Source organism: Hippichthys cyanospilos, chromosome 2 (genome assembly GCF_059441005.1).
Source record: "Hippichthys cyanospilos isolate Australia breed blue-spotted pipefish chromosome 2, RoL_Hcya_1.0, whole genome shotgun sequence".
Taxonomy (NCBI): domain Eukaryota; kingdom Metazoa; phylum Chordata; class Actinopteri; order Syngnathiformes; family Syngnathidae; genus Hippichthys; species Hippichthys cyanospilos.
The window spans coordinates 12,395,295-12,456,242 of NC_142370.1; the positions used below are offsets into that span (position 1 = coordinate 12,395,295).

At 39.5% G+C, this 60,948-nt stretch overlaps 2 protein-coding genes across 3 annotated transcripts in view; both read right to left on the minus strand.

Moving 5' to 3' along the window:
• cpne5a (copine Va) overlaps nt 1-18,994 on the minus strand; it is a 95,180-nt gene extending 76,186 nt beyond the window's left edge. For both annotated transcript variants that reach the window (XM_088407822.1, XM_088407821.1), the window contains exons 1-3: nt 18,763-18,994; nt 5,495-5,535; nt 3,695-3,741 (exon numbers count right to left, since the gene is read on the minus strand). In XM_088407822.1, coding sequence (XP_088263948.1) covers nt 3,695-3,741; nt 5,495-5,535; nt 18,763-18,872 — 198 coding nt within the window. In that variant the 5' untranslated portion in view covers nt 18,873-18,994. The remainder of the gene's footprint in view (nt 1-3,694; nt 3,742-5,494; nt 5,536-18,762) is intronic.
• An 18,510-nt stretch (nt 18,995-37,504) lies between these two features.
• On the minus strand, nt 37,505-43,928 carry dclre1b (DNA cross-link repair 1B). The gene is made up of 4 exons (XM_088407924.1): nt 43,507-43,928; nt 42,615-42,780; nt 41,674-41,856; nt 37,505-40,712 (listed from the first exon to the last, which is right to left on the minus strand). The coding sequence occupies exons 1-4, from the start codon at nt 43,699-43,701 to the stop codon at nt 39,616-39,618; spliced, it is 1,641 nt and encodes a 546-aa protein (XP_088264050.1). The 5' UTR covers nt 43,702-43,928; the 3' UTR covers nt 37,505-39,615.
• Nucleotides 43,929-60,948: the final 17,020 nt, after the last annotated feature.

The following is a 60,948-nucleotide window of genomic DNA, read 5'->3' on the forward strand; positions in this document are numbered from 1 at the left end:
TGAAAGTTCAACAAGTTCAACAAGCGTGCAATGACACATACGGTAATTATACATGGAAAATCCGGTGTATCAACTCACGTTTTTGGATCAATATTGCTTACTGAAGATAAGGATATTGAGAACAGGAAACCATCCAAATATAATTTATCACACCTGACCTGTAAACACAATTACACCTGACTTGTGAAGACTATTAGACTTGACTTTTGAAGACAGCTCTACCTGACTTGACACACAATCACACCTGTCCTTGTTAAGACCATCACAAACTGTCGCATTGACCTGTGAATGCAATCATCCTTGACTTTTGAAGACAATCACACCTGACCTGTACATGCAATCACATCTGACTTCTACAATGAAAAGGACATTTCAACCGATATTTGAATGGAATTACAGTAACATGAAGACAATCACACCTGACATGAACACAATCTCACACTGCATATGAAGTCAGTCACCTCTGACCTCGACGACTGACATGTGAATGCAATCTGACTTGTAAAGACAATCACACCTGACTTTTGATGACAATCACATCTAACATTTGAATACAACTACACAAACATGTGAAGACAATAACACTTGACAATAACACAAACGCAACTGACGTAATTGCAATCACAGTTGACTTGTTAGAAAAAAAAAGAAATCACACCTGATATGTGAAGACAATCACACCTGGCGTTGAATATTATCACACTGAAGTGTGAAGACAATCAGAATTGGAGATAATTGGAGATAATTAAGCCTAGGCTACCCTTACTAAGGAATATGGGCAAAACAAGCGCCACCCAAAGCTAAATAAATCCTTTCTAAATTTTTTATTTATGATGTTTTCTGATTGTATACATGTATATTATATATACGTTGCACTTACTATAGTATTTTAGAACCAATTTTGAATATGTCCATGAAAATTGTGATTTTTTACCTGGGGTTCTTAACGCATTAGCATAGGTTCGGATTCCCCGCCATATGGTGAATTCGCCTTACGTGCCCAATCGCGGAACAGATTAATCTCGTAACACGGGGGCCCACTGTATATAATGTTTATGTTTTTACCTGGGATTTTACACGCATTCGCTAATTAACATAGGTTTGAATTGCCCGCAATACAGCAAGTTCACGTCACGATCCCACCTGTGGAACGGATTAAATATATATATATATATATATATATATATATATATATATATATATATATATATATATATATATATATAACAACACACGCACCCATTCACCCACTCATCCATCCATCCATCCATTACAACTATGAATGTAATCAAAAACAGAATCTATACAAAGGCTGATACACTGTATATATCACAGTTTGGATATTATCCCCCCCAAGTGAGAATTCATCAACTGGGATTGGATTAGCAGCACATAATGATGGTACAATCATGCTGCAAGGAGAAAATCAAGACGAAGGACAACAGTTCATCGGCTCCAATTACACCAATTCAATTAACAACGCCTTTACACCACCACTGCTTCAATATAAGACTTAGTGGACCAGACACATTTTGCTGTTACCGTTTTATCTGACATGTTTTACTCATCCAAGGCTGTTAACATGCAACTGCTATTTGCTATTCTTGGAGAAAGAGAGAAAAAATTAAGATGTTTCACTTGATGTGAAACTACACTGCAGAACATCAGCTTTTATCAACAATGAGAATGAGAAAGGGGGAGGAATCATTAGCAGGTTGAGCAGGGCATGGAAAAAAAAAAAAAAAAAACATAATGTCATGCTCTTCACTCTCCTGTCTTCTAAGGACCGGGCTGCAGAATAGTCAAGGAGATCGCTTTTTTGGACCACTGGCAAGTGGGATATGGCGTGTTCGCCCATTTCCCAGAATCGCTAGATCAGTAATTCCCAAGCACCACCATGAGACATCATCAGGTGTGCTCTGGGAAATTATCCAGTTTCATTTTATTTCTCTGAAAATAATCCTTTATGAACAGCAAACCCCTGCCTATTTGCAAATGGCTATTCACAAAATAAACCATGTACATTTTCTTCTTTTGCAACTATCCTCATTGGAGAGTGAAACACTCATCGATGCCAGAGAATGAAGCCAAATACCTGGAACATGGGAAACAAGTAAATTGTATCAAAGAAGTATGTTGTTGGATTACATCACATTTAATGTGATGCTTTTTAGTTCCATTATATGAACAAAGCCTACTGTTCTGTCAGTCTTAGTCCGACGATTTCAAATTCTTTTCGGCATTTGGCGGTTGGTGACAGACCAATGGAAAATCCGTCAGTACAGAGGAAGTGCCCACCTCTAATAGCCCACCCAATAGCGCTGAAAAAAAAGGTTGAGAACCAGTGATATAGGCAATATTAAACAATTGAGGGTTCTCAATCCTCTGGAAGAATTTGCTTTTCACAGCAGAGCTCAGTCTTTAAACCCCAGTGGTTTCTTCTACAACTAATGCAGTAATTAATGTATGACTACTTTAATAACTATTTTCAGTAATATAGAACAAGAGGCAGAACATTTAAATGCAATTTTATTAGCTGGCAGATGGTACAATAAATCTGTGTAAGAACGTACTGTACATTCATACAACAGATCAAATCATGACTTGATGTGACTACATTATATTTTTGTCCAACTAAAGAAGCTGTTATCCTACCACATATACAAACACGTGTCGTTTTGGAGGAATAATTGGATGGCGACGAGGTGGTCGGCGAAAGGTACTCCAACCAACTCACCAAGCCTCCAAAACAAAAATCACATTACATGCACCACTTAGTTTTATCAATAGCTTACAGCTTGACTGGGCTGTCAGCAGCACCAGCAGGCCTGAAGGTTCCCTGATCTCACCTCTGACTGCACCCAATGTTGCTAAGCATCAGGTGGATTTAACACGACTGCCTCACAGATCTTATCTTTGTAATTAGTCAATCGCAGTCCAAATCGCTTAAGAATTCAATGAGTTCTCTGAGGGAGAACTCAGAGAATGAGCTCGATGAGCTCTCTAAGGGAGAGCACGGACACCCGGCGGAGGAAACCCATTTCGGCCGCTCGTATCCGGGATCTCGTTCTTTTGACCTTGTGACCATAGGTTAGAGCAGGAATGTAGGTCGACCGGTAAATCAAGAGCTTTGCCTTTCGGCTCCTCTCCTTCTTCACCGCGACAGACCGGTACAGCGGCCGCATAACCGCAGGCGCTGCACCGTCTCGCCTCTCGATCTCCCGTCCCCAACCTTTTTCAAGTTTTGGTTTCCTTGTTTTTGAAGATTACTCGTCCAAGGATGAAGCCAATCGAGCCACAAATGAAATGATTTGTTTTACTTTATCATTCATCAGAAAGTCACAGTGTAAAAAATAAGAAAAAAGATTGCAGTTTATAAGTTAATACCCAACGTGTAGTACTCATTACTGTCATCTAGTGGACTGAAGTGGGAACGTGTCTAGAAGAAAGTAATAAGCCATCCATGTTTTATAATGTCATTGTGGTAAAACTGGCTTTAATTTGACCACAGGTTCTTGGGAGCCAGTGGTCAATAGTCAGTGCATGGAGTGCATGGAAGCTCTTTAGACGGCGTAATGTTTGTGATGAGCAATGTAAACACAGGCGCAAACACATGGTGGGAGGTCAAGTGTGTCTTATAAGAGGTAGGTGATTTGTGTGGACTGGGGGAGTTGTGGGTGGGCAGGGGTCTTACCTCTCGCCACTGATTGCACTCCACACCCTGCGTGTACAACACCACCACTGTGAAGACAGAAGCAGCCAGAACAAATCAAAAGAACCGTTTTATCTCAAAAGATAAAACGCTGGCCACATCACAGTTCCAGTTTACAGGGCCATTAAAACTGGGGGACTGACCTCCAGAAATAAAATATATACAGTACCCAACAAACTCATGGATAGCTAGATTTGAACTCAAAATTAGTTGATAAATGTTTGTTCAACTAGCATTCAAATCACTGTAAGATTGAATTTTAAAACAGATTTTTCTTGGAACTTGACTTCCTTTATTTGCTTTTGCCACCCGCCTAAGATAATATGGTGCGCCAGATCTGGCCCACAGGCCTTGAATTTCACATCTGTTTTAAAAGCAATATAGAGGCACTGGCTACGCCATTTTGATTGGACAAATTATTTGCTGTTGGAACACTTTTGATTTTTGAGAAGGGACAAACAGGCCAAGTGATATGTTTTTGAGGTAAAGAGGCTCATTTAGAAAAAGGAAATCACTATTTTTAAATGTTAAATGTTATAATTAATGCTTCTCAAATTAAGAACATTTGGTATCTTACTGTTTTACCATATGGATAATTAAGTATTTATTCAACAAAGCATGCATCTTTTTGCAACATGGGAGGAGCAGAGAGTTTAATTCTGAATCTCAAATGCAAATCATTCACTCACTCGCTCACTCACTCACTCACTCACTCACTCACTCACTCACTCATTGTGCTGCTCAGAGCAAAAACCTATTTTGAATAGCATATACGTACTTTGCTTTTTCTATAAGGAAAGGAAAGCAAAAATTTAAAATGGCTGGGGTTTTTTTGTCATAGCTCCCATGCCTTACTTATAATAAATCAATCACCTTCCTCAAACACTTTTTATTCCTCTTTCCATACTTTCGAAATTACCCTGCCACACCCGCTTAAAATGGACCCCCTGATGCCACAATGCATCAAAGTCGTGTGGAGAGCTTTCTTAAAGGGCACCTGCAACCACAACTAAAGGCGGGTAACCAAAACACATTTACTTCACGGCGGGATTTTCCAGCTTCCTATTCGATTTTACGAACTCAAATGATGCTGAGGATGGCCAAGCGCAGCGTTGATGAATACAAAGTAGGTTGATTGTCAGATCCACATCAGAGGGTTGTTTACTCAAGCGGTTTAGACCTCCTTCCTATTACAGTATGCAAAATATTGCTGTCATTCTGCAGCTTACTGCTAGAATTCCCGGAAATTGAGTCACAGATCTTTTGTTTCACATTAGGAAGAGTTTATATGAGGATCAAACTTTGTTTATGTTACATTCACACTAAGTTTCAAATGAGTTTAGCTCAGACTTAGACTGAGTCTCAAATTAATTCTGCCTCAGACAGCGTTTATAAAGTGGCTCGATCAGGTTTACGCTTGGTTTCGAATGATCTTAAAAAAGGACAAGACTGAGGTTCAAAAAAATCGATATGAAGTTTAAAATACGTGATACGTGATTAGATACAATTTAGGTAGAATTTCTGATTTTAGATTATGGTAAAACGAGGTTCGCTTGAGTTTAGATCAGGTTTAAACTGAGATTCAATGGAATTTAGATCACGTTTGGATTGACTTTCAAATGTGTTTTAATCATGTTTGAAATGTATTTCTAATTTTAAACCGGGTTTGGATTGCAATTTAGTGAAAATGAGGTTTAGAGTGAATTTTGCATGAGTTTAGATCAGGTTTGAACAGCATTTTAAATTGCTAAAATGAATAAATGAAGAGCAAAAAGAACTTACATGGGTCGGATTTGGAGAAGGTGTCCCTATCCAAGAGATTCCTGCAAGAGAAACAAATACAAGTCAGAATGCTCTGGAGTTCACGTCTTGACATGCTAATGCTAATTTCTGCAGCATTCTGTTTGACAAAAAGGTTTCATCATAACTTTTGCCATTATATTTTTACTCTTGTGTTCTTCCTGTTTGGTGTCAGGGGCTTGGTCCAAAATCTTGCAAATATCTGGGGGTCACTTTGAGCATTTTGCAGTATTTGGACCAATCCTCAATTTTGTTACATCAAAGGTGTTTCACATCAAAGGAAAGGTATTGAAAGAGGACCGCAGGGAACAGAAATTTCACCCAGACGGTGACAACAAAGTTGAACATGGCACGACCATTTATAGTTATCACATTAGCAGGAGTGTGCTATCCCTTGACTAAAATAATTTGAGAGTGATATGGAAGAAATTGACCCAAAAATAAACAAAATACTGCACAAGGGCTAAGACAATACATTTTGGACAGGATGGAATTCCCCTAAAAAGAACTAAATATTGGGTACAGTTACAACAGTCCACCTTAACATTCACTCTCAGGCACCTTGTTATCAACTCCACCACATGACATCCAGGTCTCTTTAGGGACTTTTAAGGGGAGTTCTACCAATATATAAATTGCAAGCAGCTCGGAACAATCTTCATTCCTCTCAGCATCGGAGAGAATTCAATGAATAGAGATGAGATTTCCTGCCAGAATCCGACCAAGCAACAGGGTGCCATTGGCCTTCTTGTCATTATGAATTCCTCTTCCGCAGAAACGTGCGAACAGCTAACAGAAGTGGCTTTGTGAGGCATTAGACTCGAGATGACCTGTCTCCTTTTGGAATATTTTCAGCACCATTTTCAAGGAAAAGAAGAAAAGGCAAACCCCTGACAGACAGCTTCTCTGTGTATCAGCTTCTCTGTGTATTAGCTTAGCATCTCTTGCAAACTGTTATCATTTTAGCCCAAAAAATAGCCACCCGCATGAGAAATAAAATGCACGTCTGTATAACAGCCTTCTGGAAGCGTGTGCACGTTTGGGAATGCTCGGCTGGCAAATAAGCATTATATTATACCGTTTTTGAAATTATTCAATGAAAGCCATTTAGGCAGTCATTACTTCATCCTCATTATTTTGCTGTTGGCCGAGCTAGCGCGAATAAAGTATGCAAAGTTGGACGTTGGGCTGGAGAACCCCTCCTTTATTAGCGCTAGACAGCCAGTACAATAGGTGTGATGGATTTACAAACCAGCTAGGTTTCTGCAATTGATCATTGCATGACCGGGTGTCCTGGAGGTTAAAGTACCGTAAGTGATTTTAAATTATAGGGTGACATGCCTATGTTAATGCATCGGCCAGGTTTGTCCCTCCCCCCCAAAAAAAAAAAAAAAAAGTCAACTCAACTTTACTTCAAGAGCACTTCGACAAAAAACGGACGTAACAAAGTGCTGGAGGCAGATGGACAGAGGCAGGCATAGATCAACAAACATAAGGACAGAGAGGCTTTGGAAGAAGAAGAAGAAGAAGAAGAAGAAGAAGAAGAAGAAGAAGAAGAAGAAGAAGAAGAAGAAGAAGAAGAAGAAATCTCATCTACATTCCACTTTTAAAATTAAGAGCATTTTGAATGGAAATTCCTTCACATGCTTGTGAGGCCGTGGAGCTGTAGAGATAACGATGAATAATGAAGAAGATGCAGGAGACGAATGAGGTGGAGATGCCTGGTGCCACCAAAGTGAAGGTCAACAGATGTCTCTGTGTCTAATAGGGCAGTAGGCTTTGCGTTCCACATCAGCACTTGTCATGAAGCGAACATACTGTCGGCAACGCAACTGATTATGGAACACATTTGCTTTTTGACTGTAAACTAGATTTGCCGAGACACATCAAAAAGTGGGCAAAAAATTTAAAATATATCTATGATTTTGCTTGAATAATGCAGTTTTTTTTTAACATTACATGCCTAGAAGGTAGAAGCAGAAAGTCACATCACCACCTTACTGTATTGTTCATAATTACTCACCTAATTTTGAGCAAATGTGTCATTTTTCTATTAAAATTTAAATAAAGTGTAGCTGCACATCTACTGCAGAAGGTGGCACAATCCCTCTATTATTTATAACTTTTATTTTGGGCACTTCAAATCTTTACTGTTACAGATTTTCAAAAATAACAAAGTCATAAAAGTATTTTTTATTTTAAGATACCCATGTTTGTTTCTTTTTTATGTTAAGAAGGATAAAATATACAAAAAAAATACAAACTACAAAAAAATCAATCATTTTGTCTTTTTGCATACAATTTAAAGAGATTCATGCTAATTGTAAATGATAAAAGGACATTCATAGCGATTTCTAAACCATATGGTATTCAAAGTGCTTTACAAATGCTCACATTCGCCCAACAATGCACACTAATGGAGGTAGCTGCCTAATTACTCAAAAGGTCCATACTTGAGTTTTAAAACAAAATAACGGCCAGATTGAGTCCTACTACATCCTTTACTTCCGCACCGTTCGACCTCACTTGCAATATTCTCATTCGTGCTGAATTAAAGTATGGCCTGGAGTCAAACCGGAATCTGTAAAATAACGTGCACTTGAAGCGTCTCGGCCGACCTCCACCAGGGCTCTACTTTCTGTTGGTTTGTCCGTCCCTCCCATTTGCTTTGATTGGTCCCAAGCTGCTTGAGGCGCTGTCAAACAAAGAAGAAGTGCCACTCAGAGAGCGCTAAGTGAGTGGAGATGCAGTGTCTGCTCACTTGAAAAGGGTAAAAAAGAGCCACGGGGTGCAGGACAACGCTAAGTATAGGACTCTCGAAAATGGAAACCCTCTTTCATTGTCTTTCCCGTTGTCTCGACCGTCATACCCCGAACTTTGAAACTCTCTGCTCCTGACTTGACTTTCAAGCTCTCATTTGTCCTTCCTTGAGCCAATGAGGCAGCAGAGCATATTGGAACTAGTCAGCCGTAGTCGAGGCGGTTGAAAATTGGATGCCATTACTGGCCTAGAACATGAAGTGGGTTTAGAACATGATACATTACTGAAGTCCCAGGTTTCTGAGCTACTCAGCGGCCACATGGACCGAGGAGATGCCGAGCTAACGATGTTTCAAGAACTACAGCAGGGGTCCGCAACCCAGCAGGTTTGAAGATCCGTATTGAACCAAATAAATAAGTAATCTGTCTGGCGGCACCAAAAAAATGAAAGCCTTAGACAAGCCTTATGATGAAGGAAACACAGGCTGTAAGCGTCTATATTGGCTATATTAGCAAACAATCTAAATAACTAAGTGAGCTACAATAATGAGCCTTCATGATTACATGTTTTTTTTTCCCTGCAGCGCATGCATCCCGGACAGATTGACACCACTTGACTGCTGTATGATTATGCTATTATTGCGATTAACTTAACAATAATATTACTTGTCATTCCAAATATATACTAACCAAAGTCAGAAATCTCTTTAAAAAACAGCATTTTAAAAATTAACACTAACCTGGCCTTATCATCAGCCAACAAAGGGACATAACATCATCTTTCAACCCCTCAAAATGTTCATCGGCATCAGCTCTATCTATACATATGTACTATATATGACAGTATATATATATATATATATATATATATATATATATATATATATATATATATATATATATATATATATATATATATATATATATATATATATATATATATATATATATTCCAAGACTGTTTCGTTTGGAAGAATTCTCATTTTGTGAGAAAAAAACATGTCAACAGCTATTTAATGCTGCAGATTTCACAGATGGGAATATGCAGATATAACGTTACGCGTTGCATGAAATAAAACACTTCCCTGCAGCAAAATGAAAGCTTTCCTGCAATATTTAGTTCTTGGATCGAATACAACTGCCACAATGCATAGCAAGAATTTTGCATTATTATCGGGCTAAGTCACTCAATGAAGTCACTGAAGTGCTTGCAAATGTCTTTGTTGTCCTCTCGTGCCCTTGGTGGTTTTGGGGTCTCAAGACAAAAATTTCAAATGCAACCTGTTCGCGAATTGCCGTTGAAAGGATTAATGCAAATATCGGGAGAAATGCATGATAAAACATTGGGGTTTCAATATGTGCAAAATTGACAATATTTCCAATTTTTTAATGGCAGTAAATAAGCCCGACATGGGCTAAATTTGACATCTGCAGGGTGTAACTCTCGACCTCCCGTTTGTAAGCATTTAGAAGGCATGGCAGGATAGGCTCTTGAAAGCTAACATGTTTTGACAATCTATGCAATTTATCTATCTATATCTATTTCTATTTATAAATTTTATAAAAATTTCCCCCAGGGGTTAATGTGCAATATGTTTTAATTGCATCCGTATTCAAGCTAATTATTCAATTATTCACCAATTTTAAGGACAATGTTAATTACTCTGAATACTGCTACAGAGGCTCACATCGATGATAAATAATGTTAAAACTTTCAGAAACCTTAAGGATTTTCATGAAAACTTAGACCTTCAACAGTACTGTATTTTCTGTACTATTTGGAAAGTTACATTCATTTAGGTAGTACTATGCTACACTAACTGCCAGGCTTGGTGATGAAGAGCTTTCTTCGTGATAAAAAAAAAAAAAAAATGCAATCGAATCTTTATGGGTGCTTGTTTTATGGGATGATATGGATGAATGAGCCAGTGGTTTATTTGCAGCTTAGACACAAGTGGGTGGGAACATATGCTCTGGAGGGAGACTCATAGTCACAACGAGCCTTCAATAACATTGAAAAAGGAGCTAGATGTATCACTTTTTTTTTTTTTTTAATAAAACTGTCACTAGCATGAGTGACTTGTTGGAAGAGTGGTTTGCATACCTGCCTCATAGTTCAGAGGCCCAAGTTCAAATCTTACTCCCTCCGGACTTTCTGAGAGGAGTTTGCATGTTCTCCCCGAGCCTGCGTGGGTTCTCTCGTGCACTCCGGCTTCACACCAAAAACATGCATGGCAGGTGTATCGGACACTCTAAATGGTCCTTAGGTGTGATTTGGTCCATGAATGGTTGTTCGATTCTGTGTACGCTGCGATTGGCTGGAAACCACTCCAGCGTGTCCCCTGCATACTACCCAAAGACTGCTGGGATAGGCACCAGCTAGCCAGCGAATCCTAATGAGGATAAACGGCTACAGTAATGACTGGATGGATGGATGGATGGATGTCACTAGCATGTAAAGAACTATTTTTCTGCTTTAACCCTATTATGAAGCCAGAATCCTGTTTTAAAGGCAAACTTCAGTTCACTTCAACATAGTTCCTTGACAGTACATCAGCTTTCACATCCAGTTGTGCTATCAAATCAAGTTTGTGCCCTTTTTTGAGCATGCAAACATTTGGCCAAAAAGAGAATATTCTCACCTTGACAGACTTGAACTTTGATGGTGTGAAAAGAGCCGATTTTGTTGTGCAAAAATCCGCTGACTGTGAGAAGTTCAAACTGGCACCGAGGGAAAAACCTTGCAATGATGTAACACTTGAAAAGCCGTCAGTCATTTCATATTTTTTAAAACAGCGGGGTGTTCAGAAAACACACACTCATGAGCCGTAGGGGCCATCTGAAAATAGTGACAAAAGCAGCTTGAGCCCTCTGAGCCAGGAGGGATCGCCTTGTTTCCAGTCTTGGCTTTTCCCTGTCATTCCTGTCAACGCTTTGCGCCTGCACTATGTTACAAATGATACAAAACGAAGCAACGAGCAGCCATCAAGGCGTGGTGAGATCACATTAGGATGACATCGAGTAATCAACATCAGCCATTCTCACTTCAAATTTCATTGACCATGTCTCTGTTATTCACTTTTGTTCATTTATTTTTCAGAATTAGCTCACAAGCTCATTACAGTTTTAATAATGATTTTTTTTTTTTTTTTTCCCGTAAGGCTCTCAGTACCTTTCGGCCAATAATAGGAACCGATGAGACACACTAACAGCTGATATCAGCCGTGATAAATAACCTGAGGCCAAAAATATATTAAATATCAGCAATGTTTGTACTATTTTGCATCACTAAGTACAGTTTTGAGATTGATACAATAATTAATCTCAAAATGTATGCATCGCAAAAGAAAAAGCACACATGTTTACATGAAAATACAAAATATAAATGCAAAAGAGCATGGAAAAAAATGAATATGATACTTTCTGGCTCTTTTTTAAAAAAAATATTTTTTGTTATTATTATTTATTTTTATCATTATTTGTTTATTTATTTATTATTTAGATTATGATTTTGAGACTTTTAAGATTCAAAGGTTCACTTGATACCATGAAATGACTTTCGGGTCAGTTCACTAAATGTCAGAATCCTTTGAAGTACTTAAGTCCATCCATCAGGGTCGCTGGCTTGCTGGTGCCTATCCCAGCTGTCTCCAGGCAGAAGACGGGGGACGCCGTCTAGTTGCCAGCCAATTGCAGGGCACATCGAGATAAACAACCACACAGACTCACACCCACACCTAAAAGCAATTTAGAGCATCAAATACACTTATCATGCCTGTTTTTGGAATATGATAGGAAACCATAGTGCTCAGAAAAAACTCACGCAAGCTAACCACTCTTCTCCCGAGCCGCCGTGAAGTACTTAAGAGTTGAGCAAATAATTTTCATATTATCTCAAAAAAGTATAAAATAAAAGTATTTTTACAAACAGTATTACACATAAATGGATATTTACATATGACAAAAAGTAGTGCAGCAGGTCTTGCCTTACTAAAAATCAGAAACCCTCATTCCTGCTCCTAACGAGAGAACCATCCAAGATAATGAGTCCCTGTGGAACAAATTGATTTTTGTACTTACCCCAGCCCGCCCTCCTCCCTGCTATGGAATGTATTGATTCAATGCTGGGCTGTTCTAATCAATCAATCACTGCAACTAAACCGTTGTAAAGTGTAGTGTAAAGTGTAGTGTTTCCAAACCTTTTCAGAGCGATTGAAAAAAAAAAATCCAATGGCACCCGATTGAATAAAATTGTCCCAAAAAGTATCCATATTGGATAAGTATCCATATTCCCTAATAAGAGTTATCTAAAGCATCGTTTCCATATAAATCATCTTCTTACTTCTCTCTTTAACATCACTAGCAATCTTGGCTAACCCTTTCAACTTTGAATTAAGCAGTAAAACGCACTATAAATACAGTTTTGTAACCACTCACAATCGAACAAAGCTTTACGGTTCTGCCATTTTGAAACGACCGAGGCCGACCAATAGCAGACCAGCATCTCCATTAGGAGACGCTGACCAATAGCAGACCAGCATTGTGGTCACACGTTGCATGGAAGCAATTAGACGGCAATAGTAAATAAGTTCAATTACCTAAAAACGCCAGCAGATGGAGGCAAAACAACACAAATACTGCCAACACCTTGGGGTCATGACATTTGTTTTTGTTGCAAATCCTGGAAAATGTCATAAAGAGGGGATGAAAAAACTCAGTATTCCAGGTCGCAACATGAAAATAACATCAACCAGGGAAGTTGTAACACAGGGGTCCACTGTATATATGTATGTACAGTATATCCTATTGGTCTGCATCACAATGCCCTAAGATACTGATGTGCTGTTGGTTGGCGTGACGGAAGGACTAAGTTATTGGTCAGCGTCGCGGATTCCAAAATAGCGGGGCGTTGAAGCTTTGTTCGCCTGTGAGCGCTAGCAAAAACTCATTTATAGTGCATTTGAGTGCTTAATGTATACTTGAATTGGTCAGCCATGTGTCCCAAGATTGCTAGTGATGTTAAAGAAAGAAGTAAGAAGATGATTTATATGGAAATAAAGCTGGAAATAATAAAGAAATACGAAGAAGGTTAAGCTAGGCTAGGCTACCCTCACTAGGGAATATGGCCATTACAAGATCATCACATCACTCAAAGGTAAATAAATCCTTTATATATTTTTTATTTATGATGTTATTCCATTGTATACATGTATAATATATATGACACTCACGATACTAATTTGGAACCAATTTTTAATATGTATATACAATTTTGCTGGTTTTACATGCATTAGCTAATTAACATAGGTTTGGATTGCCCGCCATACGGCGAATTCATGTTACAATCCCAATCTTGTGTGAGGTGTCATAAAGACAACAACAACAAAAAATTAGCAGAAATATGATTGATTTTTTTGGCATGTTTCATTTTTACAAAAAGCTTGTCTTCACCGCTTTGCGGCGATATCTTCATTTTGGGTGAAATCAACGTTTGCTGACCACAAATAATGGCTTCTGTTGAAAGAAGACAGTCTTTTCATTTTGTGGTTCACCGATTATGTTGTCACAAAAAGAGTAGTCCTGAAAGATCTGTCAAATTGCTCGAGAAAGGCTGGCAATATGGGGAACTGCTTTGAAAACGAATGACAGTGAATGACTCACTCACCGCATTAATAACTCATTCAGAACGATTTAACAACCCTGTTCTCGGCCGTGAGTCAAATTTAAAAGATACGCAGTTCCTATTTTCACTAGACAAGGACTTTTGATGGGATGGCTGCTGCAGCTCGGCATCAACAAAGATCGTAAACTTGGCAGCTCAAGTCCGACTCCAAGTCGTGCGACTTGCTGTCCCACGTCTGGAGACCAGACTGTGACGAGTCATCTTATCAACGACTTGGCACAAAGCCCTTAGTTTGAGGACGAGGCGCTCGAGGCTAGGATCACTGGCTGACCCTGGAGCAAAACCAATGAGAAAGTTCGAGGCAATGCCGTGTGCCGTAACGGTGATTCACACTTGCTTTGATAAGACCCTTGTCTGACGCCCGCCCTCGCATCACATTTTTTTCTTCTTCCAAAAGTCTCTCGCAGCAATGTTGGCAGATAATATAGGGACACTTGCAGGGCTACACACTCCAATTCAATTCCAAGTGATCAGCAATCTTGCAGTTTCAGGCTGATGAAATAAATTACACAGCATTGTCAAGCCTCTCAGCCACAAACCACCCAGTGGGGGGCCTCAACATGCCTGAAAATCTGCTGTCTATACCTTAGTATACATTCAGAAAGCCTTAAGGAAATGCATATTGATATTCGTTAATTGATTGTGTTATATATAATATTTCTAAGGTTCTAACGTGCACGGACTAAAAACAGTACAGTTTACATTTTTATTTTTGGGATGAATATATAAGGCATACAATCCTTCCTTTGCTACAAGCCCCAAAGTGGCCAGACAGGTAAGCCCTTCAACACCTGTTGAATCTTGCACATTTATACATTGTAGATGATTCAAAGGGATGAAACTAATGAAAAAATACTACTTTGAATAAATGTATTAAATACAATAAAAACATGCCCCACTTGTCTTTTATATGATAAACAGCAGACTTAAGCTAGCATACTAACTTGTGCGAGCTAATGCGCTAGTTGCTCCTGAAATGCTCATTGCCAACTCGATGCTAATTACTATCCTAAAAGCTAAACAAGCGCAAAAAATATTTTTACCATCTCTCTGATCCAAAATTACAATGAGCAAACACAATTAATTTAAACCAGGGGTGCACAAACTTTTTTTTTTTTTTGGGCGGGGGGTCACTCCAGAAACTTTGTGAGGAGCTATTGTTCATATCGAAATAACTAGTAATGCAAATACAAAAAAAGTATTGAATTGATATCTTCTCTTGCACAGTGATATTACCAAAGAAAACAGAAGATGCTTAAAGCAAAATCCAGTTTGCTTTTCACAATAAAACACAGCTTTACACTGACAAAATAAAGCAGCTTTGTAACCACAGAGTTAAAAAAATGAAAAATATATGTTTTTTTTCGGAGTCAAACTATGTACGGTTATTGAAAAAAAAAAAAAAAAAATATATATATATATATATATATATATATATATATATATATATATATATATATATATATATATATATATATATATATATATATTGAAGAAAAGTGCTAAAACCCATTCTGTAAGCATACATTGGGGGTAGCCTTAAAAAGTTTGAAGTCTCTTTCTCGCACAGCTGCTAGTCGAAATAAATTGAGTGAAGGCTCATTTGATGAAAATGTCTCATTGCCATGTGCAAGTTTTATAGTGTCTCACTTTGGTCTCCAGAGGTCTGACCTGTGTGGAAATGAATCAGTGCGCCAGGGTCTGAATCAAACAATCTCTCCCAGCTCTCGCAGGCAACAGATATTATTTTTCTATTCTGAAAGAGCATGGCCAGAAGCAAGTCTTTGTTTGGAGAGACGCTAATGACAAACAAGGGAGCTGCAGACCGTCAGCGCCTGGAGGCATCAACACACATTGCAAGCTTTAAGTACCAAAAAAAAAAAAAAAAGGAGGGAAGGAGGGAGGGGGGTAATAATCGTACTTCAAAAGGGACAAACTGAGTTCCAGCTGCTACCACCAGATCTGTGCAAAATGTACAGATTACAAATGCCATTGTTTCGTTGAATCAATAATATGACCGTTGATTTCTTTGAACTGTGTCTCTACCTTTGCATTACGCACACAACGATCAACAGGCCCTCCCACCCTCTTTTGATAGCCAATCAGCAAAGGCCGATCTGCACTCATATCACCTATCTGTGTAGGATTTCTGCCTCCGATTCATTTGGCTGTATTCCCAAGTAGGAGTTGCCGTGGAATTTGGCCAAACTGGCTGATACCAATATGGCACCCTGTTCAATTTCATGCAAAGATTAATGAGACTTTATCATGCATGCGGTTATGATAAACATGTCTGCTCAATTTCATGCAATGCCCATTTTAATCATCAAACTTTGACATAATTCTCTATCCACTTTAATAAGAGTCTCCTGATTGAGATTCATTTCGTTTATTCTGTAACAGGAGTTTGTCAAACACACACAAACAAATGCACACACACACACACACAATATGTCGCAAACATTTCCACCCAGTACATTCCATACCAGTCAAAAGTTTGACAACACTCTCTGATCACTTTTTATTTTATTACATAAAAACCTCCTGAATAATTAAGTCATTGACATTTGAAGAAATATTGATGAACAAAAACAACGTTAACCCAAACAAAATGTTTTATATCTTAAAAAATAGCCACTTTTTGACCGAAAAACAGACATCTTGGTATTTTCTGAGTCAGCTTTAAATATGGTTGATGCTTTGTGATCTGCAATAAATTTCAGTTCACAGCCGTGGAGGAAAATAATGTTGCCAGAGTCACAGCAACAATTGTTCATGCGCTGCATAACAGTAAAAACGACGCTGACTTCAATATCAATTTTACCAAATAATAGTGTCATGAATGCCTAGGTAGGCTTTTATTTTGAAGAAGATCATAAAAGCATGCTGTGGTGTAAAGACTGAAATGACTTCTCTTTCTACTGCCGCCACGTTTTGCTCCTAACATAAACAGCACGGTGAATGTAATTCTGAACTCACGTTCAATCGCCAATGCAGGGCAGATTAGTTTTCAAGGTCAGTTTAAAAGACATAAATGGCACAACTGACACAGTTGCGGTTGTTATTGGCCCCTTAATAACAAACCAAGCTGACTCAAGTGCGCTGTTTTCAACCTCCAACATCGCTCGAGTGGAAAATAACATCCTGCGATATCATAGGTGTGGAACTCCAGTCCTCGAGGACCGATATCCTGCATGTTTTTGAACCCTCTCTCTCAAACACATCTGATTCAAGTGATTAGGATCATTTTCAAGCCCCTGTGAATGAACTAATCATTTGAACCAGGTATGTTGGGGAGAGAAAACCGGAAAGCTTGCAGGATACCAGCCCTCGAGGACTGGAGTTTGACACCTATGTGCTAAATGATTAAAGTGTTTTAAAAAAAATGTAGATTATCGAGAAATTGCAAACGTCGGGCAGGCATAATTAAGTGGAAATGTGTTATTAGGTTTGCTTTTCTCATCATTGTTTTTCACTGAGCAAAACTACATTCGAGATACATAGGAATGTGAAGGTGTTTTTAAACTTTTGACGGGTACTGTACATACACACGTGCACACCACTGCCTCCGGGTTTCCACCAGAGCAATTCAATCAAAGTAAGCAGGCCACACCAGTAAACGGCGGATTCAGAGCACAAACAACAAGAGGCCAATGAAGACGCGGGGAAGCTCATTTTCAGCTCCTCTCTTGCGTGTCTCTCTCATACGTGAACTGAAACTCATCCATAATGAACCTATGAATGAATAATGAACACATCGTCGTCGCCCGGCGAGAACAACCCGCTAAAATGTCCTAAACGCCAACTGATGCGAGGATGGAGAGCAGCATTCAAAGGCTGCCCTGCCCCACCCTCTGCATCCAGCTTGTATTTGGAGGAGGGGTCTTTGCTGAGCCAGAATCGAATATGAGAAATGGAGAAATTGAGCGCTTGAGCCAGTGTGACAAATGCTTCGCAGGTCCGTGAAGCACTTACGACCCCGGTGGGAGGGCGGCTGGTCGGAGCTGACCTGGAGTGAAGCCACTAAACTCCGACGAAGTCAATATCTCCAAAGCACACGCACAAACAAATGTTATGTAACACAAGACTAATACTGAAATTGATTTCATACAAGTTTGAGTTGATCTTGCCATCAATTCTTTCAAACGCTAAATGTTACGTAAAAAAAAAAAAAAAATGACACAGCCATCAGATTTTGCAAATGATCAAACGTATACCCAAATAGACAGAAAATTGCAACGAAGCTTTAGAAATACTAATAATTGATGTGCTGAAGCCGGTTATTGAAGATGCTAAAATGCGCAATAAAAATGGTTGAAATGCAAATGTTGAACAACCACAATCAGATGATGGAAACGTAACATTCGTCGCTTGCGCAGGAAAATACATAGCTTGTTCATAAGTTGCTTGAATGCTACATTTAAGTAATTCTTCTGTCCAGCATTGCCTAAAAACGTCCCTTATTACAATTTAGCCCATTATAAACATTTTCTGATTTTTATGATTAATTTTAAAACGAAGCATTTACCAAGTTTCATTTCTCGCACAATCCTAGATTAAGCATGGCATTAAAATCTTGAAAATTCTAAACCTTGTGAAAAAAACTGCAATGAAATGATTGGAAATCCCCAAGGACGTCATTAAAATGTGTAACAACAAAAGAAACTCTACCCTCAAATCTGATTGAGAAAAAGACAAATCCAGGAAAAAATAGTCATCGTAACATCGTCAAAGTTTCCCAGGCGGCGCCGTTGCTTCACGAAACACCGGTATATCGTAACATCCGATTGGCCGTGGCATCCGCTCACCTGCAGGAGACAGAGATCTCCACTTTGGTAGCCGGGATGCTTCCGCTGCTGGGGTCCAAGTCACACACCGTCGTCGCCGTCTCCACTTTATCCATCACGTCACCCTCCATGCTGCCGGGAGAGCGAGCCCAAGGCTGCCCGTGGTCCGACCTGGCTATCCGAGGAGTCTCCCGAGTGCCGTCCTCCGTGGAAGTGGAGAGGAAGAGCCGGGAAAGTTGAGGGATGCGGCGGGCTCACATCAGTCGCTCGTCAGGCGACAAATGCGCGCAGAGGCGCGCCGGTGGTGGAGCTCAAGCTGCCGACCCCACCCTCCTCCTCTTCCTCCTCCTCTTCTGTGTACATTCCCCTACATGCAGCCGCACATCCACGCTATCGATCCGTTCGAGCATGGATCGTTACGGGGCTGCAGATTGGCTTGAACAGACAATAAATAAGCCAAGATGGGATGAAAAGTGCCCCGGGAATTGCAATTAATAGCGCAATCTCGCTCTTGTTTGTCTGTTCACAGATTAAATGGGCACAGGCGCTAAGTAAATTGGAAGGCGATATTGCATATAAGAGTCATTGACTGGCTCACATGCTCTGAAAAGCACAAAAAATGAGAAGAACATTTTGGTGCTGGAAAAGGGGAATTTGACAGTGTCATATTTGTCTAACACTCCTTATGATTTGACAGTATCTGAAACCATCGTGTGACTCCTATTTGATATACAAGAAACCGTGGTGCCCGGAAAAGAACAGACTATCAGAAACAGAAAAAAAATAAATAAAATAAACCATTATAGAGCAAGATTGTCATCCCCAGCTCCTCTTTTTGCTTAAGCTTATTTTTTGGTCGCACCGTTCAAAATTTGGTCACACATGCTCTTTTATTTTTTGGTGGGGGGGTGGGTTAAGTATGACCATATTTGCTGATGTTTCATCATCACTATTTATAAAAAAGATTGACAGAGACTTAAGCTATCCTATTTTCAAAATGTGTTACCATAACAAGAACTAGCAAAAGAGATCTTTTTTTTTAAATTACTATAAAGGCTTTGATTATATATGAACATTCTTTTGTCCAATGTCATAGGGCCAGCTCTTATGGTGATTTTGTTTCTTTCCTTTGAGAACACCAAAACTTCCTGGCATTATTTTCATTTAAATCTGGCTCTTCATTTAAATCTGCATCTTCCAATGCAATGTTTTCCGACCATTAATACATGAGCACTTTCATTATATGATAGATGTTAGATAACTCATGAATGCTCAGATGACTGATGAAAAATAAAAATGCATGATATTGCTCTGAGGGTTATTTTTGAAAGTGTACATGGTCACAATTAGACTTGGCTTCGCTAGAGACTTGCTGGCCCCTTAAATAGTATGTAATATCCACTTGAAAACATTAGGTTTGGGATAAGAGCAATGACTAAAACAAGCCAATTTTACCATTCCATGAAAAGGTCTTAAACAAAATATTCCCGGGTATAGTCAGGCCGAAAAAACATATCCCGTACATGTTCTTAAGACACATGTGAACTCTAAGATAGTAAAAATAAATGCTTGGCTCACAGCTACTTTAATTGGAGGGCCATTGATGCCGTTCCAGCTTGGACTTCTCACACTCCCGCAGGCCTCACACTTTTTTCAAACGGCTGGAATCACCAAAAGTGATGTTCAACTTGTTCTCTCTCTCATTAATGTCTGCTTTGCAGCTCTGAGAAGAGCAAAAACGCAGCAGCAGTAGTTTACACGCCGCCCCGCCAAGGTGCAGATTGACGTATGGTTTATAATTGGATGAGGAGGCGCAGGAGTGGGCTCATTTCATCAAATGAACAGGAAATTCGTTTCCCTTCATCCTTCAGCCCAAGCCCCGCATTGAAGTGCATTCAACACATGTTGAGTGGGAGCACCTCTATTTTTTGACAGATCCACACCGCACAATGTCTCTAAGCCACGGAAGGCAGGAGTTTTCAAGATTTTGGGATCCAGGGGCCACTCATTTAAAAAAATGACTTGCAAGATTAAGTCACCCACACAAAAAAAAACAGACAATTTGAGGGGATTCTTTTTCACAGTGTTTTGTGTTTAACAAGAGCCCAGTGGAATGCACACAACTAAGACATGGTGCCCGTGTTCACGGTGCAAAACACGCAGTCATTACTTGCCATTGGAAACTTCTAATCCAAAGTAAGTGCAACCAGCAGCGGTTGCGCTCAGTGCTGTAGCCTGAATTGAGAGTTAATTTGGCGCTGTCATTACTCGCTGAAGCACTCTGCGATGTGTCGAATAAGAAAAATAAAGTTTGTGTCCAAAAAGAGACTGCTCAACCTTCATTACTACGTTTAGGAGACCACTGGGCATTGGAAAGAAAGGTACCGAGACTTTAACTAAACTCACTTCATACGCTTTAATTCTGTATGTATAATATCCTAGGCTGGCAGATAGGTCCTACTTCCTGGATTTCCCTTTTCACAGGTTTTCTGATCCCCATTAACTGCAAAAAACAAGGGAACGCTGTACTTTGAAACTGAGAAGAAAGGTTTTGAAGCAAATGTGTTGACCATTTGGGAGCAAGTGGAGTTTTGGAGAATTCGGCCGTCGACTGAGTTCTGGATGACCTGAGCGAGTGTCCACCGACAGGATGCTCACGTGGACCTTCAGCCGCTCTTGTAAAACCTTTTAGCTTTTTCAAACAGCGTCTAGCACATTTATCAGCATAAACAGAAAAAATTATCAACTCAAGTGGAGCTGGTGTGAGTACCACAGTAAATGGTTTTGTTTTGTTTTTTTTTACATTCCACAGAAATTTGGAGTCAAGACGAGTCAAGGGCACTAAATTATAATCAGATGTGGGATTTCACAGTGATGAAAGTGATGAATGCCTGGCGACCTCTTACTCTTCAATTTTGTGAAATGTGTAAATACATGAAGTCTTAATTTACCCATCGCAAATCAAAAAAAGTTGCTGCATATATGTTGGTGTCCACTGAATAGCCCCACCAAAATTTTTATACTCTTTGAAAAGCAAACCGCGCTCGATAACGCTGCAGAAAACACAGAGTAAAGACATACCAATTAACGAGAATACTTAAGACTTAATCGATTTGTGCATTATGATGAATTGATGGCAGCTTCTTTTTATGCCTCCTAGACACTGGGAGCAATACAATGCAGTCAAGCAGACACAAGCAAAGTTTCACATACATAAACAGGCTGTTGCCCCATCCTCTAGCTTTAACGAGAGTTTGACAGACAAAATCAATTCGTGAAACGCCGCATTAGTGAACCATGAAATAATTCATTAAACAAAGAAATATTTCTATGAAATTATATTGGCGTACAATTGTTGGTAATTCAATTCATTAATGATACATTTAATGAAACACTGATATATTAAACTCCACATGTATTTAATTAATGAAACATTTAATTAATTGATGAAATTTTTACTTATTCATTGAAACATTCATTTATATATTTAATTTGGCACGTTTGTTCCTCCATGCTCAAAGCACCACTGTAATATATTAATAAAAAAAAAAAAAAGCTTTGAAGTACCCTTGTTATGATATAACTGGTAATCCTAAACGGTGGTGCACCCCGACAGGATATTTTGAGGGTGTGTACGTCTCCAACTGTTTAAGGAAGCCGATCTCGGTTTGACACAGCGACAACAAGAGAACACTTTCTTTAAATGCCCGCCCATTGATTGATTCTTAAGCATCAATTTTAAGGTAAACGCAATATGAATCAGCTGAAATTTAATCAACAAAATGCAAATGTTGCATGTGTTTCCTCTAACGTCTATATCTGCTTATAGGACAAATAAAATTCTTCAACTTTTACTTCAAGCATTTGCTCTGCAGTTACAAAGGTTGCATTAATGTGTTGACAATGACTCACATCTAAATGCTGCGCACGTATAACAGGGGTATCTTGGAGATTCCCTCGGATCATATGCCCTCCCTCCACGCCGCATACGCTACATGATTCAAAAAAGAGCAATTTATGAAGAACTGTCATGCATGCCGGAATCATCATTTTTCATCGTCTGATGATCTACCAAGTGTGATTACCTTGCAGGAGAATAATAAAAAAATAAAAACTGCACAATTTATTGAAACAACCACGAGTGAAAGGCTGATCGAATGAGCGATAGAGAGAAAGGGAGTGAGAGAGAGTGACTGTGTCTGAATTTATACTTTAGTTTATGTGTTTAAGAGAGTGCCAAAACTCATGAATGAATGAACAAATGAATGTATGTATGAGTAAACGCTATATATATATATATATATATATATATATATATATATATATATATATATATATATATATATATATACATATATACATATATACATATTGGATTGACACAAAATACAAACAAAAATAATGCTGTTGACTTTGTTAAATCATTAAAATGTCACCAAAATGGTTTTGAGATAAAGGATGTAATAAAAAAAAGTGGGCTAAAATAAATGGCAAATAAATTATTAATCAGGTATTAATTGACACAAATATCCTACATCAAATTTCCCATTGCAAATTTTGACATGAAAAACACACACACACATGCACACACAGGTAGCAACATTAATACTAGCAATTTTGGAATGAAATGTAAACTTAATCGTAAAGTTGTTTTGGGGTTGAGAAGAAGTATGTGCGTTTATTATTGGCCACCGCCATCCAATTGCAGCTCATTGGACTCGCTCGTTCGTTTGTTTGTCTGTGCATTTGTCTGTCCGTCAGTCCTAGCCACCAATTTTTCTCTTGCTTGCTCGATCCCTCTTTCTCTCTCTCTTCAATGCCTTTCTTCATTTTCCCCTCTCTCTTTCTCCCACTTCCTGCTTCTATCCCTCTCCCACTATTTGATGCTTGAGCTCTACCCTTCTCATATTTCACTTTTTCTGATGAATGGTCACGATACCTTACCCTCCCTTTTCATCCACTATTTTCTTCCCATCCTGTCTCTGTCTTTCCCTCTCTCCCACACCTGCACTCTCTCAATCTCTCGTATTTTCTCTCTTTGTATTGAGAGGTTGCAACATTCACATTTTTCCCGCGGTTCTTGTTTACAGAAGTGTATCACAATTACACTTGAACACTTTGGACAGTAATACGTGCGATTAATATTGTTTCAGATGATTAAAGAGTAGACTAATCTAAGTGCACCATTCAAAATATTCCTCGGGGAAAAAAAAAGAGCTGACAAATAATTGCTTGATACACAGAAAAAAAAGAGGTAATTTATCCAAAACTGACACGTGTGCACTTTCCCAGAGCGAGGACCTTCAATCGAGCTACATGCTTAATATTGGCAAAACCTATTACGGGAAATTTACTGGGCTCCCAAGTTGAAGAAGAGACAATCATTGCGGCGCCCAATGGAAATCAATGAAAGGAAATAAATTAGACACAAACTTCCCTTCGAGGCCTCAGCAGCATCATTAGGTTGCCATTCCAGAATTGTCATCGTTGTGCGACAGCCATGCGTCTACTATGCCTGTTTCCTGTTTGGATGCTTTCATCAATGCTTATGAGAATTTCCGTACACATATAATGAAACTTGCGGATGCGAAGCCCACCACCTTTGTGATGCTTCCTCGATTAAAGTTTACTTTCCACCATGTGCCAGAGGGACTTTCTTTACACTTTTCTCCCAGAGCCATATCAATGCAAATGATCACAGTTGTACTCCATGTGCTAGTCGGGCCGGAAAAATAAACCTTCGCCCCTGGGCGTGCGAGAGGTAATGCCCGCAGCAGGTGCAGTCGCTAAGGCCTAATGGAGGCCTTCCTCCCACACAACGATGCGGCAAGGAGCTGCTGAGCCAGATCCACCAGGAACAGTGCAGCACCACTAATGAACAAGCTCGTAGTCTGTTGATAGACAGAGCTACCTCTTCTAATCAGTAAATGCACTCTCAAATCCAAATGCTCTGTCACTTTTGTCTTCATCAGGGCACAGTGACAAACAATGGACTAGTCATCAAACAATGTCAGGGTATATAAACAATAAGTCCCAACACTAATCCCAAACCCTAACCCTAATGTCAGGGAAAATTAATTGTAAGGCCCAACAGTAACCCTAACCCCAATCCTCAACCAAATCCTAACCCTAATGTCAGGGGTAATTAAACAGTAAATCTCAACAGTAACACTAACCCCAATGCTAACCCACCCTAACCCTGAACCCAAACCCCTAACCCTAATGTCAGGGTATACAAACATCAGGGCCCAACAGTAACCCCAACCCCAATCCTACCCTAGCTCTAAACGCTAACCCTAAACCCCTAACCCTAATGTCAGGGTATATAAACAGTAAGTAACCCCAATCCTAACTCACCCTAACCTAAATATCAGGGTATTTAAACTGTAAGGCCCAACAATAACCCTAACCCCAATCATAACCCTAACCCTAATGTCAGGGTCTACAAACAGTAATGCCCAACAGTAACCCTAACCCCAATCCTAACCTTAACCCACCGTAAACCTAAACCCTAATTTCAGGGTATATAAACAATAAGGCCCAACACTAATGTCCCAAATGTCCAGCGAGTTCTCAAACACAGCAAGTCTCAAACACAGTATTCTTGGCTGGCCCCAGAAAAAAATAAATAAAGATGTGCTCACTTTGTGCAGAGTGCACGGTGGCCTCACTACAAAAACATGAAAGCAAAAACATATGAAATGGTTGTCAGTTTGTCAGGGCAAAGCTAGAAAAATAATCAACTGGTCACTAGCCCATATTAGAGATGAATGTGCATCCCCCCCACCACCACCACCCAAAAATAAATAAATAAATAATGAGCATGTGATATCTCCAACCAGTTGTTAGTTGCAATTAAGCTCCCACTGTAATTTAGGAGCAGTAATGAAGTCTTGGGAGGAGATTTGAAACGCTCACCTGATATGATGACATCTAGTACATTAATAGAGGGGAAAAAAAAAACGTAGAACTTTGAGGCGGGTTTCCACTTGAACTGATTTGACGCTTGATCATATGGCAAGCTTAAATGTCACCATTGTCAAGCTTTTAAAGGTCTCATTGCCAACCGCATGTTACGTTGTGAACTCCTGTCCGTGCACATGTGATGGTGCGATAGCAACACACTCTTACGGAAATATAATGAGCCCAGTCACTCACTGAAACACTCCATCTATCTGTTCACACACAAACCACACCCTCCCCAATGTACTAGAAAATCCTCTGAATGCAACTCACCAATCCGTTGTTCTTCACTACAGGAGCAGGAGGAGCTTTGCACTTGATGAACATCTGTAGGCCCAGAGACAGCTGATGACGCCGGGGAGAAAACGATGATTTGTCCTTAGCATCCCAACACTGTCAGTCAACACTATTTTTTAAAAATAAAACTGCTTCACACCTCTGTTGCAACTACCAAACCTTGTAAATAAAGTGTTTTGTTAGCAAGTACATGGGTGTTTGTTTTCTTCTCTGGTAAATCTGCCAATATGAATACCAGCTGCTGGTCCATGTATTTTTTGACCAGTGCCACCCAGTACAGTGGAGCGATGGATGGATGGATGGATGGATGGATGGATGGATGGATGGATGGATGGATGGATGGATGGATGGATGGATGGATGGATAGATAGATAGATAGATAGATAGATAGATAGATAGATAGATAGATAGATAGATAGACATGGTAAATAAAACGAGTCACAGTGAAAGTAATTAACACATTAGCCCCCAGACACTCACACACACACACACACACACACACACACAGACGGCACGACGTTCCATATGAAAAGAACCACAACTGATCATTCATGCAGTATTTCGTCTATTATATATTATATGATAAACAGGTGGATAGATTTTCAACACACCTGCCACATAAGACGTGACGTGTGTTCCGGACATGTCCCAGTGGTAGGAGGCCTCTGGGTCGTCCCAGGACACGCTGGAGAGTCTATGTCGCTCGGCTGACCTGGGAACGCCTGGGGATCCCCATGGAGGAGCTGGATGATGATGGATGGATGGGTTGATGGATGGTTACCCTTGAGTTACAGACTAATCTACCTTCATTCTTTGTTATATCTATGTTGTCGATACATAAATGTGTAAATATTTGGTCTTGTGTAAAAATGGAGCGTGATTGTTTTGATGTCATAAGTGTATAGATGTTATGCCATGAATTTCTTTGAAAGTAAATGTTTTGAAGACCCAAGCATGTGGTTGTTATGCTGCTACACAAAAAAAAAATCACAAGAAATTATTCAAACCAAAATGTGTACATTGCTAGGCCACGCATGACTGTTATCTGTCTTAACAACGTGAGCGTGCCATTGCTATGCACACAAGGTTTACTGTAATAATTAGATCTGGGACAGGCACATGGAGGAGTTCAGGAGTGTTTCACTGAGAGACATTGGAAAGGTTGGGGAGCTATGAGTGGGCTGAATACGCAGTAAAACATCCTTCACCAGGCAATTAATGATGGAGGGATTTTCCAGCAGTTCCATCCATATTTTATGGACCAAGGGAACAAATTTGAGTTGCTTCTGTTACGAGGTTATACAACTCCAGGGGCACGGCTGTACGAAAGTGACAAAGCGATCATATCAAGACAATATTAAGGGACACCAATCTGCTCTTGGTATAGATAAAACAGAGTTAGAAGTTCTCACTGAAAGAATTTATTGCTAAATAATACATAATGTGTTATAGGGTTACTGGTGGCTTCAAGATGGAGAGCTTCTTAGTTGGGTAATGTTGCGCAAAAATGATCATTGCTGGATAGGTGAAGGGGAAGTGGTTGTCATTGCTGCTAAGAACATCTTTTTTTTTTTTTTAACACAAAGGTGTTTTCACAGGAATTCAATCTGTCAGGAAGACTGAAAGATAACACCCCCCCAACCCCCCAACACACACACACACATCAGTTTAATCCAAGCAAGAACAAAACGTGTGTCACAGGCTGTGAAGGGAAAAAAAAAAACAGCTCACATGAAGTGCAGATGGAAATCAATCCAAAAGAGTCCATTTATGTTATAAATGAACTTGGTGGATTCCAACACCAAATCTAATTCATGTTAAGCATGAAAAGCATTGACAGTAAAACTAGAGAAGAAAACATTAAATCAATAGGTCAATGAATAGAAACACTTCCAATGGTCCCATAACATAAATATTGCATGGACGTATTGACTCTTAGAGTTACGTACCTCAGTATGTTAAAAAAAAAAAAAAACACATACATTATATTGTTGCCTTGAGATATGCTCTGCTTCCAATAATTTTGAGATACGGGTTGCAAATAGACAACATAGACAATTGTGTGTCAAACTATTCAATAAAGCAGCGGTTCTCATGTACATGTACCCTTAAGGGTACGTGAAGGCACGTGGTATGTGAAATTTTAACAGAGTTTCTATAAATTTCATGTAATGTCTATTAAAGTCATATCAGGAACAGTACAATTTTCCTGTCAGCGTAAGAACAAGTTCATTAGAACATGAAGCAACATATTGCTAAATATGATGGCGGCTCCTTTGGAAAACATTGTAACATTGAACATACAAATTGGTTTGGTTGCTTGATTATACACCTGATGGACAGGCAGACACGACAGACACCATTTTATATCAAAATATATCGGTAAGTTTTTCATATATCTCTCGCTTACTGTTTGGGTCAAATTTGAATGACTATCTCTACTCCAAACTGGCTGGTTTTCATAATAAACTAATTGCATGTTCTGACTGTCAAACCGTCAGATAGCCTCTCCTGTTCAAAGACACACCCCTCCACGGGTAAAAAAAAAAGGTTCACCAAGCATAGTGATTTGCACAGTTCATAGTTTTCAAATTTCCAAAGAGTACTCTTATTTTGCAAGCTTCTCTCTCTTCTCACCTCAGGGCCACAGTAGCCTAGTCTCACTCACACTGTGGCTATGAATCACCATTAGGTTGCTGATAAAGAATGCGATTAAAAGAAACAGAGTGTTTTGCAGAGCTCTGCGGGCTGCAGTGGGAGGTTTCCCATTAAAGCATATGAGATAGCGTGTTGGCCGGAATAAGCGGCCACTCTGGAAATATAATAGTGATGAATGATCTTAATTGCTGTGTGTCGCTCTCGCTGGGAAGGAAAACAAATCCTGCTTTGTTTACCTGCTCCTGTTTACATTCTAATAAGAGCAAGTAGCAAACGGCGCGTTTGGTGACATTCAGAAGATGCCAAGCCATAATGGAGAAGTATCAGAGTACCAAACAGGCACTTTTTTACGGTTGTTAGCGGCACGCAAGAATGGCCTGCTGCCCTATAAAATGCTTTCTCATTAGGGACAAAAACAACCTTGAAATAGAAAATGCCAGGAATATTTTAGTCATTTTATTAGATTCTTCTTGCCAGTGCAAATATGTAGGGGAGAAGATAAATAACCTCGCTTGAGGCTAATAAATGGAATACAAATGCTGCAATGAGCTGTAATTGTGTTATATTTGACCCACGTTATCCCCAACACTTATTTACTTTTGTATTTTTGGGGATGTCCCGATTCTATTGTAATGTGTTCCATGTACAATCCATCCAAGTCACTCATGCTGTCAACCCTAACCCTTCTGATCAGTGTTGGGCAACTGTAAAGCATTATTTATTACTTATTTCTGTCAATTCAAATAAGTTAGTTATATTACAATATTACTGTATTTTGCATGGCCTTATACTACTGTTGCATTACTTTTATATTACTCTCACCAACATAACCGAAAATATGGATTTGCTGTCATATTCCACGCTCACTGCGGTTTGTTTTCCAGGCGGGGTTCTCCTTATAGCAATTAGTTACAGTGTCAAGGACTTATATGTGTGGTTGAAGCAGGTGAACGACGCTGGGTTATTCCTTTGCCATTCCTCGAAGTCCCTGTGAAGATCCCGGCGGTCTAGTTAGTCCCAAGTTGTTTCCACTCTTTTGGTTTGTACTTTCTCTTTTCACCCTTTCCCCTCACATGAGGGTTTTAGTTGTTACTCTGTTTGTCGAGCTGTTCTCCTGCTGACGCCGCTTCCTTCTTGCCTAGCATTTTTTTGGACTGAAGACTCTTGGCACTTTTTGTCTCATTTTGATTTGCACTTTGTGATTTTTGTTGTACTTTGTCATTTTTGGATTTTTTGTTCTATCCTTGGCCTTTCGCTAAATAAACCTTTGTCTTACTGAACTTTAGTCATGTGTCTGGTTGGGGTCCTTACTCCTTTCGTGTCCCGCGGTTATTTGTGACAATTGTACACCCAGTGGAAGGGTGGCTTAAACCTAAAAGCAGTACAAATCATCTATTCTGTATTGTATTGTAAACTTTTAAAGACATGACAAGATACAAAATATATTTTTGTATTTTAATCCCTTAGTTGCTTAGCTTCAAAGCATAGTTATGCATTATTTATGCTTTTGACACAAACAGTACATTCCACAATTTCAATGTTAAAATTCAAATTCAAGTTGAGTCGGCTAGGTTAGGGACATATGTTTCAAAAATAGATACCCTTAATGGGGCTAATATTCGGAGCTAGTCTACATCATTGTGTTTAACGCACTGCATAAAATGAGTTTTTTTTTTTTTATGATTCATCTTAGTACATATTGACCAAAACTATTGCTAGACTCTTTTTAAGCAATTGTACAGAGAAAACTGTGTTAGATTACCTTGTCATTATTGCACGTTGCGACAGGGACTTCACTGACAAGGTTTCGAAATGCTAGTGGATGTACCGTGGAAAGAGGCAGCATATCTTCTACGTACGACATACTCTGCCACGGGTCTCCACAACTTCGGAGGTCAATTTGGCATTCCTGAGCTGAAGGACTACAATTTTGCCTGCTTTGTTTTATCCCAATTTCAGTCCTCTGCATGTTTTCTTTTTGCTAACTTCACATTACTATGACACCACTCGAAATAGTTTGTCAAATTACTGTTGCTATTTCGTTCCGTGGACAGCTCTTTAGGTGTTGCGCACAAAAGTGTACCTGATGATTTATGGCATTATATTTGTGCCACAATTACGAGCGCGCGAAAAAAAAATGAGCGTTGAAAATCAAACTGAGCAAGCGAAAACAGATTTTGAGTGCAGGAAAAAAACTATTGAGCGCGTAATGATAAGAGTTTGATTGCGCGCCGATGGATTTTGAACACAGAAAAAGAAATTGCTCGCTCAAAATTCCTTTTTGCACGCTCGGGATAGCCCTCTCTCGCTCAACATCTCGCTCTCGCTCGCGATACTCCTCCCTCCCTCTCTCAACATCGCGTTTGCTCAACATCGAGCTCTCGCTCGCTCGAGCCGTCCTCTGCGCTCGCTCAGTTCTGCTCACGCGTTACGTTTGTGCCACAAAACCAGCCAATCGGAGCTTGTAAAAATTTAGTCTTCAAGTCAGCTAACATTATTGTCAATGGTTTATTTTGTTGAAGCAAGCGGTGAATGGATTAAAAGAGAAAAAAAAACCCTAAAGCCATTTTTTTTCAGTAAAACATATCAGAGATTTTATTTTAATGTCATCTCACCTAGTTTGAGCTGCTACATGAAAATACCCAAGGGGAGAGGAATGCCAGTGACTCGCGATGGGCGAGTGCATGGAAAGGGAGGAAATGCTGCCAGGAGCACAGAGGAGAGATTGCTTCTGCATTGAGGCTGGAATAAATGAGATTAGAAGCAGCGAGAGAGGCTGTGAAAGAGAGCATGAAGAGTAGAGTGTGAGAGAGGAGGTTGAAGGTGGAGAACCCTGAAGGGAGGCACTCATGTGTGTGTCATCACACAACAGCTGAAGTTTAAGCCGGGAGAGCCACAGACCATGATAGTGACAGAGAGAATGATCAATGAGATCTCACTGGCTGTTTTTGTTGCGTGTTAGGTTTTTTTTTTTTTTTTTTTTACAATGGCTCATAGGCATAAAGGCAGATTTTCAGTTTTGATTCACTATTTTTATCAATCTTATATTAGGTGTAATTCCACTGTCAATCACTGGATGGCAGCACACTTATTTAGTTGTAAAATTGTAGTGTTGAGGCGGACACTAGGACCATGTCTCTCACCCAGTAGGCATGTCGCTATGATCCTTTGATGCTTTGAACCTGTTGGCTTTGTCTTTGCTGTTTTGGACTTTGTTGTATCAGTTTTGTGATGGCATGCGAAGAGTAAAGATCTCCACTAGCACAGCAACGTGTGGTTTCTTCGCCTCGCCACAGTGTATCCTTAAAAGAAGAAGATGAGGACAAAAAGAAAAATAACTGTATTTGGCACAGGCTAGTTTTATGCAAAATTGTTGAATGTCATCCATGGTAGTCCTGTGTTTTCATTCCTACGAGGATGAGGGCTTAGCCTCATTTTTATAACGCATTTTTTAGGCATAGTTTTTAACGTATTGTGATATCCTTTTTTGATTTCAATTTCAGAAAAATAACAGGGCTGTCGGGTTCAAGGTGTGCCCCTGCCTACTGCCCGTAGCTGGTATAGGTACCAGCGAGCCAGAAATACTAGTGAGGATAAGTGGCTATGGAAAATGGATAAATGGATGGAATTAATAACTTTAAAAATATGTAATTAGTCAGTTTTCCATCTCCTAAAGTAGTGATTTGATATTTGCTAAATAATAAAATGAAAAATAATATTTACTGGAATGAAGACTTCTTTATATATTTCACTAAATTACTGGGCATTTAATTGTACAGTACATAATACAATGACTAATATTAAGGATAAAATCTCTCCATGAAGATATGGGTATTTTTCCATGTTGGAGCAGGCCATGTCCTCCATGAAAAGATGAAAGACAAACAGGCTCACCATTGTGGTCATCAAGAGCCAACAGTGGAACGTGCCATAAATTAACAATGTCTACTGCCCTGTTTGTTGGTAGTCAGAAGACTAGAAGAAACACTCATCGCTGCCAAACTTGACCTACATTTAGAAAATCCTTTCAAGTACAGCCATACACAAGAGGGTTAAACAGAGAAAACTTAACATTGTTATTGTTTATCAGTACTTAATGATTCATTCAAAATATACAGTACAAAATTGACGCCAAACTATATACCGTACATTTGTAAAGAAACACATTTAAAAGAAAAGTAAGTCGATAGCACCTAAAAGTTAAACAGATAACAAGCTTATTTAATTATTTTAGCAGTAAAAAGTTAATATTTGGTCTATGATTAGTTTCGTAATTATTTTAATGTACAATCGATACCTTTAAAACTCATTTTTCCACTTTCTGTTGGCTGAAAATGACTTCACAGGTACTCATGGCTAGACCAATCATTTTTGATTAAACTAACAAATGTATTGCTCTGGATAAAAAAAAAAAAGGTTTAAATTATTATGCCATTTTAACATTGAATTGAATATTTTTTCTTGTGCTGTAGGTTAGCCTTGGGTACCTTTGCACCTGGAATGTCGCTCCGTCGCTTTACCATATTTCTCTATTTTTGTGACTTGCATGTCAATCTCAACCTATTTTATAAATAAGACTTGCAGAAATTCAAGTGATTGCACAGAGTTCAGGTACTTTTTTTCCGGAAACAGACTTCATCTCGTAATGTTCCCTTTGAAATCGCCCTCATTCAATCAACCCCCCCCCCCCATCCCCACACCCGCACGTACATCCACATCCATGTACGTCTGTCTCCTCAAACCTCCACAAACACAGTCAGAGGCCAACAAAAACAGCTGAGCTCTGTGAACAGACGCGATAACAGCCAGAGCCGCCGTGTGGGTGCAGCAAAGTGCAGAAATGAGCTTTTCTTCTCATGTTGCCACCAAAAGACAAGACCTCTGCTATCAGCTGTAGGGAGCCCTCAGCTGGTGCTCGTCACCCACGCGGCTCTGTCGACATTGTCACACGTTCAGCTGGAAATGAAATCAGCGCCGATGCACTTTCTCTGAGCTTTGACTTAAAAAGAAAATCCACCGCTCTTTCAGTTGAAACTCTGGCTGACTGAAGTGCAGAGGGCTGAGGACTCTCCCACAAAGCAATCCATTTCATTCTCAAGTCTCGACAACTAAAAAAGAACTAAAGATGAATCACATCATGGTAGCGGCAGTCCACTGGGAGCTGTCCCCGGTGCTGAAATCTCTCGAAACTCCTTTGCTCTGTGTGTGCCCTTATTTTTTTGCGACATGGTGGGGACCAATCCCAAATTTCACTCTCTCTGTGAGGATCTCTTTCACTTGTGGAACTATTTTCGTGGACCTCACAAGTTCAGGCATCTTTTTGATGGCCAGGAATTACTTTTCGTAACGTGACTTGCCATATTGTCTAGCGAGGGTAGCCTAGCCTAGCCTAGCCTTCTTCGTATTTCTTGATTATCTCCAGCTTCGTTTCCATACTATTCAAGTTCTTACTTCTCACTTTCACATCACTAGCAATTTAGGGACCCATGTCTAACCCATTCAAGTTTGAATTAAGCACTAAAATGCACTATAAATATGTTTTTGTAAGCACTCACACCAGATTAAGTCTTCAGCATGTTGGCATTTTAGTGACACTGTGATGCCGACCAATAGCGGACCAGCATTTTAGTGACGTATGCTGTGATGTGTATGAGCTCGGTGCGACTTGCAGTCAAGCATGCACACTTAATGCCAAGTTTGAATTTTGTAATTGTTGTTGATGTCGTAAAGTGTGTAAAATGCCATAAAGAGGGAATTAAAAAAAAATGGTATTCCACTTCGTAATGTGAAAAAAACAAAAGCCAGGGACGCCGTTACCGGGGGCTCCAAGGTATAGGCTTAAATTGGATTCGGATTGTGGCTAGAGCAGTGGTCCCCAACCAACTGGTACCGGGCCGCATGAGCTGCACCCCAAATAATGTTTTGGAGATGATTTAGTTTAATGGTACGCGCGCACCGAACGTGAACGAGGCGAAAAAGTGGAGCGTTTTGTATTGTAGTCAATGGAGTTCGCATGACTGGGCGCGAATGCACGTCGGGGGACGCGATGGAAAGCGATGGCACGAATGGCCGCACGCGGTCACGAGAAGCGAAATTTTACCTTTCGCATGAAGTAAAATTTTTTTTTACTTTTTCCGCGTTTCATGTCGCGACAGCCAATCAACTTCGGGAACATTCAACGGCTCACGCAGGGGGCAGGAATGACTCATGGCGGCCGCTTTGCGGTCTCCGGGAGCGATCCAACACGGCCAGCTGAGCTTTCGATACAAAACATAGCCAAGCAAGAGCACTCACCTGGATTGTAGAAAGGCAGAAGCGAGAACTTGGGACAACTGGTATGTGCAGCGTTTGCGTCACTTAACAGCTGTTGAGCTAACAATAGTGCAGCATTGTCAGCACAATATTTAGCAGCCAGCCCCCCCCGTCCACAATATTACCGTTGGCCTGTGGCCGCTGTTGATATTCCATACATAGTGAGATAGTGAGAAGGATGATGTGGCTTTTAGAGCACCCAGCACCCCCCCCCCCCTCCCCCCATATAAATGTAAGGCATTGACCGGTCCGTGGTGATCCAAAGGTTGTGAACCACTGGGCTAGAGTAAGGGTAAGGGTTAGGCAATCTGCTGTGATGGTTACGGTCAGGGGCTAGGAAATACATTATGTCAATGGAATGTCCTCACTATGATAGAAAAAGCCACTTGGGTGTGTGTGGGTGTGTGCATGTTATGGGTCAGACTGACTCTAGTACTTGATGCTTTAACCGTTGTGCAATTTTATCTCCAACCCTTTAATACATCAAAGGGAAAGTTTGGAAAGAAGACAGCAGGGGGCTGAAATTTCATCCGGATGGTGACGACATGTAAAGTTCAGCATGGCACGACCACTTAGTTATCACAGTACGAGGAGTGTGCCGTGGATAAAATACTGTGAGAATGATGTAAAGGAAAATGATCCCAAAATGGTCAAATTACTGCTCTAAGGTCAAAGCAAATATGTTGGGTACATTAAAAAAAAAAAAATCATCATGCGGATACAAGCCGTTTGTGCAGTATAAATCTGCAGAATGTTATTACAATCCTTCCATTTTCTATTGCTGCTTATGCTCACTTGGGTCGCTGGCTTGCTGTTCAGAGCAATTGACTCCGTGATTGCATTCCCCTGAGTTCCTTGCCTCGAATGATTCTATTCATTTATTTGATTGCGGGGAACAGGGTTGATCTCAATTGTGCAATAGAGCTATTTTTAAGAATAGCGTGCTGCGCACGTGCGGCAGCCGTATCGACTTCGGACAAAAACTCGAGGGCAACAATGGAGTTGGTTGAGTATTTCTCAGTTCAAGTATACATAATTGTAGTTTTTCTTCTTGACATTATTATTTTGTTAATGTGTGTCTAACTTTACTTTGTTTATTTATTAAGTGTTTCTGTGTCTAACTGTGTTAAGTGCAGCGATGGTAATGCAACAAAAGATGTTTGCCCAAGAAAGCAGAAGTAGGGGCGAGTTATTGTTCGCACTGCCTCAGCTAGTTTTTTTTTTTTTTTTCTGAAAAAAATAGCAACGTGAGATTTGCTAGCTTGCTAAACCACTTTAAATTTAATTTTTTTTTTAATTGCTGCTGTTTACTAAAATGAAAGTTAATTTTATTAGACTACTCAGCACCTCATTTAGAGAGAGAAATAATCGTGAATGTACGAATTTATCAAAAAAGAGTTATCACACCGACAGAAGTATTCAGTTATTCAGATCCTTTGCAGTAACACTCATATTTTACTCACATGCAATCCATTTTTTCTGAACCTACTGGTGATGGTGCTGCTGTATAGCGTTATATTTGTGCCACAATTACAAGCGCGCGAAAAAAAAAATTGAGCGGAGAAAATCAAACTGAGCGAGCGGAAAACAGATTTTGAGAGCAAGAAAAAAACGATTGAGCGCGTAATGATAAGAGTTTGAGCGTGCGTCGATGGACTTTGAACACAGAAAAAGAAATTGCTCGCTCAAAATTCCTTTTTGCTCGCTCGGGATAGCCCTCTCTCGCTCAACATCTCGCTCTCGCTCGCGATACTCCTCCCTCTCTCGCTCAACATCGCGTTTGCTCAACATCGGGCTCTCGCTCGCTCGAGTCGTCCTCTGCGCTCGCTCAGTTCTGCTCAGACGTTACGTTTGTGCCACAAAACCAGCCAATCAGAGCTTGTAAAAGCACATTGATTGACAGCTTGGTATCCAATGAGATTGCTTGTACTCTATCCGTTGAGGCACTCTCGTTTGCCGTGTTCACCTGGAAAGGGCAAACGAGAGTGCGTCAACACGGACTAGAGCTGGAGAATTACTTTTACTATTATTATTATTATTACTGTATTGTATCATTTGACAGAAATACCTTGTTAGTTTTTTTTACTTTAATAATATAAGCCCACCTCCTCCAGCCCAAGTCGATGTGACGCACTCTCGCTTGCTCGTTCCGGGTGAACACAACAAGTAATCTCATTGGATACTAAGCTGTCAATCAATGTGCTTTAACAAGCTCTGATTGGATGGTTTTGTGGCACAAACGTAACGCGTGAGCAGAACTGAGCGAGCGCAGAGGACGACTCGAGCGAGCGAGAGCGAGATGTAGAGCAAACGTGATGTTGAGCAAGGGAGAGAGGAGTATCGCAAGCGAGAGCGAGATGTTGAGCGCAAGAATGCTATTGCGAGCAAGCAAAAAGGAATTTTGAGTGAGAATGTTCTTTTCAATAACATTTTTTCTGCCCTCAAAATCTGTTTTCGCTCGCTCAGTTTTAATTTCAACGCTCAAATTTTTTTCCCGCGCACTCGTAATTGTGGCACAAATATAACGCCATACTGCTGCTCCTTCATCGGAGTCCAGATGTGTTTAATAAAACTGATTGGACTTGATTACAGGACCTTACAGCTCACAGTGCATGTCAAAACAAATGTGGATCATGAGGTGGAATGAACTGCCAAAAGAGCTCAGAAACAGGAATATTGCATGGCACAGATCTCCCCAGGGTTGCGAAACAAATTCTGTTGCACTTGAGGTTCCTAAGAGCAAGGGATAGCAGGAATGAAACAACGATTGAATTGTTTGAAAAAATTGATTCAGAAAGTGAATGTTTTTTTTTTTGGAACGATTGAAACATCTCCCACAGCGCTATCTGGTGGCTACATCTCAAATATTACATTCAAACGGAATACTGTTGCCCGAGTTCCATGTGAGGAACGTAGGCCTATTTTACATGTGGGAGTAGGCTGTACATTTAAGTTGGATACATTTTATTGATTTATTTTTGCTGTATTGTTTTCATTTCGAACATGTACAAAAAAAGACAAAGAAAAAAAACACCTATAAAAGAATAATTGCATCATTTAAAATGAAATAAGCTCATTGTTGTCATTTTTGTCTTTTTACTCCCCCGACATAGATACATTTAATAAGCATTTCCGTGCGGTTGTAATGGTAGGATTTCACTTTTCAATTTCAGAAAAGGTATCAATCACATGATCATTGTCTTTCTGAGACAACCCTGACGCTTCAAAATAAGTGGGGACACAACGTGCTAGAAAGGTAAATTTTTCATCGCTTCTTTTTAATTTTTTTTGAAAAACGACCCAAAGTGTTAACGCCACGACATTCTCTCCTCATATTAGAAACCCAACTACGTTATCATAGAGATTACAAAACGAGAGCATAAATATTAGAAATGAGCGATAAAAGGTGTCGACTGTGCGGAAAAGTAACATAAGAAAATTTAAGAAACTGTGAAGAGAAATAGTCGGTCATCGTAACTTCAGCCAACATCCAATGCATCGATGTTTGATGCTTGATGGCGTCAATGCCTTAAATCAAAACACAACAGCCATTTCTGTCCTGCCCTTAATTCAGATTTTGAAAAATGGGACACCACATTTCATGTTCCTATCCTTAGCACAAAGCCAAATGAAATACAGTATTCATCCAGTCTCCAAGTATCCCCTCGCTGATTAAAAACAGCAAGCTTCCAAATCCAAACGCCACTGGAATGCCGACGATTGCACGGTTGTTTGCATAATGCTGCCACCTAACGGCGATATGGCCACAATACAACAGTAACGGCAAGACGATGCAGTGGGCACATTGACAGAGGTACATCAGTCAAAATGTGGATTAGACGGCTGGTTTTCTTTTTCAAAACAAGAACCTTAGATGTGTTTTGTTTTAACTCATGTCTTTTTTTTTCAAATATGTGCATTCATCGTAGAATCGTTGCGTTTACTAGACAAATGGACGATAGGCCTTTTTGATTATCACGGCTGAAAATGCACCTAGTTTTGTAGCACATCCATAATGTGGACATTTATGCATTTTAGGTTCCCAAGTCAAGCATAAACCTCCACCAGAGCAAGAAGTTTGAAAAAAAATATCCCTGACACTGGTTTCATCAATCAGCGCTTCTGAGATAGCATAATTTTTGTTGAGAATAGTTCTTGACAAGATTCTTCTGTTCAACTGCAAAAAAAAAAAAAAAAGTCAGATTTTATATAATTTAACTTTGTATAATTTGCAAAGTTTTATTTTCATTATTAGTTTTGTGAGTGGAAAAATCTTTCAGTGATGATTGTGGGATTTTTTTTTTTTTTTTTGTCATATATATACTGTGACATTGGTGGTGTGAGGTGACATTTTTCTCATGTAAAATAAATGCCTTGGCTAAGCCGGGAAAAAGTGCACTGTTAAACAGCTATAACACATATCTTCCAGCTCGTTCATTTGTGTCCACTGTTGTGTCCATTTTGTCTCAGCAAAGCAGCAAATCGCATCCCACCCAAACCCGTGAGACATCACTAAAAAGGCCAGGGTGTCTCCTACTGAGCACACTAGGATTTCGTAGGGTAGCTCTAAAGAGTCAAAACATATAAACCAAACACAAAGATCCACTACAGTGGACACAAGTGAGTGGGCTGGCTCGCAGGAGGTTAAGGCAAATTTCCCTTGCGCACAGGACAGAGGGGAAGCATGTGCACGACACTCCCCTTCAGAAGGGAGCACGACTTTAAGTCCTCCGGTGGGAAAACCACATGCTTCAAGATGTCATTTTCAAGCTGTTCTATGTGAGCTTCCGAACACTGCAGTGAATCAGATATGCAATCATTAGCACTGTAGATGAGTTCAGAGTTGCTGTCAGATATGCTGAAGTCCTCCTCGCCACCGGTCACAGGAGGAGAGGACGTCCCGTTCCACGTGCTTCCCGTCGCCTCCTTGGGGGTGCGTGGACGCGGCGTTAGGCAGACGCCGATGTTCTGCATGATTCTCATGGGGCCAAAATTGCTCTGGCTGAGCTGAGAGAAGGGCACCCGCTGCAGTTCTTCCGAGAAGGTGCTGACTACATTGAGCTTCCACGTGTCCAAGCTGACAAAGCGACTTTCGGAGCAGGTGAGGCTCTCGTTGGATTCAGCTAGACTGCAATCAACACTGGCTGTGTCCATTTCCTCCTCAGAAGAAGAATCTTGATCGAGAAAGTCCCTGGGTTTCCCAGGAGACTCAAACACGACTCCCTTAGGCACAAGCGGTCGCGCATGTTGGCGCCGGACGTTGGCTGACCATTTGTGCGAGTTTTCCGGCAGCCTCCTCATGTAGTGCTGGACCGACTCGGGAATCAGGATTTCGTGCCTTTTGTTGGATGATAAGGCGGAGAGGCTCCCCGGGATGCCGTTGCCAACAATGGGCACTAGAGAGCAAGGTTTGAGTCCAGAGACGAAGTCCACCAGCTCATGGTAAGACGAGTGGTCCGAGTAGGGCACCACGTGGAGTTTAGGGTGGAAGAGGGGGAGTGGCCGGCTGGTGGGATAGATGGCCAACGTTGGTTGTTCACTGTTCCACTGGTGCATCGCGGCAAAGGAGATCTCTCGCTGCTCCACAACGCGGATACGGCCGGCGCCAGGGTCGGTGGTGAAGACGTCGGGTAGTCCGAGCACCCTGAGGGTCGCCATTCTGTCGAAACTCACCTCGATCCATGTTTGAAACTCCATGGCCAGCTCCACCAACAGAGACTCTTTACCCAGGGCATAGAGACCTACAAAACAGCAGAAGATCGCAATACGCTCATTGGAACTGAATCCAACAGCTCAAAACAATTGTTCCCTGAGAACAATTCCAAGCTGTTATCAGGGGCCTTAATCGCTGCTCTTTGCAAATTCCGTAAATCTTTTTTTTTTTTTTTTTTTTTTTTGTAGGTGATCAAATAGTCTTGACAACTTGGTCATTTGCTAACTATATATTTGGCCTGAAATATGACAGAGTAATTTTGACTACCTCATACAAAGGAAAAAGCTTGAAGCATTTTTCCTTCGACCCAAATACCCGCTCATGAGTGTACACGTCTGAAAAAAAAAGTCGAACCAATCGCAGAAACAATTGTTCCTGCTCTGCATGACAGTAAGACATGCCGGAAATGCTGTGAGGAGGCCAACTTCAAAATAAACTTTAGTTTACAGAATAAAATTGAGAAATGTATGCCTTAGTACATTTTCATTTTGAAGTGTGAAGTGGAGTAGCTTGACTAGTCTTTCTACAGCAACTTTTGCTCCTGCCGATTCCCAAGACAAACAACAGAGCATTATTCCGAAATCACACTTTATTTTCTCAACCTCAAACAAGGGTCTTATGATTTTATGTTGAATTTCTTATACGATAATTTGAGAGTGCATTGTGTCAGTTTGGAGCTAGATAAAGCTTACTGAAAAGTTAAATTGTCACTGTTTACAATGGCAGGCAGGGCTTGCCATCTCTTTTTTTGTGTGGCTTCTTTAGATCACTTTAACCCCAGAAGGGATAATGTAAATAAAATACAATTCAAACTTGTTTTGAACAATGTCTTTGTCATCTGCAAACAGATTTTAGGTACTGGTTTTAAATTGTGAATCGGGATATTTTGTGAATAGGGCTGGCCATATCGCCCAGCCCTAAATGTCCCTTTAAGAAAATTAAATTACAAACTGTTAGAGCGTTAAATAAAAAGTGGTGGTAAAAGTTACCTAAGACCACATTGTGGTCTGGGTGGCTGCGGATGATTTCTTTGATTTGCTGTGTGGCTTGTTTCCTTGAGGGGATGTTACGGTTGGGGTCACAATTCGTGTTGTCCAAATACAGAACATCGATCGTGGTGTTTGTCGCCAAGCACAGCTCACGCAGCATTGACGGACAATATCTGAAGTCACCTGAAATTGAGGAAGGCTGAGAAGTTAAAGATATAACAGAAAAAAAATTGTGAGTATCGTACAGATGAAACTATACAGAAGGCTCATAGAATAACCAAAATTTGCATAGTCATGATGTTACTAATACAACATTATAATCACTACAGGTTTTCATTCAACACTGTTGTCCCACATACACTCTCTGAGGCGAGGTTCACACTGCAGGTCTTAATGCTCAATTCCGATTTTTTTTTTTTTTTAGGTCACATTTCCAAATGAATGTGTGATCTGTGTTTGAACGCTAAACAGCCCAAAACTATCCCGCATGAGCATTGAGGACATTGTGACATCACAGACAGTATGTACGTAAGCACCAGGCGATATTGAAATGTCATAGCGGAGCCAGAATATTTTCAATCTGTTAAATCTGAGGAATAAATTAAGGACTGGAAGGGTGAGATTTTTTTGTCATGGCATTTAGCTTGCTCCGAGACAAAGAGAAAAAAATACACCTCACTCTCCCTTCAGTGAGTTGTCTTAAAAAATATATATAGATCAGAATTGGGCCACTGAACCTAGCCTTAAAAGGTCCTCTTAACTGACACTATCTGTCTGCAGCTGGGTGTTGATTTTTCACAGTCAGTAAATGGAACACAATAAAATGGCTGGAAAGTAACATACAAAGAGTCTCAGCCTATTAGCGTCTCACTCTCTTTAATGTACCATAGACACATGAGGCACATTACATGATGTCATTCCAAGTGGGTTGAGACACTTACCAGTGTATAGGATGGTGCCAAAGTAGCCCTGGAAGAGGAACATGACAGCCCCTGGGCAGTGGTTGGCGTCAATCAGTGTGACCGTCATGCTTTCTTTGCCAATGTCATCCAGTGGCAAAAGATGTGAGTCACCCAGCTCTAATGGGTGGATCCACTTTTCTTTCACCTGCACAAGAAAAAAAAAAAAATCAGGACCAATCATACTAGTGATCATAATAACAAAGAATGGGCGAGCAGAGCACTTTTCTAATTGTTTTTGTAAGGTGGATATTAATACTCAAAGGATTTATAGTATATGATTGACACTTTGGTTGACACTTTCCATCATTTTCCAAGGAGTCATTTATGTGTGATCACTTTTTTTTAAATTATTAAGGACACGTTTACTTGAAATGTATCTAAATATGTATCTTGTGCAATCACTTGATGTAATACAATTAAGTAAATTCAACACAGGCAGCGATATCTCATATTAGACCTCTCAAAAACGGGATTTCTTTTTTCTTATACCGGCATGTTTCACATCATTTTGAGGTATTTGAGGAGATGCTGCCCAAGTTACTTCAATTTTATTCAAAGACAGAATATTGCACGTTGCCAGACATCACGTCGAACGTACTTTGGTCGGACGACGCAGGGGAGAGAGTAGTAATCCTTGTATTTTTTTAAACTGCTAATAAGATATTGTTTTGAAATGGCAAACAGGGGTAATTTTGCTCACTTTTTTAAAGTATTTAAAATCCCATAAAGTTCTTAGATCTTAACTGTAGCGCATATTTTGCTCGACTTTTTCAAGCTATTTTTAGTAGCATCGGTCTTTCTGGTAAAAACAAATGTTTTGCTTTTTTTGTCACGAACCTACACTCTGCATGTTTGTTAAGCGATGTCTCACCTGCAGCTTGACACTGAGCAGCGACGCGGTTATCGGCGAGCAGTAGATGGGTCGGTCAGCCCAAGTGGACGTAAGACCGACCGTATGGTCGCTGTGCATGTGCGACAGGAAGAAGAGTCTGCTCTCTGGACATCTGCGAACATGCCAGAAGTCTACAGCCAAAGGAGTGTTGGCGATGATCTTGCCATTGGACATCGTTCCATCCGATGCAGCAGACGCACCAATGAACAATGAGTGACTATTGTTCGAGGCTCGTTTAAAGCTTGCTTGGCTAAGTATTTCTAGTTTCGCGACGCCATTTTTAGCGTCCTGATAATATTCCGCTCATAGTCATGTAAGAAACGAAAACGACTTTAATTTCTTACGTCCATCGCGGTAGCTTGTTACTCGCGCCATTTATTATTTCAATTCAGCTTCTGCGACACGCCCCTTTTCTACCACAACACGGTCGCTTTTAAATGACGTCACTTTACTGAAGCGCCTTGCTGTCAACAAATGGCCAAAAACAAAGAGAAGACTGCCTTCTACAGTTAATCAGATGTAGTACATCCAAATCAATTTCGACTATGATTTTGACATTTTTATCTGTTGTTACAATCTCTCAATAACTAACTTACAACAGATAAAAAAACGTAAAGAATAAAACAATAAAATGCATTTGTGTCTAAAGTTTTAAGAGGGAGGCCCGGTGATGTCATCCAATGTGAAAATCAATGCGACGTTTAAGCTTGAACTTTGACCCAAGTAACACGTGCTCTCAAGATTTGCTGCAGCTAAAACGTTTTAGACGTGTAGAGGATATGCAAAATGTGAGCTAAAGGTTTTAGCAAAATACATAAAGTGATATTGCTCTGAGTCTAACCGCTTGTTTTGTATCTCTTATTTGATTAGGTTGCGTTTGATATGTTAGCAGCACAGCGAGCAAATAGTCCTGGTCAAAACGTTAACATTATTTTCATAATTTTTCTTCAATTACAAATAAATGAAAAAATATATTTGAAAAGATTTAACTTTTTCTTGTAAATGGATTTTTCAGTTCATTCTTGATACTTTTTTTCATGTGGCTGAAGATGCTGAAACAAGGTGCCATGTGCTGGAAAAAAAGTTCAATTACCTTGCACTGTTGACTATATAACAGGGCAAATAAAATAAATCGTAAAAATCATAGTGTTGACGGTTGAGCTTGACTTCTAAAATACTATTATGGTTTATAAAGACGTTACATAAAATATAAATGAAATTGTCAGATTTTAAAAATGTTTGTGTTCAAATTTCCTCTAATTCTGGCAGTTCTCCCCTTCATTAGAAATTGTATTTCTGGTTTGCTTTGAAACATGTTTGCAAATGCAAACCGTGTACCCAGGAGTAACCATGGCTTATACTTGTAGGTTGAAGAAAATGGATGGATGGATGGATGGATGGATGAATGGATGGACAAGTGGATATTCTTATGCCTGATGTATTATGAATCAGGCTCATCTTTAGGTCATCAGCAAATCAGATCTAATATTTTGAAATATGATGATTCCCATTAATATATTTCCAATAGCCGCTCATCCTCACTAGGGTCACTGGCATGCTGGTGACTACCCCTGCTGCCTACAGGCGGTAGGCGGGGTACACCCGGAACTGGTTGACAGAGTAGAACCACCGTTCACATCTAAGAATTTTTTTGCGTGTCCGATATACCTACCAAGCATGTTTTCGAGAGGAAGCCAGAGCGCCCAGAGAGAAACCACGTGGGCACGAGGAGAATATGCAAACTCCACACAAGAATGGAACTCGGCACTCTGAACTGTAAGGCAGACGTGCTAACCACTTTTCCACCATGCTGCCCTCTACATGACTTTACGCTGCAATATTATGAGACGGTACCTTGTTAAAAATAAATAAATTAATTAATTAATTAAACGTGACATATTTGTCCACAAGATGGCGGTATGTGAGAAGCCAAGATACTGTATCTAGGCCAGGCACGTTGTTTGTTTGTTTTTTTTCTTTATTTTTAATCAAAATGACAACGTACCTGTTTTTTAAAACATTAAGTATATTTGAATGGTCTTTTGCTTGGCACTGCTATGCATAATAAATGATCATCGTTGATCTCCATCCATCCATCCATCCATCCATCCATCCATCCATCCATCCATCCATCCATCCATCCATCCATCCATCCATCCATCCATCCATCCATCCATCCACCCATCCACTCTTATTAAATGCACTCCATGCAAGTGTTACAAAACAGATTTTTGAATGTAAAAATGTGGAGAAAGTGTCTCTTTTGCATGGTGTGCTCGGTTCTCTTCAGAGAGAGATGACAATGTAGTCATATTTTCAATTTGGGTAGTTGTGGGGGAGGTTACAACCAAATGGGGGCGTTACCATGGCGACAGCCCCCTACAGTAGCCCCCCCTCTACTGCTACTTCCACTATACTCACTTGTGTGGATTATACCTGCCAGTTTCTCCCTTACTGCTGCGCGAGTCCTCTGCTTCTGCCCCCGAAGCACATGCATCACAGTCAGCTTTCCTGCTAATTATTTGACTCACCCCACTGACTGCATTCACACAAGAGGATAAGGTGGGGGAAGCTGGAAGCTTGTTACTGCTCACATCTTACACTTGCTAAGAAGTCCTACAGTGCAGTCGGATGCCGTTTAGATTAGTAGCAGGCTCTGCGTGCGGTTTTCTACGAAGAAATGATGATAAACTGGATCGTTGGAGGAGTAATGAAGCATAACTGCACTTTATTCTTCAATTGGTTTCACTCCATTTTCACCCACCCGCTCTCTTAACAATAAAAAAGAAATGAAACAATTGATTGATTCAATATTTTTGTGGGAAAATGTCACATTATTGTTGGAAACTCTTTTATAAAATAAGTAATTGTGGTATGCTAATGGCTTGAACTGATGAATGACTTCAGGTTCTAGATCAGAGTGCAAATTAGTGTAATAAGTGCATTAGCAATATCAATGCTATGTCAATTAGTTAATAGTGTTACTAATTGATTCTAATGATCGTATCTGATGTTGCTGGTTTGCTGTTGTTGGCTGCAGCTATGGTGAGTGAAAGCCCTGCCACAAATAGTGGAAATTGCAACAAAAAAAAAAAAAAAAAGTTTGCCCCTCCACACCAAAAATCATTATATTTGCATATATAAATACAGTAATTACAACTCTTTTTTTTTTTTTCAAGCCAATGCCAATTCCGATGTTTGGCTGAGTAAAATTCTGATCAAAAATTATGGGCAAAAATAAAATACAATTTTGACTACCGTTTCTTCTGCTAACAGCTCAGGTTAAACCTAGCTCCTCCCCCACAAAAAAAATATCTTAGAACATTGCAGATCATGACAAGCAAGGGGGTCACCGTAGAATTTTTTTCTAACTATTGATTGAATCCATGGTGAGAATACTTAGCGCATGCTGATAATACTGTCAATGCTCGTATGGACAGCATGCTGAGGTCGGAATTGTCTCCTTGCTGTTGCATTTACATGCAGAGCAGAAAGAGCAAAAAAGTGCTGTCAGGCAGCAGTGGTCACAGCAAAGCGGATGGCTCCCCTCACTGTTCTTCACACCGTTCGAAGCGATCCTCTCTGTTCACATTTCCGTTGACCTTTTTTCAAACTTCTTGTTTGAAGCAATGACAATTAAAGTTTGTCTCAATTCTGGATTGCTCTATTTCCTACTCCTAAATGTACTTTGTGAGCAGCGTTGGGTGATTAATTCATGATTTCCATTCATTCAAATTTATTAGTCACTATGATTGAAACAAATAATCAATTTCTGTAGCTTCTGGTTGCTTGAAACTGACATGCACTTTTTTCCTTACACAGGAGCTACTTTAAAAACAGAATGATCAGTATTGACAACAATACCGGCCCAAAATAGTTTTAAAACAAAGTTTTGAAAACAAAAAACAAAAATGGAGGAGTGTCCGGTAAAATTAGGCACCACAAATCCTGGTATAGCTAAAACAATACAAAAACACATGAGGGTGTCAACCCCAAAACCTTCTTCACAATATGTTCTATGTGGCTTCACTACATTCTAAAAACAGATCAAATATAAACTTATTGTAGGGCAGGAAAGGACCAACCCAATATTTGGGTCAATTTGTCCCATTGTGCTGGGTTGTTATATCCAAAACAACCCAAATCCTGAGGTCGTCGTGTACAGAACTACCCATTTACTTAGCTCGTTTTGGAGCAAAATAATACAGAAATACTGTCGGGCCAAATTGATCCATGTATTGGTGGTTCCTATTCTGACCCATAATTGAGTTATTAGCATAGCATTCTGATTGACTGTTTGCGGTATATGAATTAGGGAGCAACCCCCACACGTTTTAAGATCTAAAGGGCGGCCATATAGTCGCTTGTTGTCAACTGAAAATTACATCCCAGTTGCTCAGGTAATGACCAATCACTGCTTAGCTTACAAATGTCACATGATTAAATTCAAAGAAAATCTGAGGCGTGATTGGTCGTCCCCTGAGAACCGAGCGACGGTGATGTCATTTCAATTTTGTCAGATGACAAAATGGCCTCCTTCGAAAATGGATCACAACTAACTTTGCTGCTTACTTCATATCCCACGAACACAATAAAGTCAGAATGTCATGTTTAGACAGTGGGGGTACATCGCACATATTCATGCAATGAACATTTTGGGGTTGACTTCCCCTTTAGTAATTTAGTTTGTTTTTCCTTTGATTTTTTTTTTTTAAACAAGCCACATTTTTTTGGTTTGAATTTATTTAAAGCCAAATGACTCTGCTTTAATTACTCGCTTAAATATCTCCCTCACCCGCTCGTGTACATTGATCTCGGATGAATGATGAGCAGATTATCCGTATTAGCGCTATTCATCCGGGTAACACATTGACATGCTTGGAGGTGATGGCAGCTTTATTTGCCTTCAGGGATAATACAGCGGTGCTGTTTGCATACTCCTTGCCGAGATATTTATGGATATGTGTGAGAAGCCAAGATGTCCCTCGGGGTGAAGAGCTGGTTGCCGGGTAGAACATGCTGGTGGAAGATGCTTTTCTCACATGTTCTCCCATCAGCTCTCTGTCAGTCACTTAGTCTTTCCATCATCAGCTTTCTGATGATCATACTCAATCTTGAACGGGACAAACAATACTTGCCGCCACGTTTGATTTAATTAGACCCATTCATTAGATTGTCATTGTAATTAAGACTTTTTTAGGCATTCTTAATTTACATAAACATTCATTTAACTTGATTTGAGGACAAACCAGCGTTTTCGGCATTGATTATAAGTCAAGCCAGCCATCATGTTGCAACGCTGCTGGGATCTCCGTACTTCGAAATATAAGAGGTACTGATGCCCAAGGTAAATAGAAGAGGGCCTTCTTACCAAGTTGTTGGTTTATTAGTGTCATATTCTAGCATGGCATTTGTTGCTGTGGTTAGCTTGACTTCTTCTTGATAGTGTATTGTACGCTAATTAACAGGTACTTAGGACAGGGAAAAAATGTCTCGAGTATTTTTTCGAACCAAGGTAGTCCAATTCCTCGAGCACTCATTTCACTTCTGGAAAAAACTGAAGATCGATGTCACAATCTGAATTACTCTAAATTGTGTTCCCTCCAGACACATTTTTATACATTTCCACCACCATAAAATTGATTTGGCTGTTTAATTTCACACTTGATAAATGTGTTGAGACGCCAGACATACTATTAATATACAAGACATTCAAATGCAACTTTTACATCATATGCCTCCTTTAAAGGTTTCTGGAGGTTCTGTATTTAGATGAAATCACTTCAGGGAGAGTCATTTCAATCTATCTTGCATATGCCAAACTTCTATTCAAGTGACAGCATCGAAAGAATTGTAGATTCGTGTGAAAGGGTGCTCCCTACACTTAACTGTAATAAAACGCATGATGCATAATTGATCACAAAGGTCCTACTGAACATGCGCCACAAAGCCACGATATGCTTCAGTGTTTCCATGCGTATGCCAAATTATGTGCATTATGCATGTATGGAGCTGGAATGAAATGGCAGCATTTAGAGCTGCAAAAAAAAAAAAAAAAAAAAAACCTTATCAAACAGCACTGCTGGCTGTCTATTCTTGCATCATGCAGGCCCAAAAATATTGCCCGGTTGGGATGGTTCTGTGTTAGGTGCTGGTGCAGGAGTGAGTGAGTTGGTTCATTTGCTAGAAGCAAGCTCCAAGTGAGTTAGCGTCAGGCAGCATTAGAGGCAAAAATGGCCATATTTGGTTTAGGCTGGCCTGTTAAAGGCCACATGAGGACATGCCTGCACTCAACCTCATAAGACCCATCTACAGTCAATGAATCTTCCTGAGATATATATATATATATATATATATATATATATATATATATATATATATATATATATAAAAAATGTTATAACATGTTTTCCAAAACGGAGATTTTTCCAAGGGCAAGCAGTTTATTTCACATCATCTGGAAAGAAATAAGTAGAACTAAATGCTGATAATGATTTTCCAAAGTTAACATAATCGCAAATCTATTTTTCTGTTCTAACAATGCTTTTGAGTGTTTTCATAAAGGAATCTGATTATATTTTCAGTGGACAAGATGAAATTCGAAGCATTTGGACACTTTGAGGTCTCCAATCAATTACATAAATAAAATGTATTGATTGTTTTGATAAGCAATTAGTTGTAGATAACACGCTTTGAATAATGTGATTTGTTTTCTCCAATCTCTGCTTTACAGGTGTATCGGTCAAAAGAAAAAAAATACAGTAATAAAATATGAAATGTGGAAAGGGGAAAAATACTGGCCCACTTATTTGTGCAGCAGATGGAATAAGATAGCACTCATCTGCCAATAGATTTGCAAATAAAGTAGGCAAGGGAATATGGTAGAGATCGACTACATGAGCGATAAATTACATCTTGTTGACATTGTATTGTTGCCGCTCTGTTTATGAGAGGACAGCTGGGAGCCATTTTAAATGAGCGATGGCCCAAATAAAACCAGAAAACTCCGATTGGGCCTTTTATTTTTGACTAACTAACTTCTTGAGTCCGTATGTCATTAACACAAATGTGGATTCCCAACATGCAGTGGAAAGTGATTGATGCCTTTTTTTTATGGAGCTCCAATTGGGCTGACATAAAAGACACTCCTTGGTCTTTTATTTCTTTAGGATGCTGCTTCCCCCAACCCCTCCTTCATCATTTGCAACCCTTTTTCATCTGCCTTTGTGCATTTGTTGGCTTTGAAACACTTTGTACTGTGTGCTGTCTGGAAGATTTCAATAGAAGCGTTGCATGGGCGTGATATTATACTCTACAGTGTTCAATGTTTCACAAGTTTTTGTGTTAATTTTTCAAAAATGGTCTCACTTCAAAGTCTTGCTACTGTGCCTGGTGAGATAATGGTCATTTGGAAAGAAACCAACACTATTGTTGAGCTTGTGGAAGATATTTTCTCACATTTAAGTATAATGTGTTTGGTTAGGTTTGTTAGTAAAACACAATGGCTAGCATGCTAATTATCAACAGCATGCTATTTGTGCCATTAATGAGGGAACATCTTTTGCTACTTATTGTCACATATCCCTTCTAGTCAACACGTTTGTGACATTCCAAACCTCGATATGTAAAAGTCTAGATCTGGGTTCAGTCCTTTGACTTTCTCCCACAAGACAAAAAAAAGCTTTTTGACATCCAAAGTGTGGGTATCATTGCAGATAAATATTAAAACTGTTTTAATGGAATTAAAGCCAAACCTAAATTATCCAGCTGTAGAGTTCACAAAATGAAAACCCCCTCTCAGGCCCACAAGTTGAAGTGGATGCTGCATGTACCAAATACAGACAAATAGATACACATTACAGACAAATACAGGTACACAATATAGATTAAAGAAAACATATTGTGCTATATAGTGCAATGATAAAATAACAACCATGTAAAATATTTACAGTTTTCAACTACCATGTATTATTTAAAAGTTAGAAGGGAACTGTAATCTTAATGTCTGCAAATGTATTTAGAAAACCTAGAAACTACAGTCATTTCAATTCCAATGAACTATTCACTTCTTTCGAAAGTCTTTCGAGTCTCATAATGCTCTGACGCCATGGGTTGCAGACCTCTGGCCTACATTTTCCTCACTGTGAAAGATGGGCAACCATTGCAAATTTTGAAAGGAGATGATTTAGTTGGAGACCCGAGATCACGAGATGACAGGTGGAAAAAGGGGTATGTTAACCCTAATCTGACCACTGTGGGGTCAGTGACTTTCTCAATCTCTAAAGGTCCAATAAAGCGAGGGAGTGCTCTAACATGACTTAGTTTGAAGGGAAAGATCATGGGAGAAGAGCCAGGCTCATTGCCCAAGGCAGTATTAGTGGGTGGGGGAGCGATAGAGGTCCGCCAGACGTTCATTCTCTTAGGAGGATGGAATCTGTTACGTAAATGTCACCTGCCCAAATAGTGGAGGGACCAAAATTAGGCGCCTATATTGGTTCCATTGAATCGAGTAATTTGAAAAAAACCCACCCACCTGCGCTTTTCAAACTGGCCTTGTTAAGACTGAAGGCAAATGCAGTATTACGAATGTCTCTTGTTATGAAAAATTTGGCCAGTCAATGAAATTTGCCAAAATATTGCTAAGTGCATTCCAAAATAAAAGCAGACATTTGCAGTTGCCGTATTATAATTTTAATCAACATACTTTCATCGAGGACTAAAAAGAAGACAATTTAGTGTTGAGCGTGTGAAATTCTGAGTATTTGAGAAGGTATTACTCACAGATGAAAACAGATTGACTTTTTTTTAAATTTTCCCACTTGAAAGATGAGCAGACAGTCCAGACACACAACTATTTTATATAAAACACACTTAAATGTTCCATCACATGTCCCTTTCAAGTAGCATTTTAACATTTCTAATTTCCCTTCGAGTTTGAAAATGTGAAGTCAGAGTTCTGTTAAACTCGAGGTTGAAACAACAGATGATAAATGCATGTTAAATTTTTGAGTGCTGCTTATTGTATTCATGAGTGTCGTGTTAACAAAAAAAAGCTCTTTTTGCTCTTGTGGCCATTTTCCTGCGCTCTAACAAAATACCCGCATGTAATACTAATGGACGGTCTGTGAGGGATCAATTTCAGTGTGTGTCAAGTGAAGGGAAGCAGGTGCTCATATGGAGAAGCCACCAAGGCAGCTCATCCCATACTTTTAAAGGTCATATACAGACAAAAAGAGGGTATGAATTCTGAGTGAAAAGTACCTGCTTATCAGCTCAGTGCAATGTATTTTACAATGGAAGCTTAAATGTCCTTATTGGACACCATACCAGCGGTGGTCAAGGTTTCATTTTGAGAAAAGACAGCAAAGTTGTAGATGAATTGATAAAAAAAACAAAAAAAACAGTTAAAATATATACAAATTGTCAAATGTTGGGAAAAGCTCCAACTCATTTCAATTGATTTCATGAACCGACGGTCTGAAACAGCTCGACGACCACAATGCTAAGTGCTTTTCCGTGGCTCAGTGGCATGAGTGCTATCGCTTCCTCCAAGCGCTAAATACACACAACATCAGTGATTTCCAATAATGAGGATGACTAGTAGGCCTTTGCCTGAATGATTACTTGTCCATTTTCCCAGACTGCTACCGTAGAATGCGGCAGAGGCCAAGTCATCAAGCTTTACAATGAAACAGAGCACGGTAGTACTTGGAAATCTTTCCAAATAATAGTAGGAAATTTTGAATATCGTAGTATCTACATAAATTGGTCACAACGAGGATTGCAGCAGTGAAAGAAATCATTCATTGTTTGTTATCATGATGTGTTTATTTCCTATCTAGAATAGCGTGCATTGCAATCCATCTATGCAGTCCTTGTCCATCTCACCCCATTCCTTGGGTAGAGCTGTTGATGCAGAAAAGTGTGAACTGGAACCTTTGCCCAGCTGTTGGATTAGATCGCGAGGCCTGACTATCTTGCAGCTTTTTGTTGTGTCTTGTTTTGTGTAATGCTTTGCCGAATAAAAAAGCAAGAAGGGCGACTGAGCTCTGACAACTTTGCTAGCAAGAAAAGTCAATCTTGGCTGGTCTGAGTTAGTATTAGTCTTCTTTATAGATTTCTCTGACAGCAGATATCAAAGATTTGTGGTATTTTGAAAGATGTCACAGTGATTCATATGATAAATAAATTCTTTGTCATATCAGAACTACGTACTTCTTGCTTACGTGTCTTGGGATATGTAGTCAGATGGACTGTTTTTGGTTGAGCCATTCTAGCATTACGCAAAGACGTGAAAACACACTCCTGTTTTTGTTATAAGCTTCTGATATATGTATAAACAAGGTTTTGGAAAAAAAAAAAGTCCAGCACAGTTCCTGCACTGTCGGATGCATACATGAAGAAACAAAAGAAGGCAAATATAGCGCTCAATTGCATTTGACATTTGACTGGAGGTGTGTACAAGGAACACTCATATAATAGGATATCTCATTTATTGAGATGGGTCAAAAGCAATGACTAGTATGTGTCTACATGGTAAGTGGTGTACAGAAATATTTGATAATTAGTTTGATGCACCAAAATCATGCAGGCATGTCAAATTAGGCTGCAGAGCAGGGATGTTTTTTTTTGTTTTTTTTTTCCAGGGATAACTACATTTCCACAACAAACACTGGGACAGAGTTGAAAAGGTTGCAAATTGGTGACAAGATGCATGCTGATGTACTGCAGCTGAAGTGATAGCGGAGATAGCATTTAGCATTAGCTAAAGTCATAAAACAACCACTGGACAAGACATTGCTCGGGTAAATTTGTTAAAAGTAGTTTCTGGTGAGATTTGCTTGAGTATTTGCTTTTCAATCAAATTGTAGTTTCCCTGTTTCTAACTTTGGAAAATCTGCTCACTGTAGCTTGATCTAACCTCAAAACCACAAAATTAGTTCCTGAGAAGCTTGTTCTGATGTTTTTTTGTTTGTTTGCTTTTTTTGAACGCAACTTTTTATATTCGCTGTTGAAAAAAATCCGAACGCTAGACTAATAACTTTGCTAAGCGCTATTTACGGTTAGGATTCAACCAACCTTGTTTCCCATCAATGTGATGTTTGGTTTGGAGATGTTGGTTGGTGCAAGATGGCTTACTAAAAAACTAAACAAAAAGAGCTCTCAAAATACCTACATTAAGGAGCTGATAACATACATGTTGTTGGTAAGGGTTACAAAAGTATCTCTCAAAGTCTTTAGTGTTCATGTGTCTTTGGTAAAAAAAAAAAAAAAACACACGCACACATTATAAATGCAGGAAGCTCACTGTGGTTGCTATTCTCCCTTGGAGTGTTTGTCCTGTTAAGATGACTCAAAGAGTGCCACACTGAATGCTAAATGAGGAGGAAAAGAATCCTTGTGTCAGCTAAAAACTCTTTCCACCCTGCACCGTGACCTTAATGTGTTCTATTATGTACATGGAACGTTATTGTGTCGTATTGGTTTAAGAAAAATGTGTTGTTTATTATTGTGACTTCACCAAATTTTGATCACATTTATGACCCTTGTGTGGTGTTAGTATTTTAGTTACTCAGCCAATGTTGATGGGTGGACCTGCTAGAATTGTTGGTTTTAAAAACAACATGATCATATAATTTTCTGTTAAAATCCAGTTATCAATTACCATACAATGTTTAGGCAGAAATCCAGGTTATTCAATTTAATATTTAATATTTAAATATAATTTTCACACACTTGTGAGGGTATAGCACACGAATAGTGGCTTTCAGACCAAAAAGTCCGGGAACTCTGAGTACGTGGTAGCAGGGGTTCCTGGTATGTTGTTCTTGGAGTGTGGCCCACAAGTTTGTGTTCACACTCATTGGGCAAGGTAGTTTCCTCAAATCAGACTGATGACATCTATCCACCAATTTTATAAAGCCGCTTATCCTCACAAAGGTCACCGGCTTGCTGGTGCATATCCCAGCTGACTTAGGGCAGTAGGCAGGGGATACCTTGAAGTGGTTGTCAGCCAATTACAGTGCACATAGAGACAAACAATCATTCAGCACCCAATCCCACCTAAGGACAATTTAGTATGCCCGTTCCACCTGCCATGCTTGTTTATGGAGTTTTTCAACCAACAAATCAGCATTTATCAGCACAGCATGCTCCCCTTGATGGTTCCGTGTAGGAAGATGAAAACTCTAGTAGGGACTAGGTACTCTGGTAGACCCCTGAGGAACCTTTCCAGATCCTGAACATTTTTGTGTGTGAAAGAAGGGGAGTACTCAAAACTACGAGGGTACATTAGGAGGTTTCTGATTTGGTTCCTGCAGTCTGAAAGGCACGCATCATCTGAGTGAACAGCAGGCTCTTAAGATTACACAGGTGGCACTTAAATCCCTGTCTTCTTTGTCTGGGAATTTAATGATTGGTGTTGTTTACGTTCACCCATCCTCCAGGTGTTCTTTCTGTCCACGATGTTTCTGCGTATGTGACTCCTGCACAGGGTCTAACAGTAAACTGGGCTGTGTTGCAGAGGGTCCTCATGCTGTGTTGCAGAGGGTCCTCATGCTGTACAATGAAATGCACAGTACGTGTCATGTGGGATGTATGCAATGCTATGATAATTTCCTGTAAGAGAAGGTGCTGCTCTATAATTATTATCCCTCGGATAATATTGTAAAAAGCTAAAGAAACCACAGGACTTCAAAGCTAAATAGGGGATCAAAAAAATGCAGAATGTCTCCTTTAAGAATCTCTAGTCATTCGCCAACAGAGTGTTGACAGTGATGTCAGTTGCCATGGAAGCTTTGAGGAGGCAGCAGTCAAATATACCTGATTTCAATTGGAGATTGTTTAGGCAAATTCAAGTGGGACTTCATCAAGGCAAGAGCCCTGAAAGTTGCCCAAAAATCAAAACATGAAGATCTGTTGTGCCATTTCTGGAAAATGAGATTTTATTTTTGTGTTCTGTTATGGTAGATATCCACTATATTCTGAGCCGACCAACGGATTTCTGGATCCTGTTTATTTATAAAAATCCTTAAATCACTCATTAAACTTTGATACCATGTTCCGCTAAAATTTGTGTAGGCAAAGTTTGGAACTGTATCATCCTCCATTAATCTCACCAATACAGTGGACCCTCTGTGTAAATAGTGAATACAAGCAAGCTCTGATGCAAACAGGAAAACAAGTCCTAAAAAAAAAAATCAGTTTTTTAAAATCTATTTTTTTCAGTTGTGAATGGTGTTTTTTTTTTTTCTATTCGCAGTTGCTCTCAATCACTCAATGTGCCATGAAAAGCGTGGTTGCACGAGAAATGCAAGTGAGTGCCACAAGATGGCGACAAAGTGCTTGACTGGTATTTCAACTTTTCGTGTTGATAAATTTTATTATTTTGCCATTTAATGCGTGGTTACAGAAAGCTTAAATTTTGAGCAAAAATAGTCTGTGTGGCCCCATCTACACCCTTGCGCATTCTACTACCAGTAGAATGTGGAAGAATTTGTCCTAAATATGAAGGCTGATTGTCCTGTCTGGACGAGTTGGGACTACCAATATCTATTTCTGAATCTAACAAGTTAGAGTTGGAATACTGGCGTTTGCGAACATTTTCATATCAATTTTCAGGTTACATATTTATTAGCATAGCATTTGCCAAATTTAGTTTGCATAGTTTGTCGTCGTATAGAAATGATTTCGGTCATAGTTTAGTTTTAGGTGTCAATCACAGCCAGACCACACCTCCTTGCGAGCCCATCGCCGCTTCAATCAACGCCCCCTTGAGCACCATTTTTATATGTTAATGAGGGTAGTCTAAAAGTCTTTGGGAGTCGAGTACCCATTTAATTTTGAGAAGATCGTAAAGAATCGACACCATACATTTACCACTGACACAATTTTGAACCCACATTACATAAACAACAAGTTAAACTGTTGAAAACTATTGAAAACAAGTGAAGCACCTCCACATAAGGCACGTTATGTGTATTAGCTAGCAGACTAGCCAAAACAATGCTAGCACAATCTGGCGTGGCATCAGACATGGCATTGCAACAAACAACACATCTTCAAGAATGGCAAGACTTTCACGAACATAACATTTGTTGTCATGAAGATCAAGTCAACCAGGGGCAGCCAGCATTTCGCTATCATTCTGGAGCGGAAATGACAAGCCAGCGAGCTGCCTTGCAATTCGGAGGTCAATACACAGACACCTGAGCCAGGCTGCTCTCTACTGATGCATTATGGGTTTGAAAAAAAATGGAACAATGCTAAGTCTTCCATGCCTGCGCCAGGCTGCATTCAAACGGCGCTTGCGCATCTAGATTATTTATCCTCTGCCAACATTTGCAGATTTCCGTGTGTAATTAAAATCCCCGTTCCGCTGCATGGACCTATTTGGCTCGTTACAGCTGCGCTTGGCTCCGTTCGCCTCACTAGTCGCAGGAAACCGCTCTGGTCTCATTTACTTATCATGTAAAACAAATTAAAACATTGAAGGACAAGGTTTAGCAACTTGGGATGTTTTTTTTTGTTGTTTTTTTGGAAAAATACACCAATCATACGCAATAATAACATTTGACATTGGTCGTCAAAAAAGATTCGTGCGCACCTGACCAGAGCTCATTTTGTGTGTTCATGTACAATACATTAAAGTGTGTGTTAGTTGTGAGATTTGACAATACCGTGACTATGAGTGAGTTCATGGTGTACATTTTTGAACATTCAATGTGAAAAAATTATGTTCCATTGTCCTCCTTACTTTTTAAGTGCCAAAATAGCAAAACTGCACTAAGCAATGTTTACACAATATACATTTAACCCTTTTCAAATAGTGATCTAAAAACATGTTGACCGAAATTCTGGTGCAGAAGAGGTAAGTTTAATGAAATAGAAGTGTCAACTCTTTTGTGTATCTCTTAAAGCTGGCAGCAATGATAAACACTGAGCACAAACTTTGTTTTTAATGGACATAAATTTAAATGATCAAATTATGACACCATGCTCCATCAGCATTAAAGGACGGAAACAAAACAATCTTGGCAAATTAGCATCGCCCATCTGTCGAGTGTACTTTCTTTTGATAGGAGCTTTGGCTAATTTGGGTTTTTACCAAAGTATGAGTCTTGGAATTTGACCAAGACGAGGACAACGTTCATAATTTGCCAACTTTCCGTTCTGTTTCAGCCGAAGGGTCTTCGAGACTTTTTGTTGCGTCTTATTATTATGGCTGGGGGAAAAAAATCAAACAACCTGTTCGTAAACCACAAAAATTGGTCGCCTCAAAACTATTTTCAATTTGGAAACTATATTTCGGATGCTGTTAACTGTAGGTGCAGTTGACTGCCAGTGGACAGTAAAATTAATCCATAATTATTTGTAATAATCAAATCATTATTTTGAGAACAAAAATTGTCTGAATCCTGCCTCTTGACAGTTAATATAATCCAATTTCCTTGGTCCTTACTGAAACAGACTGATTATCATTGTGTTGAATCAAAATGAAACATGTACTGCTGCTTCAACATTTTTGCCTTTTTTACGACATCATGGATCAAAACACTAACATAATCAAAAATAATAATGTGAGTGCATTTTCTGCACTTAGAAAAAGTCCTATTTTTGAATAAAGGGACGGAAACAATGTGTCAAACTTTTTTAGCATCCAATTCAGTGAATAACTGGCAAAGTAATTGACGGATAAATCTATTCTTAAAATAATATTTGGTTGCACCCCTATTCTCAAATAAAAACAAAGTCTTAGGTCTTTACGACAAAACGACAAAACTGGGATCACTTTGAATAGGGTCACAAACTACATACTCCGTTGTTGTTCTGTGCCAGATAAAAGGTAGTAGCACATCTTGTCGTTTTTTTACCCTTTAGGTAATAAAATATTGCAAGTTAGAACACACCGATATTGTATGGCGAATGAGCTAAGTTAAAGCTTCTCCAAAAAACATAGCCAAAAGCATATTTTGTTCACCTAGAAGTAAGAAGATCAGGTTTCTCGGTTGTGTGTTTACCTCTAAGGTGGGAACCAATTAAGTTAGTTCATTAAATGACAACAGAGCAGTTAAAGTGAAGAATGCATTTAAAACCAAATGAGCAGCACTTGGCAGACCCCTGTCTTGTACCACAGAGGCCAAATAAGCACCTCCGCCGGAAGAGTCTCTTAAATAATGGATGGCCTGGACTGCCAGCTACAAAGAGAAAGCTCTCTTAATGGAAAACTTTAGAAGAAACACTGCAAGGTAGATAAAGTGGCAAAAAGCGGGGTAAGAAGAGCTGAATGAATCTCAGTGGTGAGTGGTTGGTTAAAATAAATATTTGATTCCATTCTATCCACTCTGCTGCTTTTTTGACATCTTTGTGGTCATCTTGTTTTATTTTCTTTGCCGAGGTATTGCATTGATGGCAAGATGTTTGGATTATATCATATGTAGCGGTTACCCTTTTTTCACATTCATCCATGTTCTTTTGAATTCATTGGGTACTCGCAACATTAATGCCGATTCAAGTTAGACTATGAGGAACAATTTTCTTGGTTTTCAACTCAGATATCTGTCTCTGTAATAAGTGACACTTGCGTTTTTTTGTTTTATTGAGATGACAGCATACATGTCTCATTGTTTATTTGAAAGAGCCATGAGAATAGTCAATTTGAAGAAAATCAATCAACAACAAAAATATGTTGCGTCTCTACCAGAACAAAAATGTATTTTATCGGGACTTTTTTTTGTAATAAATAGTGACAAACGAAGAACCGTCTTTTTTAACAATGGAATGTCAGTAACATAACTTTACGTTTGTTATATTCCATTCTTATAATGGAAAATAAACAATATGTTTTTTTTTGTCAGAATTAAAGCTATATTTTGTTTTTTAGAAAAAAAAAAATCTTTCCCTGCCTTAAAAAAATGATCATCCCGGGATATCAAGTTTATATTGTCTATACAAAGTCCACCTCCATTTCAAATGACAAGGTTTTAGTGGTATAAAAAATGGCGGCAAGCTAAATCCTTTCAAGTATTTCTCCAGCATTAATGGGAGCTATATCCTGCCCCTCTGAGAGCTTCTCTGGCCTCAACTGCATCAATTTTGATGAGGCCAGTCACCTGGCTGAAAAAATAGATGTTTGTTTGTGTCCGTCTGCGGCAGGGAAACAAAACAACACTAATGACCTAACATCACTGTCCCTTTTCTCTTGTGGGGCTCATGGAGATTGTAGCGGCTACAACCAGTCACATCAAGGCTCCATTCTGTGGCCAGACAAAGTAACTACTTCATAGGTTTAGCATCTGTGTCTTATTTTCATCTTTTATCCACATTTGACATGTAAGGAGGTCCGTAATTGAAATCAGTCTCAAAGTAGAGTACAGCTGTGCCTTGAGAAAATAATCAAAACATAAACTACTAGTACAGTTT

What these genes read in the sequence shown, in the direction of transcription:
- dclre1b (XM_088407924.1), bottom strand. Translation starts at nt 43,701, where the DNA reads ATGTCCAATGGCAAGATCATCGCCAACACTCCTTTGGCTGTAGACTTC. An exon ending in TGCTCAGTGTCAAGCTGCAG is followed by an intron (nt 42,781 to 43,506) that starts GTGAGACATCGC and finishes TTTCTTGTGCAG; the next exon opens with GTGAAAGAAAAGTGGATCCA. An exon ending in TGGCACCATCCTATACACTG is followed by an intron (nt 41,857 to 42,614) that starts GTAAGTGTCTCA and finishes CCTCAATTTCAG; the next exon opens with GTGACTTCAGATATTGTCCG.